Consider the following 72,089-nt stretch of genomic DNA (forward strand, 5'->3'; position numbering starts at 1 on the left):
CTAATGGGGTCAGTGTGGCTGGGATTGTTAACTCTACTATCCCTAATTCAGTGATGGTATGCATGTGTTCATGAACAACATATAGAAGTATACAGTACCTTTCTGTACACACATGATCATCATCATCATGAGCACCACCATCGTAACCCTCACCTCATCACTACGATCAATAATAATAATAATAATAATAATAATAATAATAATAATAATAATAATAGTACTCATAGTAGTCATAATGTTAATAATACTATTGATAGTACTAACAATACCAGTGTTGCATTATAATTGTAATAGTAATGGCAGTGATACTAATAGCAATAGTAATAGTTGTAACAGCAGCGCACAAATGTTATGAAAAACAAAATCACATAATTCATTTATTTAATTTGACTGATTATCACTGGACTGGACGACTTTAATTACCTCGCAAAGAAATCATAGTGAAAATGCTTGGCCATCATAGAGCCCACCCACAGAATCTAAACTGATTGTTTGGAGTTTTGTCCTCATGGCTATATTTGACCTTTGGCCCCAGAGAGATTGATGGACACCTGTGCAACAATAGAAAGCCTTTCTCTACAGTATCCGTAGCTGAAAAGGTCAAGAGGTTCCTCACCCCTTCTTGCCAACAGCATGACCCTGTGTGATAGTTCGCTCGAGCCTGCTTTCTGTTTCACCTGTGGGAGTGCGGAGAGCCATGGGCTATGAGAAAAACATCCAGCACAGATTGTGATGATAATAGATTTGAAACCACAGCAGACATTTCAAAAGTCTTATGGGTATTTGTGCAAATCACACCTAAGTATTTTTTTTACTTGAAACACAAATAATTGTGAAGAATTATGATGTTTATTTCTCAAAATTACTTATGAAACAGTTCCTCGTCAAGATCCCATTAACTGAAAAATGTGCTAATGAGCTGAAAGTAGAAGAAGAGTATCAGCAGCTGTGTGTGTGTGTGGTGTGTGTGTGTGTGTGTGTGTGTGTGAGACTATTTCCATCAGGTATGTATCTATGTTCAAAGTCACCTCTGAGCTCAGAGCAGATTGCAACTGCAGTTCAAGAGACATAATCACTCCACTGTGCTAATCACATACCTCTTTTTCTCTATCTCTCTCACTCTCTTGTACACACACACACACACACACACACACACACACACACACACACACACACACACACACACGCAAGCACGCACACACACACACACACACACACACACACACACACACACACACACACACGAACACGCCACCCAAGAGTCAGGGTTGAGAAAGCAAATGAACAATTGTCGCCTCTAGCCGACTGCATTCTCTTACTTATTTATTCCTCTTACCCAGCACAGAAACATAAAAATAAATAAATATAGATGCATATCAATCTATCTCTATCTCTCTCTCTCTCACTTCCCTCCTCTTTAGAGTGATGCTGTGGGCTTTTACTGGGATGGCGGCCGGGCACAGGGATCATTTATAACAGGGTGGCAGCACTAATGCAGCTTGCGCCGCACTGCCCGATGTTTTATTCATGGCCTTTTATTATTAGGGCCCCACTTAAAAAGGTGAGGCCGCACTTGGGCCAAGCCAGGCCTCCGTGCCTGACTTATCCATCAGCCTGACAAGAGCGTCTTCCTCAGGAAGTCTTTCAGAAAACTTCAAACAGCGGCACTATTGATTCTTTCGCCCGCTCTACCTGGATACTGGCATATATCTTCCCTGAGAGCCTGAGAAAGAGACAGAGAAAGAGACGGCAACAAAGAGGAGAGAGCGTAAGAGAGAGCGAGTCTGCACATGGCATAATGAAGAGCTAGATGATAGACGGTGGAAAAGTTTTATTCATGTTTGTTAGATTCTTGACCTCAACAGGAAGGGCAGTCCTAATGTGCGCTGAATCTTGATGAAGCATACTCACCTGAATGTGATGATTAATCGGCTTTATTGAATATGATTATCAAATTTTGCTATTGTTAGAAGTTTTGGCGTGTTATGGACGTGCATCGAATGTAAATCTGACGGTCAACCAGTGACACCAGTGACAGTGGCATTTTAGCGTGCTGTGCTGGTAAGAATGACTCGGATTCAGCAGGGTTGCTGGGACTTAAAAAAAATCTCTGGGCCACTGCTGGGTTGAGGAAATGATGACCCAAATAATTGCTCTAGTCAGAAGCTGGACCCTAATTAAAGTTTAGATTATAATTAACACAACTTGCATGGAAAGAAAAATGTCTCTGTACGCCTACAGGGTTGAGAAAGTTCATTGCTGCTGTGCTTGTGACACAGAAACCAGCTGATGTTTCATTGTTGTGGTGAAAATGATTAACCAACCAAATAATATCCACTCAGAGGTGGGCTTATGATGATTCCTCTCTGTTAATGGACCAGCTAAACTAGGGTGGATGCATAGCAACAGATGAGGCTGAGTTAAGAAAATACAAATTGTGTAAATAAGTGTGTGTAAAATATTAGTATTAATAGGATCCACATCCATTGTGACCCTGACCAAGATGAAATAGTTACTGGATAGGGATGAATGAATGCTTAAACAGTGTAGGTGATACAAGATAAATGAATGAGACACCTAATGTATCTAATAAACTGGCAATTGAGTGTCTAATGCTGGTTGTTTCGTTGTCTTTCTTCATATTTGTCCTCAGTACTCATAAAAATTATGTTAGCTATAATGGTAGCTATCAAACAGTATCCTATGCTGTGGTGTGTAAAATCATGAATAAAACACAATGAGGCATGCTGTTATAGGAAATAATCAATGTTAGTATAATGTGGCTGGATATCAAATGAGAGTTGTTGTTTTTTTCCATTCCAGCACATCCTGAAAGTTTTTCGCCATTTTACACCAGAGCAAATTGTCAATGCTAACAGTGCACAAAATAAGTAAATAATGACATCACACATGTCATTTGTCACTTGTTAAAAAAAATAAAACTATTTATAGTTGCCTGTAATGTTGTGCAACATTAGTAAAACAAGTTAATTCCTGTTATCACGCCTTCAGAATCTTACAACACACAAACGCTCAAAGTGGAGCCTCCTTCCAAACATCCTAAATAAACAGTTCTTCATTGAAATTTGCTGCACATAAATCATTACACACATTAAAAAATTGTTAAAAAATCTGTGCAAGTGCCTGAGTGAGTTGTGGCTGTAGAAATATTAACAAGTTACAATGAGGCCATACTGCAATTCAAAACCAGTTATTTGTCTAGCAAACAAAGATACCGTCACAGCTGTTTAATTAAAGAAAAATAGTAGAAAAATAGAACAGTTTTTGACTAATCAGAATTGTGAATTCAGCATTGCTCTGATAAACAAAATATTATCACATAAATCTAATTTCTATTAAATTCAATGACAGTATGAAAGTGTGATGAATTACAATCTCAGAGCTGATTAACCCCCTTGTGGTTTCTAATCACAACATTAATATACTGTAAGAGATACTCGGAAAGAAAGGCTCATTTACTTTAAATGGTATTAAAATCTGATTCTATATTAAAGACCCAAGCAGTTGAAGCTCTGGCTTGCTAATTGGGGCTGGGTTGCTGATTGTGGGGGGTGGGGGGGTGGGGTCTTGCGGGGGGTCAAGTCCCATCACTGCCAGGTCACCACTGTTGGACCCTTGAGTAAGACCCTTAACGCTACACTCTGTACAAACCAACAAAGGCAATAACGGTCTCAAGCCAGGTTAGAAAATGGCAGGGTTGCAACAAGAAAGGCATTCAGAAGAAAACTTTCGCCAGATGTTGTGGATCAAATAGTTAGATGTGCTGACCCCCAGGATAAATAGACAATTTTTTTTTTATAAAATAAAAACCACAAAATTACATACTTAAATCTCACTAAAGTCAAATCAAAGTTCTTTATTTGGATCTGCACAGACTAATTTGTTAAATGATCATTTATGTGTTGCTCTGGTATAGAAAATGCAAACATATTTAGATACACAATCCAAATACAATGCCATGACAATACTCTATTCACACACTAGAAGTGGCATTACATTTTCCGATGTACAGAAGAGGTGTAGAAGACAACAAGACGAAGCAGCATGCACATTCTTCTATTGTTTTTCAGTTTCATGAAAACACAGAGCATTTCTATCTACAGGTTTCCCAAAGAAACTGTGCAAAAAAATTACAATGAAATCCTAATTTGATAGCAGGGTATTAAACGTGCAGGATTGTTACTAAACAGTAAAGCATTTTATATGACTGATGAGATCATTTCCTTAGTCCTCATTTCAGCCCTTTGAAAGGAGACCCTAGCCAAACAATAAATAAAAATATCCCCAGAAAAAAATGTACTTATTAACCTTTCCCTCATCCATGACTCAGGGCCAGTGCCCTCAGTGCAGTATCAGTGAATACTGGCTCTTTGATGGGTAAGAGATTTATGACTTTTCACCACTTTCCTCATCACAGCCGAACAGTGTATTGATATTTGCGGCAATATGATTTAATGAGCTGCTAATGATTTTTTTTCCTAAAGAGGGTTAATGAGGAGAGGTAAGCCTATGAACTATTTAAAAGCACCACCATATTTAAAGATTGTTTGAACGCCTGTTTAAAAAGCGGGTAAATCAAATAAATACTGAAGGAGATAAATGCTTAATTAAGTGAACAAAGAGCTTCGCTGGTCTCGTGGGAGTGAGATGGCAGAAGCATGTAGAATGGAAAAGGGTGGTATTCCTGTGTGTGTATATGGTGGGTGTGTACCTGAGTGATTAGTGCATGAGCTCATTCATTTATGTTCTGTAGTTTAGAGTATTTACTTCATCTAATGGAATGTAACTTTAGCTGACAGGTTCAGAAACATTTATTATATTTTTTCACATTCACATCTGACAGTTCCAGAAAGAAGTCGTATGAAGTAGAGGCATTATTTCATAATATGATATACACAAGATTGACTTAAGCATGGGAATTAACTAATATATATATACGTTATTGCCCTTCATTTGACTCAGAACTTGCACCAAGTAAATTCTCTTACAACACTATGTACATTAAGATTCATCATAAACAGTCAGTACATGTGCTCTCATCCACTCTAGGCAATTTAAATCACAAGCATTTATAATGCATTTATTTAGGATATATTTTTATTTATTAATGCAAGAGATATATTATTGATAGCTTAAATTTAAAGCAACAACCAGGTAATAACTGGACTTTTAACTGTCATAAAAAAAGGATCTGTGTTCCTCTCTTTTTCCTGTAAGATCTGTCAGAGTTAAAATATTTCTCTATTCCCATTTGAAGACTTAGCTGAAGTGATTTGGCTGGAGGGTACACTGTGAAGGAACAGCTCGTTTCTATCATGTTAGCTCAACTATTCCCTTCGCAAACAGACTGCCTCCGGCCAACTCACCTCTTTCAGCATCTGGTTTGATGTTATTCACATGTCGGAATGTCGTTCTTTATTCTCACCTCTCACATTTGGACGAGGTGATCTCTGTGTGTTTGCTGTGTGGTTTCGCCTTGTTGCTTTCACCTGGCACAAATCACCCATACAGAAGCATAAATTAGCACCTATCCTGGTTCTTCAACCACCCATGAGCCCCCAGCAAGAGGCATCAATATGAGGTGTGAAACAAGCTGTGACCCCTGATTGTTGGGGACCAAATCAAACCTTCCATAATGGTTAGACTGATGATTGTTTGTATTTTCGATTCTGTTGTAAAGAACTTTATATTACCCAAAAAATGTGTAAATCAAGACAAAAAAAAGTAAAACCGTGAATTGGAGGCAAGCAAGAACAAAACAGATGTGACACTAAAAACAACCACTTGCTAATTAATATTTTATTCTAATTGAAAAATTCATATGTTATTGCTGGGGTGAGACCTTTTATCCGTCCTTTGAGGGGTAAGATGTGTGGGGGGTACAGGGATAAGGGGAGGGCTGGATATTCCACTACAGTGAGTTTTGTCAAATGTCACCCTAATGTGATAAGCGATGGGACAGAGGACAAAGGATCTAGAAGCCCACATTAAGTTCTCAAGACAAAACCACTGTATTTGGCAGCTCACTGTTTGGCTCCACGCCAACACAGTTCCTTCAGCAAGATCACATTCACTTATTTTGGTATTATACTGTATAAATACTGTATATTATATATTCCACAAAGAACTTCAGTAATCCAAGCAAGAGGCTCTTTAGCCATGCTGTGATATAATTTCTGGGGGGTGTGGTGTCTGATCACACTGGACACATCCCCAGCCCTTCTGAGGTGGACCAACTGTATGAGGTAAACGCATCAGAGAAAATCAATGCCTTCTTTCCTTTAAGTGCACAATATTTTTTGTTTCTTAACATGGACTTTATGCAGGCCCTTAATTCAATACACCAATTAAAGATAGCGTCATGTCTAATTCCGGTCTACGGACAGCTGTTAGTGTTGTTACCTCATCGCTCAGAGAGAGGCACGGAGGCCGTCAGTCTCTCTCGACCTCCACCCTGCCCACTTCAACATCCTCATTCCTCTCAGTCAAGGACAGGAATAATTGACATAAAACTTTCAAAAATGAATTTGGCCATGCGCGCCACTTATGGATAGAGCTCCCCACCACTCTGTCGGGATCATTTGTTACTCAGTCCTGATTGACCCTGACAAAACAATACCTTAAAAACTCACCAAAGTAAATTATAGGCCTGGTAAATGGCTAGGGGGGAGCAGCAGGCAGGACCCTGGAGCTTTGGCACACTGCCAGACGCAAAACAAAGTAATATGCTTTTGATATTAATAACGGAGATGATATTGATCGGTGCTGAGGCAAAGCCCTATGGTGTGCTATCTGAGTAAGGGCCGAGGATGGCTCCTTGAGGCACTCCCTCTCTCACTGCTGAAAGCCACTTTTCCAGAGGGGCCATTTCATTTAAGCATCTTTAATTATGTGAAATGGATTCCTTGAGAAAAGGAGAAAAGGGGGGTACACTGGGGCCTAAAGAGTGAGAAAGCCTGAAGGAGAAATGGAAATGGAGGATAGCTACAGAAATGGGGGAGGTTACTTGAGCTCCCAGCAGCCTTGTCATTCATGGTGCTGTCAACAGTTAATGTCCATTTCATCTGCTTTCTTTTGTTAGGATGGATTTTTTCCACTCTACTTAATAATACAATGTCCTGCATTTACAAACGTAGAGAAGGTAGGAAGGAGGTGAAAGGGAATAGACCGCAGGAAGACACCAAGGACGTATGGGAAAAGTTGGAGAATAAAACTAATAAATATGAATGCAGAGCAAAGCCCAAGTTTGTTAAAGCACCAATGTGTTACATAATTGATAGAATATAATGATTCTGACAGTTCCAAGTACATAGACTGTAGGTGTTAAATGATTTTAGATGTTTTATTTGTTTATTGGTGGATTAGATTTTTTTTAATTCATCAACTTGAACTTGATGAACTTGGTCTTTGTTTTTAGAATAATTTTGTATGCAGAATAGAAATGATGACCAAACTTCTTACTAATTAAGGTGTGTATTTCTTATTACTGGATAGCAGCTGGGACACACAGATTTCATGACATGGGTTTTCTTTTTGGCTTTCTTCACTAGGACACTGTTAATGCATGTGCCATGTATAAAAAATGGCATGCACGAAGGACAGATTGTCATTTAGGTATGAGGAACATACAGGTATGTTGAAACAATGATGAAACCAAAAATAAAGTTCAAAGCTGCCATATAAATCTTCTGTTTACAGCATGTAGTAAACATTACATTTACATTCCTAGATAGACTTTTAGGTACATTAGCTGTAATATGGTGCATGACTTCCTGACATTTTGTTAAGGGTAGAAACTTTGTTAAAAGAGCATACATACAAACATACAAACATATACACATACTTAACTTATTCTACAATAAGATTTGACCACTACTATTTATAAATTTAATGATTTCTATTCACTATATTCATTTTATATTGTTGACTTATATTATCCCTGACAACTTGTTTCTATACCAACATAAATCACACCAGTCACACTTCTATATTTGTAGGATGAATGTATACTGATCATGGAACTGTTGAATTAAAGAGAACTTCATCCAATAATATCTTCATAACAGAACTGCCACATCTTCCTCTATTTTATATAAATTGGTGTGGTCTGCATAAACATGGTCATAAAGCTCTTAAGGCTTTTATCAGAGTACCTTTAATGCCAGTAGTGTCCTCACTAGCTAGCTTCAGGCAAACATTTTTTAGTTATGTGTACTAGTTCCTGTTATATGTTTCAGTTGCATAAATTACACAATATGAAAACACAAGCAAACCACCCTTAAGGTGTGGCCTTTTTTAATACCCTTCATTTCCTTGTTCCTCCTTGCTAAAATATCTCTGAAAGTTACATCATAAAATATTGCCTTGCCATGTGTAAAACTCACTCAGAACTGTTTGCTCTTATTGGTCTACTAATACTGAGAAATGTTTCATATCATTCAGGCAGCCTTTTCAACTGCATTTATACAGTACTGTACAAAGGATTTTGGCACATGCTGCAAAGCAAAGATGCTGTCAAACGATATGAAATCAAATGTTTTTACGTTAACAAAATCTACAGCAAATAGCAGACAAAAGCACTGAAGTAAACTAAGTAAATATTTGAAGTGTCAACCTAAATAGCATTTTCATGTTCTGTTTGTAGAGTTTTAAAAGGAAATATGCTAGTAAATGTATAAGCATCTTGGGAAACCTGTCAGAGCTCTTTTGGAGACTTGCTAATGTTTTTAAGGTAATCCCTGACAGACAACATTCTTTTTTAATTTTCTAATTATACAACACTTCAAGAAGTGTTGTATAATAATAATAATAATAATAATAATAATAATAATAATTATTATTATTATTATTATTATTATTATTATTATTATTATTATTATTATTATTGTTATTATCATTATTATTGGGGTGGGGGATCACTGAAAAGTAGCCTATTATGTAACAATGCTACCAAAATACTAAAAAAAATTTCGGGATTTATCTATCGTTCATCTCTACTGTGTATCCTATGTATCCATGCTGATCTTATTTAATTTATAGCACCAGGCTGGGTACAACCTGCATGGGGTGCCAACTCGATGGAAGGCACAGGAATACATACTCTCACATCAGGACAGCAGAAGAAAATGCAGTCAGTGTCATGGGTCACTGCGTAGCTTAATGAACAAAAACATTCTTCTGAAACTGGTCAGGTACAGAAACTGGACTGAAAATGAGAGCCAAAATCTTGCCAAAATTGAGTTCCACAAAAGTCCTTTAGGAAGCCTGGAGAACATTTCCATAAGACTTTTTTTTTTAAATGGAAGAAAGTCAGACTCTTTGAAAGCAAAATGAAGAAATAAGGTGTGGCCAAGGCTTTCGCACAATACTTTATTATCCATTTAAAGCTTTCAGAAGACAAAAGGTATTGAGCTGGCTGTTTCCCTGTTTTAGACTTCTAAAAAATTGGGTAATTAACTGACAGCATGATCAATGTGTATGAATCGCAAAACAGTGTTGAATATCAGCCAAGGTACAACATGCTGGCATATTGCAAGTAACCAGCTTAAATATATACTGTACAAGTAAGACAGTTGATGATGTTTCTATACATGGCCCATTTTTCATAAGCATCTAGTGTTGCTGTAAGGAAACATCCTGAAAAAAGAACCTCAGTGGTCAGTTATTGCAATTCAAATTTGACCCTCTCAAACCCCTTGTGAAACTGAAAAAATAAAAATTATGAGAAGTTATGTTGTATTTTTAGCCAATATGAAAACCAAGCAGACTTTTTATATTTCAACATTCATGCATTCATCTTATCAGTATATGTGTTGTCTTGGTCAGGGTCATGGTAGACCTGGAGCCTATTCTTTGTTTGGAAGGTAGGAAGATATCAGAAAACACAAAGGAAACCCTTGCAGACATGAAGATAACATGCAAACCTCCACACAGACAGTAACTAAAGCTCAGGCCAGGAAACCCTGGAGCTGTTAGGAAGCAATATTTCCCACTTTGCCACCATACTACCCTTACCCGAACTTCAATGTCTTTTTTTATTACCCATGCTACCATAAATAAAAAAATATCTGTAAATAAGTAGTCCAATTCCCTGACACACAGGAAGCACATTATTAAACTAAATACACTCTACCTTTTTATTTCATATGAATTAACCCTACTTAAAATGCCTTATTTTGTCTGATGCAAATTCACTACATTTTAATCATTACCACACTACATGCATATGAAATCAGTTATGTATTTACTATTTCTTATTTTTTAATCCTTTAGTGTAGCTATTTAATTTACAAAGCATTGACATAATAAGTCTAAGCTCCAACCTCACCTATAAAATAAAAAGAGAAGGAAATTAAAATCAGCCCAGTTCTATAGGAAAATAAAAGACCTGATAAACGCACGATAGCCCTTGAGACCTTGAGAGTTTATAATCTCTATCAAAATATCAAACTTGTAAAGACATGATAACATATATACACACACACTCAATCTGTCTCACATATACACACACAGTTATTAATGCAAGGGGAAATACTAGGCATTGAAAAGGCACCCCACTGTCTTTCACACACACACGCACGCACGCACGCACGCACGCACACACACACACACACACACACACACACGCACACACACACACACACACACACACACACACACACACACACATCCTTCTAAGAAAAAAATAGAAATACTAAGCCATTAAATATTGAGGCACTGTTGGGCTGGAAGGTGTGTGTAAATGTTAAATAATGGAAGCTGGATGCGTCTGGGTCATAGCTGGTGAGGCCAGATTCTTCCCTGTCTCTGATGCATTATTAAATGAGGATGAACTTCCCCAGTCCTGCTGAGTAGAGACAGAGAGAGCACCAGTGTGTGTGTGTGTGTGTGTGTGTGTGAGAGAGAGAGAGAGAGAGAGAGAGAGAGAGAGCACTAGTTGGTGGGGTAGGCAGGATGGGGGGAGAGGGGAGAGAGCTGGTGGACAGTAAGAAACATATACATTAAAGTCAAGATTTCTGTTTTTCTTTTCTTTTCTTTTCCATTTCTTTATTTCTTTTCATAATTTTGTCAACAAATTGTACCAAATAATTGTACATGTAGTAAAATGCGGAATTATTAGGATGACATTTTAAAAATATGCAATGTGTGTGTGTGTGGGGGGGGTGATCACAGCCCATATTTTGTTGCTTCTTATTTGGGCCAGTACTCATTTTTGAATGTCCTAGACTATAAGGCCGACTCTGTCGATCTGACCCTAAAGAAATGTTATAAAAATGTAAGGTAGCAGAAGACATACAGAAGTGGAGAAAGTGACACTGTGTACATGTTTAGATGATGATAGACTGCAGTCCATGATAACCCTGCATTGCCGTAGGCTTACAAGACACAGGGGAACACAGGGGACTTAATTCAGTTGTATGCTAGGACATGTCAAAAGGAGTCAGGGGTAGTGATTTGGAGTGTTTACAGCACAGATGTAGCAGATGTAGATCTTTCTTCTGGAACATCTATACTGTAGATTGAGTAAAAGGAAGCAGAACTACGGTTCCATGTGGTAACAAAAGAATTCTCCAAAATGCTTATCAGGTACAGGACACAGGAAGTCTGGTTAACACAGGGCATGAAGCAGAGTGCACGCTGGATTGGCTTTAAATCTATCATAAGGGACACAAGCACACACTCTCACAATCAGCCACACACTATAAGCAGTTTGAAAATGCATGGGGGAAAAACGCAGACTGGGAGGAAGCTGGAGTACTTAAAGGAAACCCACCTAGTGAGGTGGGAACCCACCGAGGTGGGAATAGAAGCCTTTATACCAGAGGCCACAGTTCTAACCACTACACCACCATGCTGCAGGTCACTGCTCACACACTACAGTCAATTCCATAAAAATCTTTAAACCTGTAGGTCACTTAGTGCTGAATGAGTACCATGTACCACTCTTGGTACAGTATTTTAAAATGTTCACCTAGTTCAATTGGTGGGCCTACCATATATTGAGAGTCTGTCAAGAGGCAATACTTGATAGGTCAAGCCAAATAAGTGGGAATAAGGAGAGAATCTTTTCCGAGGGAATTCCCACATGAGCATGGGATAGTTCTGAGAGGTTGAATAGGAAGAGTCACGGCTGTGCCACATTCTTTCATTTCTTATTAACGTATTTTCTAGTGCGGGATGTTCAAGGTTTCAATATTTTTTTGTATAAAAAAAAATCCTGGACTTGTTTTGTTAGTTTTCTGGTCCTCATAATAATGTTTGTTTAGATATGTTCTCTAACAAACTCTAGAGCTTTCCAGGAACAGGTGTATTTACATTAAGATTGTGTCTATTTGTACACAGGCGGATTCTCTTGTGTCAGAATTAATGTAGGGGTAAAGACTTGTAGAATGACAACATTTGTTTCCATCCTGCATTTAGGCATTTGGCAGACGCTCTTATCCAGAGCGACTTACATTTTTATCTCATTACACATCTGAGCAGTTGAGGGTTAAGGGCCTTGCTCAAGGGCCCAACAGTGGCAACTTGGTGGTTGTGGGGTTTAAACCTGGGATTTTCCAAACTGTAATCCAATGCCTTAACCACTGAGCTACCCCTTACCCAGTGTTGACCTGTGGGAATATTTAGTGCACACTTATGGCATATTATCCATATTTTCTTCTCTTTAGTTTAGTAACACTGTAAAATATTTGAAAAACTCAGTTAGTTGTGGGATGGGAGAGGGGGGTGGTTGCTGAGGTTGAATACTTTTGAAAGGCACTGTAGATGCTACATACAGTATATGCAAGTAAGCATGTGTTTATATAAGTATGCATTTTTACCAATTACTAACAAAAATGGACAATACAATTTATTCATGCATAACTTGTGACCTCAAGATTTAGAAGTCAAATCTGAAATTATGTTTCAATAACACTATAGTCATGGAATCTGAATCCCTAAATTCCATTTAAACTGTACAAGTCCCAAATTTTTGGATTTGTGCAGATTTAAAGGCTTAAGAGTTCTTTGGTTGAGCCCTTAAAAGCATTACATAGTGTTTTCTTCCGAGACAAAAAAAACATTTTAGGAAGTGAACCCTTAGCTATCAAAACAAGAAGATATTTTTTAGAAGTTGTTTGGAGTTAAACAATGTTCACATTCTGTAGTACAGAGCGAGAAAGTTTTTCTTTTGTTTTTCTTTTTCTATCCACTAAAGCGTGGGTTGATGCATGCGCAAAGAGGTTACTATCATTATGACCACATTCCTGCTTCCAGCCACTTCTGCTGCTCCCTGCTTTAGGTTTTAGCTGTGAGCAGTTTGGCAAGCTCAGTGGTGGCTCTGCTACATGACAAGGATTTAATCTGCTCCTGCCTATAGCATGAGCCTTTCTGAATAATGGAAGAAGTACCGATTGAGCCAGCAGAGAAAACCTCAATGAGGAGTAGTTGTGTATATGCAGATTGTAGCCTGTATCACACATGGTAACTACAAGCTCTGAGATCATCTCTGGAGGAGTAATCAGTATGTAAGGTATGCAGAGCATGGTGAGAGCTCAGAGCTCTATATAACCACACCATACTCACAATATAAAATGTATGCCTTAGAATAGAATCATTAGGTTATTTTGTTTGTATGTGCGAAATTAAATGTTTATTTAAAATTGTATGTGCAGGCAACAGCTAGGAATGCTTAGTTACACCAGATTAGATATACTTAATACTTATATACTTAATAGACTGTTATAGAACGAGCCAACCTTCATACACTCTTGTAAGTAGCCAGGTTCCAGTCTTTTTTTTTTTTTTAATCCATCCCCACGTGATACTGCAATGAAGCAACATACGAAATAACCAGGGTGTGTTGCAAACAGGGTAACAAGAGCATGCAGGGGTCAGAAGGAGGAAGAATATTTATTGGTTTATTACCCACTCGCTGTCGCTTCTTGCTGAAGGTGAAATCAAACTTTGCATACAGCCTTGCAAACCCAGGTCCCTCGCGTCTCTCCTCACCTGTCAAAAACAAGAGATGTTTGAATAATCCTCTTGTTTATATGTGTGTACGTGTATGTAAGGTGGGCCAAACATGCTGATGAGTAGACAGCAGTGAAGGTGTGCTCATTGATGCAAAATGGAGAGGCAAGGTGTTTAAAATTTCTGTCAAAATGATTTCTCATGTCACAAAAAAAATATGAATGTGAAATGTTTTTTTGGCTCTAAATATCTGTGTGGGCATATCAGTATGTCTATGCATCATTAACATTAGACCACTAATCACTGAGATCCTCCAGTCTGTCACTATTGCCTAGTACAAGGTTTTGGTAAAAACACGAGTGACTTTGTTTCTGCCCGAAGACTGTGATACAGCCTACTTCAGTACAGTCAACATGAAAATTTGCCACAGGCAGGGATTTGAAATGTACTTTTATATGCATGACGTACACCCATTGTATGTATTCCTTCTGTCTTTTAAATGTGTTTGATATTAAAATAAATGCTTGACGTTGACTTAAATATTGTGTGTATATAATCTATACACCCTCCAGCCACACCAATAGGTAAATTGAATAACATTGATCATTAATTATATACAACCAGTAAACTAGTGACAGAAACATGGGCATTGAAGGCTCATCCTTGCCTCCATGGACTTAAGGCCAGCCCATCCAGTCTGATCTAACAGAACAGCCAAAGCAGCACAAAGCAGTGAAAAAAAGAAAATGCTGGCCATGATAATGGTATCAGAATGCCGTGTGCACCACAGCCTACCATGCATGAAGCCCAGCAGGTTAAGAACCATTGACCCAGCCACCAAACTCCCCAGATCTCAATTTGATCATGCACTATTGGGATGTGCCAGACAAAAATGTCTAATCCATAGAAGCCACAACATCCAAAGGCTCCTCTAACAATGTCCTGGTGCCAGACACTATAGCACAAGGCCAGACATCCTGTGGAGCCATGCCCGTCTGGCCAGAGCAGTCCCACAAAGGGAACCTAAAACCTAGGTGGGTTTAATGTAAATGGTTTTAGTATTATGACTGATTAGAGAGAGACTAAGCTAAATAAACCACTCTACTTTATACTAGTGAAATAAGATTCTCGTTTGCATGTGTCTTGCTCAAAAATAAAACTCTTGCAATTAGAATTCTCTCCAGAATTTTCCCTATTGTTTATCCTATTTAGGGTGACGGTAGCCCGGCAGCTATTCCAGGGCCCAAGGCCTGAATAGAAACACTAGTCAGTCTACAACACATATTGATGGACCATGGGAGGAGGCGAGAATACCTGGAGGATACCCACAAAGCACAGGGAGCAAAACTGTACACACACAGGTCGGAGGCAGGAATTTATTCCCAATATAGCCAGTATCTGATTATAAACTGAATTGATTAGGCATATGTATATTACACTATGGCATGTACTAGTTACTAACAGGTGTATATAGTTTAAATAGGATCAGAAAAAGCTTTACTGCCAAGTACATTTGCACATACAAATAAATAGTGATATATATATATATATATATATAAAGAGGGATATAATATACAGTATATACACATGCATCTTTATGTTTTTCAAAAATTATTCTCCTTCTGTGAGCCTCATATATTAGATAGCGTTGGTGTCTCTCTGGCAATATAAACAACAACTAGGATAAAAACAAGGTACAAATGAGAAGGTGAGAAAGTTATACAGAAAAATGTCAATTTCCTTTTTGCTGTAAAGGACATGCCACACGCAACAAACTGGAATAGTGATGTAAGATGTCAGTTTAAAAAATGCATAATTTGATTTAATTTATTTATAGAGCCAAAATTATTTATTATAAAACAACTGCTAAAGGGTTGCCGGTATTCAGTTGCAGCATAAGAAGCTTAAACTGATTTTGTGCACTATTAAAAAAACACAAATATCCTAGCTAGATACTGTTTTGGACATGGTTACAAGGGCATGAAAATTCTAACACAATAGGGGGGAAAACACACCGGGTGAGATGAAGTAGATGAGTGGGATTATCTGAAGTCACCTGTCTCCAACATTGCCTCACCAAATTCAAACCTGTCAGATGAAAATTGGAGGAAAAAATAGTGACCTTAAAATGGAAGCTATGGTGGATAAAAATTAATAAACATTAGAAAGCCAAATGTTTAAGCAACAACACAACACCCTGAACTAGTACTTAAACAAATGTGCATTGAGTGAGTCACAGAGCTGGTGAGCATTATTATGAACATGAGTACAGCACATGGATAGACAGATCACCAGGGTACAACTGATAAGATGTGTAAGGAAGGGATGAGGGGAGGTCAGTGTGATGGCTAGGCAATAACAACTGTGTGTTTGGGTAGTGCGCAATAACTGGAGCTGTGTTTGTTAGACAGTATTACAGCCCATATCTCCAGATCTGCCCCATGGGTGATTGAAGTTGCTGACATTTTAAGACTATTGAAAACAAAAGCTAATAGGCAGTGCAGTGCGCTGAAATCATGTCTGGTTCATGTTTAACAAAAACAAGGTCACTGGGGTTGTCAGGGCATGAATTCCATAAATAACTTGATAATGGGATTTAAAGCAAGCATCCACCAACCTTTCTCTTCTCCAGTGGCTTCCCCTTAGCAGGCACTGCAAGAGTGTGTAAGTGCATGTTGTTGTTGGTGGTGGTGGTATGTGTGTGTGTGTGTGTGTGTGTGTGTGTGTGTGTGTAAAAAAAAAGAAGATTAGAATGCAAATGGATGCGCACCACATCCTCATAAACAACAGTGTTCATTTAACCCGCGACCTCTCCATTTAACTGCCCCTCAAGTCATTTGTGCACTGCCAGGCACGTGCTAGTGGACCAAACCTTGGCAAAGGCAAAGCGTGTGTGTCTGTGCAGCGTGCATGTGTGTACGAGATAAAGGAGTTCAAAGTTTACAATTTTCACTGCTATATTAATCTTGTCAACGTGCATTTTCAGGTAGACTGAAAATACCTTTTAGAGTTCCATTGGCGTTTTTCACTATCTATCACCTCATGCTTTTTCTCGCTATCCTTATGTATGAGGACTCCACTGAAATAATTATTAAATGTTGTTAATTCATGCTATGCTAGATTAAAATCTACCTCCAACCTTAAGATCAGTAATTTAAAAGAAACATTTAGGGTTAGAAATAAAAGCTGCAGTTTAAAAAAAAAAAAAAAAAAAAACTCTCCAAGGACCAGCGTTAGTGTTTCCACAAGGTCGAAATTGTCAAATATTTCTGTTCTTGTGGTACCCACTAAGATTTAAAACCTTGCTCCCTGCCAATACGCAGGCAACATGACTTTCAAGCTTTAATCAAGCTTTATACGTAATCTCTATATTTATCAATAAAGACCAAAACAGAAAAAAAAGAGATCTGTGAAAGCAAGGGCAGACAGTGAGGAGAGCGAGGGACTTTGAGGCTGTAATGTAAAAGCAGCAGTCTAACGGGGTTCATTTAGAAAGCGGCAGGCCCTGTCCCTTAATCCTGCGCTGTTTGTCGTGGCTAATTATGGCGGACAAGCCTCTTTATCGAACCCGCTCCTGCCAGTGGCATTAGGATGCATGAGCCACGCTTGTTGTTTTAAACGCTCTCATTAAGCACACAAATCAGCACTGTTGACAGAGTGCTTTTGAATTAAGTGTAGAGCACCCTCCTCATCGTGCGTCGTGCTACGCCGCACTAGCAGGGCCTAGGACAAGGAGCAATTTATAACACCATTAGCCACACTCGCCGAGGTTACAGGCATCAAAATTGTTCCCGTCTAATTATTCTTAATGGATACAGGGAGGCAGCGGAACTGGGGACAGCTTTTTCATTAGCCCTCAATCAACGAAGCTTGGGGGGTGGTGGGGTGTGTGGAGAGAGAAAGAGGGAGAGAGAGAGAGAGAGAGAGAGAGAGAGAGGGCCCAAATGCACCAGCAAAGGAAAGCAGGAAATCAAGTCTTCCTGTTTGTGTGTGTGTGTATGTGCATGTGTGTGTGTTTATTGTCACAATAAGAATGGATGTGAGAAAAAGAAAGGGGAGAACAACTCAACACTGACATGTCTTTCAGCGCGAGCTACACAAGGAACATTTGTTCTCTGTCCCTGCCATGTTGCGCTCAATCGTGGCTGATTAAACGAGGGAGATTTTCAGAGCTTTTAGTGTGGAGGATTAATGCAGGAATGAATTTAACGAGCCACGTTTAAAAGTCTCCACTCAACCACTTGTTCATCAAATAGAAATGACGTTTGGGCACCGTCATTATACTTTGTAAGGAGTGTTATTGATTGTTAGAGAAGACTGTTTTTAAGAGGTGCTAATGTGCTCTGTCAATGTCCTTCTGGCATGAAGGAAAAAATCAGCATGAAGACCTGAATGAATGAAGACGCTCGAATCTAATACAGACTAATTTGCAGAATAATGGTGAAATGAATTGCATTATAAAGCATGCAATCGTTTCAAATGTTTAAAAGTTAAAGCAGATGTGGAATTGACTGATACAGGTGACAGATCCTGCATACAGTGAATTGCCCAGTGACTCCCAGTGATAAAAATCTCTCTGCTGTACTCACATGTAGCTATTCATGTAATCGTGTTCCCCTGTGGTGTCCTCCATCATCTCCTCTCTACTCCCTTATAAAAGATGAAATCTAAAGAAGCCAAATTGTGAGTGTTAACCATCTTTTACAAGCCATTAAGTGGGAGGGCATTATCACATAGCGGAGTCCCTTAACGAGGACTGACATATGTGAAGGAGGCAGTTAGCGCCTAACATTAAGATGTGCCAGCTCACTGATGAGATGGGACATTGTCCATGGGGGAGATATCAGTGTTAATTAGGGGATAATCGCTGGCTGGTGAGCTGTATGCTTGCTCGCTCTCTCTCTTGCTCTCTCTCTCTCTCTCCCTCTCTTCACCACCCACAATAACCCCAAAGGACAGATGTGTAGATTATTGCTCATTTGAGCACTGTGTAATTTAGACTGATTTAACTGGAGACCACACACACATTCGCACTCGGAGTGAGCCTGTGGTTCAACTTCTGTAAATGACTTTTTGTCTCACGTTTGAACTGGAGACTTTCTCTTTCCCTCCTCACTCTTATTGGCTTACAGCCGCTTTACATTGTGCCATAACAACAGCTTATAAGTTTATTGGGTGCCACATTGTACGATGTTAGATTAGTTAGATTCTGTGACAGTATCCGTCATGTTCACATTCTTAAAGTCAGAATGAATAATTAAAATTCTGTTATAATAGTCTGCCAAAGGAGTTTGACAGGTCAGGTATTGCACTAGAGTTCATGAGCTGCCACTGCTCAAGTGCTCAGCTGTGCCATTGTAAGTTCATTCATTCACTCACTCACCTTCTATGCCACTTATTATGTACACAAGGTTACAGAAGCCTGGAGTCCATCCCAGGAGACTTAGAACATTAAGCAGTGTACGCACTGTACAGGGTGCCAATCCATTTCAGGGCACTGACACACACACTCATGCCCATGCATGCACACACAGTACGGACAATTTGGGAATGCCAGTTGACACTAATCTGCATGTCTTTGGACTGTGAGAGGAAACAGGAGTACCTGAAGAAAATCCGCCAAGCATTGGGAGAACATGCAAACTCCGCACACACAGACTGAATGAGAAATTGAAATCTTGACCCTGGAGGAGCCAGGCCACAGTGCTAACTACTACGGCACTGTACCACCTGCATTGTAATTCATTTGGCTCGATTCATTCATTCAGTAACTGAATTATCCTGGTAAGGGGCATGATGTAGGGATAATTGAAATGACATATGAAACAGTTTATCATAATCAATCTATCTATCTGCATATGTTTGGATAGTAGGAGGAATCTAGAGGAAAGTCACTGCACAGCCCATACGTCGAGCTAAAGATCAAACCAGGAACCTTGGAGCTGTGATGTAGCAATGGTACCCACTGTGCCACCATGCTGCTGGTTTATATTAGAAAAAATAAAATAAAATGTTAAACAAATGGAAAATGGAAGAGAAAATATTTGAATATTGCTGACATTTTAGTTATATTTTATAGCAAATCATTATGGGGGAAATCTTGGTCCGTTTCCAACACAATGGTTAAACTTATTTTTTCTTTTAATAATTTTGGGCCATAAAAAAGTTAAATTGGTTTTTAACAATATTTAAAGTAATTTAGAGATACTTACCATTAACATTTATTTGTTTATTTTTGTATTTATTCATTTGTGATTGTCTGTGTTTGAATCACTCACTCTGACTCATTCATCGTCTATACTGCTCAGTCTATGCTGTGTGTTTGAATTATTGTGATAAAAATTGTATAGAGTAAAGCGTCCTTTAACCTTATGGGTCAGCTGAGAGTAGAATGACCAACTGACAGCATCAGGACATTTCTAAAGGGTCACTGCTGACCAGCTGATTTATTTGTAGCCCTACACACAATCTCAAACCCAGCACTGGGATCACTCTAACCTTTCAGAGCTTCCCATATGGCACCTTAAAAATATGCTAATGCAATTAGTGATTATACCTGAGTGAATGCGGTTGGTGTGAGGTACAGTGTAGAACCGAGAGTGCTGACAGCTTGCGGCTATGCTTTCCTCCTCCTGCAGGGCACACGGGTCAGCAAGAGTGACAGAATCAGGCTAAGCAAGCATTCGGACGCTCCTCTTTAGCCCATAGCACTTTATGTCACAACTCTAAAACATTAGTTGAATGCATGGGTGAGTGACCACTACAGACTTGAATGAATGTCTGTCTGCATGTGCATGTGCAAGACAAAGGGAGTGAGGGATGTGTGTTAAGCGTGAATAAGTCTGTTCAGCAGACACTGGCTGATTCCTTGATATGCCTTTCTAAATGAACCAGATACTCTTACTTCATTTCACCCCTCCTTTTCCTTCCCAGTCAGTGTGATTTACAACAGTGGACAGGGCAGAATAATGCCCTCTAGCAAGCGCAACCAATCAGCTTAAATTATGGCCCATACGTGTGCAGGAGAGGATTAAGCTGTGCTTTGAATGGACATCGGCTATTGTGGCTACAGCGATGAACGCTGGAGTGCACACCTCTAATAGTTACCCTGGAGAAAGCTGCCACTAGAGACCAAAGAGTTATGCTTTTCCTTTCACTCTCAGTCACAATCTAATAGCAAGACATAAACACAAAGCTGGCTTTACCATATTATTAACTTTGCATTTAAACACAGTTTGGTAAAGTGAAGCTAACTTCTTTCCACCCACTCCCTCATTTACCGTGTATACCACATGTTTAAGATTTTGTTTCATAAAACTTGGTATTTTGGAATAGTTTAACATGAAAAAATAGAATAACATTCATAACTTGATAACTCAAATAAAATAAGGATGACTATTTAAGTATCTCTGAAAGTGTGGTTGCACATGTCTGGAAATTGACGTTCTATAAAATTACCAGCAGACATAATGGCAGATAATGTACAGGATATACTGATTAGGATTTAGATGTCGCTAAAGATTCCATAGTTTCCTACGCATAAAGAAGTTTTAACTTATTCTTCAGTTTAGTGCTTCAGTATGTAATCTTCTATGTTGTCTTTCACCAAAAGCCAAGTCTAGGCAAAATATAAAATTTATAATACAATATAAAACAATCAAGTATGAGAGGTGTTCAAGTCAAACTGGGACTTTTGTTTGTGCAGAATACCAGAACACAATCATGAGAGTAAAATTTCCGTTATTTCTTTATGTAATCCCCTGATTCACTAAAGCACTTATGCAAGAATTTCACTTGTGTTTGGAAATCATCAGATTTTTTCAGTATGCTTGAGCCATGATCAGAGTGTCTGGTTCAAGCCTGAAAGGCTGGCCTCCCAGGAACTCCTTTATTGGCCCGAACATGTGGAAGTGCCTTGGCTTGAATTCTTCAGTTTATGCTGTCATTCATAAGAAATTTTATCACAAATCCTAGTTTCACTTGAATGCCTTTTGCATAAATGATGTTTAAAACAATGGTACTGAGTGTTTTAAGTAAATTTCTAGTGCAGGTCAAACCTACAGACATTATGGTTATGTGATAAGGTAATAACCAAGTACAATCGGCATGCTATAACACGTGGCAATAATAAATAGCAAAAGAATCTGTGTTATAATAAGGTACATACAATATGCATGGAAGTCGTAATATAACAACTATATGTACATTGTAAACCTCCTCTGTGATCTATACAGAGAGCAAAAATCCCATACAAATGGATCAGAATCATTGTAGAGATTCTCTGGCAATATTGCTTAAAGGCATCTGTCTGGAAATCTCATTGCATCTGAATAGTACTGTAATCTGTAGATATGTTGGTTTTGTGTAGGGAAAACATGCTAACCACAGGCTTAAATTCAAATGATGAAAAAGCAATGCATGATGCTAGCCAGATTTATTGTTAGTTACCACAATCCTAGCCTCAAGATGAGAGAAAAAAAAAGAAAAAAGTTTAAATGAGGGGAAAAAACACGCAATTAAGCATGACTAAAAGACAACGATAGGCAGTAATTAATATTCGATTAATGCCTGAGGAATTTCTTTTAAAGTAATTAAGCATTTATTAATGCGATTTGTAACCCCTGAAGTGTCACAGAATATGCTAAGTGGAATGCTAATGTTAAATTGCTCCGGCCCCCCCACTGCTGAAATGTTCCTCTGCTGCACCTCTTACTGATGCCCAATTAAACACTGTGTCAGTCTGAACTTTGATGGAGCCTGACCATAACTTTTACTGGTCCCGATCACACCTAAACTTTCAGTAAATTTACCTACAATCACTTTGAAATGCACTGAGTTAATACTGTACTTTGAATTTAAATGCCATAATACTCTCTTGATATTTAAAGGATTATAATACTCTCTTCAAACAACCTGGGATCAGTTTTTCTGTGTATATGTACATGAAAAATGATCATGGCCAGTAGAGATTTATCCTTTAAAATGCTTGGGATGATTTGTCTTCGAGGCCTTAATCTACTTTACCTGTCACTTAGATCTGTCATTATTTGGATTGTCTGTTTAACACACAGACTCTCCTCTAAATCAATTCTAGGAAATGGAATTAGTCTACTATTAGTCTACACAGCAAGGGGAAAACAGTAAGGGAGAAGATTTTGGGGTAGAAACACCATTCCCTATGAATCATTTTGTATGTGTCTGTGTGTGTGCGTGTGTGGAAGGGTGCATGCGCATGTGTGTGTGTGTGTGTGTGTGTGTGTGTGTGTGTGTGTGTGGTCATGAGGGCTGACAGCAGGCTCCGCGGGCACTGAGCTGTGCCATGTCCAAATCCGGGATGAACTAGAACAGTGGGCAACATGCTGACAGCGTTTCACTGCCCCTCTTTCTGCCTAATTTAACCCTGTTCCTCCAGCTCCTACAACCTGAACCCCAACAAGCACAGACACCACCTCTCCACCCCTCCCTCTGCCACTAAGCTCAACTCAGTACCCCTGTCAGCTTCCTTCCTTACCTTTGTGAACATGTCCAGCTCGTTCTCTCTCCTCTCCAATACTCCATTATCCTTCCTAATCCATCTTTTCCTGTTCATCCTTTTTCCCTTCCCCATGTATCAACATTGCTCCCTTCTCTCTCACTTACAGTCAACTAGCACTGTCTCTAACCCTCTGCATTTAACTCATTTAGCTTCTGTAACTTTATCGTGTTTCCCTTTATCCTGTCACCCTTTCTGGTACTCAATCTCTCACATGGAAGGATAGAAGTATCTCTAACTTGCTTGCTCTCTGCCGCTTCACACATTACACGTTGCTGCTTGTCTTTTCTTGATTGTCACTTTTTGATACCTCTGAGCCTCCCGCCTCCCACTCCTTATGCTGATATACACACTCTGTTTGTCAGTTGGTCTCTGGTCTGATACACAGTGAAACTGAGATTTTCTCTTTGTCTCTCTGGTAAATAACAAGATCTGGTCCTTAGGCCAGCAGGTATCCACTCTCCTACCCCAAACAGCATCAGTGACTATCTAAATCCAACCTTTATCCTCTACCTTGCCAGTGGGCTAGAGGCATCACTAAACCCCAGCTCTGTCTGACAGAAGAGGTAGTTCTTTGTCCGCCCAGAGGTTCTGACATACAGTATTATTTTTCAGAAGCATGCTTTTTGAATGTAAAGCTTCTAATCTCTGAACAGATCTCTTGCCATCTGTTGCAATGTCAGTACCAGCTAGAGGAACGGTCCAGTCACTGCAGATACAAGTGGAGAGAGAGAGATGAGTTCAAATGTGGGGATTGCATTTTTGTTTTTATAATTATATTAAAAAAAATGATAATATTAATTTATTACAACACAATCGAGCTCATTATGTTTACAAGGAGGTAACTTTTGTGGTATTTACAAGTAAAAATTATTGTGAGGTCATTAATAACTTACAGTATGAGGCAATGTTTCAGTATGACAGAAGACATGAAAGCTAGATTATTTAAAGGTTGATGAGGAGTATATTTTTTGTCACTTTTTAGTAATAACGGTAGCACATACAAGTAAAATGTTAATAATTTGCACTAAATGTTTAAATGTCTTGGAGTGAAGCCCTTTCAGTTCTTCACATTAAATGAAATGTGAACAAATATTTTACAGTGACAGCCTGCAAAATGCCTAAATATCCAATTAAAAAAGAATAGTTTGTGTAACAACCTCAGCAGCGATCTCATTTCCCCTCTTGTCTGCTCCAACCACTCAGCATTCACCAATATACTAATCACCGGCCTGATCATCTGTCATCATCTGCACCTCTTTTATACTGATTCATACCTTAGGTTAGATTGTTTTATGCTTGAATGATTCATAGGTCATTGTCTGGCTTAACCATCAAAAATATTCCTCCGAAACTAATCAGGTAGAGAGACTGGACTAAAACATAAGAGCCAAAAACAGTCCTTCAAGAAGCCTGGAGAACTATTCCTCAAAACTGCATTAAAAATACAAGAAAGCTAAGTATAAGGAAATGAGGAGTGACTCAAGACTTTTGTGCAGTAGAGTATTGTTTAATAGAGAAAACTATACGTAGGTTTGTTTCCTTTTTACCCTCTGACACCGGGCTTCTGTCTTCAACAGCTACATACATATTAGGCAGTTTAATCATTAGCCGTGTTCATTAACTGACATATGCGTGGCATCCATGTTCTATAAAAAACAGTGGTTTCATTGTACAGTACATCATTTTAACCACTTACACAACAAGCATATAATTTGCCCCCATCCTTTCTGTTATTGAAAGCATGAACGTATGATTTCCGATTAAATCTACAATAACTTTTATTGAAAACCTGTTGAAAAAATGGAACGGATATGAAATATTTGTTTTTATATTTTCATATAATGTTATTAGTTTTGTGATGTGATGTGTGTGACATTGAAAGAATGAAATACTCTAGCACATATTGGTGTATATTAGAGCTGGATTAGTACTTAAACATAAACAAATTCCTCATTTTTCCTATCTGTGTTTCAGGTCCATCCTCCCCTCCTTGTGTGAAATAACTGTCTTTTCATATCTCCCATCCCCTGCTGCCATCCACAGTCCCAGACCTACGTCTGCCATTCTGAATCCCCCTTTTTTCCCGATTTCATGCCTAAAGGTCAGAGTTTAATAGGCAGCAATAGAATAGGTCTGCCACAGACACAACAAACAGGGGCCCATGGGATCTGTTTGCTTACTCACTCTTTTTATCCCCCCTCCTTTCTACACCTCGGTTCCCTCCATGCAGGCTGCACCGAGTGAGGCCCTGTCAATATCCCGTCACCAGATCAGTGCTTTATACCTATTTGCAAGGTTAATTGCCATTTCAGCGGCTTGTATTTACACAAGAAGGCCATGTTAGACAGCTAATGAAGACTGGGAGGCAGCAAGCTCGACAAATTAACAAAAGAAGCTGGAAGCCAAAGCTAATTACCACATACAGTACACAATCATCCGCACAAACAAACAAGCCGCTTGCGCCCTGGTAGCGCAAAGAGCGTGTTTCTCTATCCGCGAGCTGACAAGCTGAGAGACTGAAAACTAAACAGTGTGAAATCAACCAGGAGAAATGGAGAGTGGATAAGCCAGTATTGTAACAGTGAATGAGTGAGGTCATCAAGAGATAGCTGCCAGTATGTCTGCACAGTAGTGAAGAATGTCAAGTGCTGGTTTCTATAGATGACATTGAGACAGAGGCAATAAAACAAGAAGGATGGGGGGAAAAAGCCTGACTGGCTTCCTTAGTTTGGGGGTGTCGCATCAGCTGGATCATCACATAACGAAATCAAAGTCACTGAACGTGGATTGTTTTCTGATTGTCATAGAATTGGTGCTTGTTTTCACCTTCCAAAATGTGTGTGTGTGTGTGTAAGACTGGTGTCCAACCCTTGAAAAGTGTGTCCTTGCCTTTTGCCATCACAATACTGACCAGGATATACTGTAATGTTTACGAAATAAATGTGTCCACTTTTCCCAAAGCACAAATACACAACTTTTATAGCACACTGTTCTTTTTCTTCTCTTGTTTTTTAAATGTATTGTTTTAAAGAATTAACAACATCTTCTCTGAAGTATCTGCACCATCTTTTTGGGAACAAATACTGCTGAAACAGGAGCTGACAGAAGCTGTAAAGAAAGGAGAGACAGAGGTGAATCTGATGAGCTGGCTTAGTGACAGAGTTTTTCAAATCCCTATGTGTATCCAAGCTGTGCTGCTCAGCTGTAGAGCATCCACTCCCTACTCGGCGCCCATCCTGAGATGGAAGCCTAGGAGAAAGGAGGCAGAGGTTGGAGGAGTTTGACATGTAGGTGATGTGTTTGACATGGATCATTCACCTGTAACGTTATGTAAGTGAGTAAGTGAACACACCTATAACCATTCACAATCATTTTGCTAGCCTGCCTTTTTGGTGCCTTCTTTCTCTTTGTTTAGGCTACACATTCTCTCTTTCTGCCTCAAACCTCTTGGGAGTAATGATCAGAGACCCCCAGACACCCCCCCCCCCCCCACACACACACACACATATACACCCCACCATCACCACAACGACATTGAGCCCCAGTACTTTGTCAGAGTCAGCAGCAAAAACAGACGGTCAGAAAAAAAAAAAGAATTAAAGAGAAGGGGAAAAAAGTATTGATTAGCCTTCAGTGCTCCACGTGGGCTACTCTGATCGATTAGAAGTGTGAGAGCTGAGCTTTTGGCCCCTTTACTTTTCCCTCTCTCTCTCTTATGCTTTTATTCTCTATCTCTCTCTCTCTCTCTCTCTTTCTCTCTGCTGGTCGTTCCTTCTCCCTATTTCTCTCTGGGGCTCATTGTTCATAAAGTGAGTGATATAATGGTTCTTTGAAAAGTAGTGGGCAGAGCAGGAGGAATGGGGCTGCTGGTGATGTCTGGCTAGAGGGGGAAGCTGAGCGTGAGACACCAAGGAGCAGAGAGAAAGTCTCAATGACAAAAGGTCAGGGCAGCTGGGCTTAGGGCGATTGGGACCAAAGGGAGTAGCGGGATAATCTGCTAAAGCCCAAAAAAGAGAGATTCAGCATGCGCACCACCCTTGTAGAGCCCAAGAGCAAATTTGCACATAAATAAAGAGCCAGTGTCGCTTTGAGCGAACAGGTCTAAGGAGGGAGAGAGAGAGAGAGAGAGAGAGAGAGTGCAGCTGTCATCCTGTCAGATAGGCGTCCAGCCACTCTAAAGCACTTCATGCCTCCATTGGTTGTGGACATTCTGGGAGCATTTCAAAAACGTGGTGAAATATTTTAGCTAAATTATTATTATGATTCACATTTCTTTCTGAGCCTTCAAGAATCTGACAAAACCAAAAATCCAGACACACCCATGCATAAAAAGCATTTTCAAGTAAGTCATAAATAATCTCAACTCGGACCTAACATGTTTTGTTCTTTCAGTTGAAAGTACATGGAATAAAAAGCTCTATATCTTCACCCAGAACTATATTGTACACCGGTCATCAATAATATTAAAATCACTTACAGGTGATGTCAATAACATTGATTATTACAGTGACATATGTCAAGAGGTAAGATATTTGAAGCAGCAGGTGAAATGTCCATTCTCATTCTAATATTCTGAGAGACTTTGTGGATGTTCCAGGTATTTAATGGTTAGTATTTACCCATACTGGTCTAAGGAAGGACAACCAAGACATTTATGATGGGGTCATAAGCACCCAAGACTCACAAATAGGTGTAAACTAGCCCAAAACAGAAAAGCTACGGCTTTTCACAAGCTGTCACAAGTTGATTAAAAAGTTCATGCATGCTTTGATAGAATGGTGTCAGAACACCTAAAATGCCTAATCAGAGAAAAAAGAAAAGAAAGTTTATTCTCAAAAGTGCTTGCAATAAGCATTAAAACTGGACCATGGAGCAATGGTGAGTAAGTGAACATGGTCGGATATATCACATTTCTTTCACATCATGTGGATGGCCTTCATTTAACTAGGAAAAATAAGGCACATACAGTAGATGCACAATGGGGAGAAAACAATTTGGCAGAGGGAGTGTGATGCTCTGGGCAATGTTCTGTTGAGAAACATGGGGTCCTGGTGTTTGTTTGAATCTTACATTGACACATACCACCTGCCTAAACACTGCTGCATACTGTACCAAGCTCACCCGTTCATAAAAACATTTTTTTTTCCTGATGGCAGTGTCCTTATTCAGCAGAAAAATGCACTTTACCACACTGAAAAAAAATGTTCAGGAACATGGCAGATTTAGGGAACATGATAAAGAGTTTATGCCATTGACTTGGTCTCCCAAGATCTCAATCTAATCTAGCAGCTGTGAGACAAGCAAGTCTAATCTATGGAGGTCCCATCTTGAAAATGATAGAACTTGATTGTCTTGTTGCTAATGTATTGGCGCCCATGCTTTCACAGGTCAGAGCTGTTTTGTGTATTGTGTGAACCTACACAACAGTAGACAGAAGTTGTTGTTGTACATAATCAGTTATTATTTAAATAGTTTGATAAGGAATCATTGATAAGCTACTGAAAAATTGTTGTTATCATGTTCAGTAACTGCTTTAATCTGGTCAGGGTCATGTTTAATCCAGATCCTATTCTGGTAACACACTGGGTGCAGGTCAGAACATTTACAGCCAATCACATGATACTCTTTTAAATCTAGGAGCAATAAAGCATCATTAGTCCAACTACCTGCATGTCTGTATACTGTGAGAACCTGGAGAAAACCCATGCAAGTCTGAGAAGAACAGATAAAAAATCCAGAGAGTCAGTAATCTGAGCTCAGGTCATGATCGCACCAGTCACAGTGGATCTGGGAAGCCAACACAATCAATGCACCACTATATCATAAAATGTTATTATGGAAGGATATTTATATTTTCGGAGACATGACACTTCACAATTAACAAAAACTAAACCTAAAGCCGAAGAAATGTGAAAAACAAAATCCATCAATCACAATTCACATGCTGGACCATAAAAATCTTGCCAAAGATATCTAGTAGGCTTATGTTTTCAATAAGGGGAATTGGACTAGAATTGGACCTAGCAGGTGGTATTGATCAACCTATAGAGTTATGAACTAACTGTCATTTCCCTTTCATGGGTGGCTCAATAGATATTGACTGAGGAATGAAGCATGTGCAAGTGCTTGTACTTAAGGGCCAGATAGAAAAGATGAGAACAAAAGGGAAATTGGAGGGGCTGATGGTGCATGCACAAGTACATATGCACAGGCCTTTCACTCATGAGAGTGCATGCGGATGCACACACACGCGACTGGACACACACACACACACATGCACACACACACACGCACACACACCTGGCTGCATCTAAAGGGATTGAGGCTTGGGTGCATTGTACACTTGGGGTGTAGGAGCTAAGAAGGTTGATTCAGATCCGATCAAAAAAGTTAAAACAGAGTGAGACGCCGAAGAGGGCTAAGCACACGTCTCTCTGTAGGTGAAGGATTTAGATGTGTGTGACACACAGGATGTCTAAAGCAGCTCTGCAGTGGCGTGATGCTGTTGGACATTGACAGGCACGCTTGGTCCACAGATCTTTCTTAGATCACAGCCATCCCACTGTGAAAAGCAAATCTCCAGCTCGTCCCAGGCAACCCACCATGCTTAGCTTAACTCCATTTCACGCTGAAGCCTTCAGCCAAAAAGCCTGTACAGCTAAAGGGATAAGACTGGCCACTTAGGGCGAGCCACGTTTTTCCTCTATAGCTTTAATTCCATTTTAACAGACATTCAGTGCCTTTTATCCCTTTCAGTATTGCCTCAAACCAGACTGCTGTTCAACTGCACAGGACTCTGTGATGTTTTTGTCTGCTCATATTTAATCTCTGCTCAGTTGTTACTGCAATATCCCTCATCCTGATTCTTCCTTTTTCTTCATTGACTTTTCTCTCATTTCAACTCCTCCACTGCCCTGCCTGCAGCTGCCAGCTTTGTTTACAGAAGGGTACCCATCAGATCACCTCTGCTTGCAGTCACACTCGCTGCTGTCTCTGAGAGAATTGGGTGGAACAACACATATAGCAAGACAAGAAGGATAGAGGGTTTCTTTCCAAGAAAGGAAAGAAGGATTAGGCCCAGCACCCTAGCTTACCACCCATGGGGCATGTAGCTTCTGTAGCAGTTGAAGAAAAAGAAAAAAGTGCCCAGGAAAAGTAGAGCTGTTCTTTGAATAGGAGCCATCACAAGCATCCTCCTAATGCTAGACACACGCTAAGTCCCCCTGAAGACTTACCAACACAAACAACTCTAAGCATGTTAGCTTCAGCAAAGCACACAATATACAGTTGCATTTGTTGGCTGGGGAAAGGGGTGCAAGTCCCCTAAAGGCAGCATAGTTACAATACATAGCACAAAATAGCTGCTGACACCCTGAGCACTTCCGGCTTAAACCTTATGCTACTTTAGAAGGGGTAAAATAAAAGAGTCACAAAATGCCCCATGTAGCCCCTGGGTTCAATTAAACATATGGAAACAAATCCAGTGGGTGGCATCCATGGATATTGTGATGAAAAAAAAAGTACATATTCTAGAGACACATATTGTGTATAGTATCTAACTTACATGTACTATACTGTATGTACTTATCTGTCTCTCTTTTTATGTAGCATGATTCTGCATAATAGCACTCGCTAAGACAATATTTAATTATTTCATTTTCCGCACTCTTTCATCTCCCACTCCTCCTGACCGGAGGTGTTGCCGGGGCTAGGTCAGGGTTAAATCCCCCCTCTCTTTCTATCTCTGGGCACTGCATGGTTCCGTAATACCTGGTGTAGTCAAGCATATGAATAAAGGTGAGGTGAAATGACTTGCCTTCTGACTTGACAGAAGTGCTGAACCACAAAGAACACCTTGAAGGGCATGTTAACTGTCAATAGAGTTTTATGTAAGCCTACACACCATTAACATAAAATGAAACCTCTCTCTAGCTTGTTTTCGAGAAAGGCGCGTAAGAATCCGCAGAAATGCCACCGCAACAGTGCTCTGCATGTCATGTGATTAAATGGCACCCCCAAAACATATGACCATACAACGTTCCGACAACAATAAAGACACACATATATTCGAAGCACACCCAGGCACTAACACACACTAAACTATGCACACATACATCCCACCTGAAGCCTATTCTCTCCGTGTTGCTACGTGACCAGGCGCTCTACAAGCCTGAGTGCTGTTTTGTAGGCATGGTGAGGAAGCATGCTGTTCGTCATGCACTGGCTCGATGCATATGGAAGACATGGTTTCTCCACTCTCTTAGTGATACCGCCTATTAGGCAGTATGTGTATGTCTGCACCGACTTTGGTCCCGGTAATGTGCTTCAGCACAAAGATAGCTCATACACTCTGAGATGGGTGTAGCCTATAATCAAGGTCTCAGAGGGACATGGGGAGATCCAACTGCAACCGGACACTGAATTATGGGATCCGTCTCAGTGTTATGATGTATATTGGCAGGTCAGTGGAACATGTCAGTGGAAAATCTAATTAGGTCAAGTATTGGACACAATGGCAATGGAACTTTGTTCATGTCTTGTCAAATATAAGACAGAATGTATACAATTGTAATGTAGTCTAAGAGAGATGTATGAGGAGTTAATTTTTTTTTTTTCATTTGCATTCACAACTCAGACATAACTGCAGTTTTAAGTACAAGTCAGTTGTGCAGGATGGAATTTGTGTACAATAAAGCCATGTCTCTGACCCAGGACCAGGACCCAATATTCTAAAATTAATGTTGCCATTTGTTAATCAGTACATAAATATGCATAAATATACTTGCAATTAATTAACAGTTTTATCCCCTTTTTTTTTAGATGAGACAAGGATACACAGTCAAGTAGAATTCTTTTTTAAAGCTTTAGGCAGAACAGTGTAAAGGCATCTTCACACTCTGTGAAGGTGCATCCTCCTCACATACGTCCCATAAGTGTTTCAGCAACAGTTCGTCTTAGCTAATCAGTAATTAACAAGTGATTAAATATTCAGAGGATATCGACGCATATTTAGCATGCGCTGGTGAGTAAATGATTCTTCAGCGTGGCTCGTGTAACTCTGTGACTATGACATTTCCCATCACTCAAGAATGCGGAATCACCTAAACGCATCAGAAATGTGAATTAGCATGTCACATAACGGCTATTAAGCTGCCCATCAACTCAGTCCTGTCACAACTACTGAGTTCGAAAAAGTGAGTAGTGGTGTAGAAAATTAAGAATGATTCACTTAAACATCAAACTGTGGAGCTTTGCTATGCTACACTTAGCATGGGGAACATGCAATTTATATTGGTGATAAGGGCAATTAATTATTGGGATTAATTGAGATCTGCGAAATCTGACTGTCAGTGCGATTCAGAGACAATCTAAAGAAAATGTTTCTTCTCTACTGGGATTGATGAAATGTGAAGCGAATGAACACTAATGAATGGTGTATATGTGTGTAATTAGCACGATTTTAAAAATGTCAGTCCCTTTACGGTCACGGTCATTAATCTCTGATTTATAATAATGAAGAAAGCTAATAGTAAAGTCTGCCTGCCATAAAAACAAACAAGAAATTACAACAACAAAAAAAAAGAGAAAAAAATTCAACCTCATGGCCTTTGCTCTGATGCAGAATCAATGACCTGACTCTTTGTGCTACATTTAGGGTCCTGACACATTGACCCTAAAAGCCAGACTTAAATCCGCATACACTTCTACGCCATGCTTACTTCATAGCTCCAGCACAAGACCATTCATCCAGCAACGCAGGTGATTTAACACTGTAACTCCACCTGCCAGAGCCCCTCTGCTCACCACCTTTGATTAATCATTCTCTATGTGGGATTTATTGCATGCAAGATATTTGCTTCAGCACTTTAATAAGTGTGGGGGAAGAACCGGGAACAAGATTAATCAGAATGAGCCTACTACTGGGCACCCACAAAAAAAAGTCATAATTAATGACTATGAATATGCACATTTGTTTATCTACTACTGCAGTGTGGGGTAAGGTGAGTGCAACATCATGGGTTTCTCTTATACATTTAAATGTATATAAATTTGTATGGTTTGATGATGTCCGTGGTTGTGGATGCATGTGCCCTACAGTACATGTACAGATGAGCCTATGTGTGACTTTCCTTTCGGTCATATCACAGTGTGTCTCACCATGCTGCATAATCCTTTGGAGAGTGATACGACACATTGCCCTACCTCCTCCCTCTTCCTTCTCTCACCACTAGTTCAGCCTACTCAGGTAGGTTCCTTGTCCTCCTCCTTAGCTCATAATCACACTAACAAGGCCAGTGCATGGGGGAAATAATGATGCGCGTGTGTCGGCCCATTTATCAGAGTGTTTTACAGCGACCGCCGCGTGGAAGTAATTAAACCCCAGCATCATTACAAGGAACGCTCTCCTTTAATAGAGATCCAATGAGGCTCCGGAGGCCTGAGCCGTAATTGTACCTCCCAGTTCTCCCATTGAGAAAGTCTGTTTAATTAGCAAAGAGACAGAGTACCCAAGCACAGGATGATGCACAGATATTTCTTGGGGTTCTCCATCTATTGGTGTTCATTGAATAACCTGACACAGGTCTTTTTGACATGAGCATGAGACTGTGAAAATTTATATTATGGCTCAGATCCTGAGTAACAGGCAGAAATAAAGAAACCAGTTTGGGACTGTCACAAGTTGTGAACTACTACTATCACTTCTTATTTGGTTTAAAGCTCTGGATCCACCACCACCATTACCAAAATAAAGATGACACTGAATAAATTAGAATGAAAGACAGGGATATTGTGAACCACGGAAATATTTCTGGAAATAAGATACAAAACCCTTTAAATGCTTGGAGATCCTCCTCATGACAGAAACGTGTCAAGCACATCAACCTTGATCTGAGGCAAATAATTGTGTTGCCTTTCTGTGAAGCATAGGCGACGTGACACATGGGGGATCACTATCCATCATCTCATGTTGATGTCCTCAGAGTCGTTGGCGTCATTGCCGTGCATTGTCGTCATTGCCATCCACTGGCTTCACACTTTTCTTCTATCCGCAGCTCTTCTGAAACCATTTACCAAACCTTGACAGATCTTTAATTAGGAAGCGTATATGCACGTGTACATTAACAAGCAACATGTTCATGTGGGCAAGTGGCACATGTCTTCCTTAAAAGACTCACATCTATTTATATAGTATTGGAATTAAAATATTTACAAAGAACATATTTTCTGTGTGGTTGGCACCCTGTTCAGGGTGTACCCTGCCTCATGCCTTAAGCCTCCTTAGATAGGCTCCAGATCCCCGCGATCCTGAATACAAGATAAAGCGGTATAGAAGATGAGCGAGTGATTAATATTAATATTCTGTGTCTATTAAAGACTGTTAATATAAATATGTTAGAAACATGAATGGCCATTGATAGACGAAGCTTGTTCAATTTACAGGTAGATGATCATGTTAGCTTCCACAATGTTATTAAATTTTTAAACATAATAATGCAGAAATTTAGCAATGGCACAAACAGGCAAGAAGGGCTTATTCCTCTACCAGTAATATTGCAAAATAAGTAAGAATGTACATTTAAACATGAGAAATTGTTCGGACATACTGTTTTCTGAAATAAACATTCAGATGAATCCGAGCTAAAAATATATAGAAAAATATTTTAGGATGAATGAGATACAATGTGTTTATGGAATTCATAAAATTAATGGAGTAGTTTATCAAGAAATATTATTCACTTCACATAACAAAAGCCTATACACAAAGCAGTCATAATAATTTATGTGAGTGTAATGCACAAAGTAATTTCATTACACCTAAGCATATGCAAACACACATGCACACACACACACACATGCACACACACACACACACACACACACACACACACACATATACACACACATGCACACACACACACACATGCACACACACACACACACATGCACACACTACACACATATACACACACATGCACACACACAAGCACACACATGCACACAGAACCCTCTCCCAAGCCACAGCCTTGATCAAGTCTGATCCTGAAGTTATCGATCTCATCGCCTCCCCATCCTCCTCCTCCACTCCATTTCTTCATCCAACTCCCTGGATAATTAAAGCAGCTCGAACCTGATCATGCCACCAATTAACCCCTGGAAGGGACCTGGCGTTGGGTGAACTGTCGCCTCTATCAAGCAAGAAGACCAATGATGGCACTGTGTTAGCGTTAGCTTAGCGGCATGGCTGCGAAAGGGGCTGTAAACATCCATTAGTCGTTAGAGACCGCCTCATTATTCCTCCCAAAGCTCTCTCATTAGCACAGCGCTAGCTGACAGGTAAACACGGTTAATGGCAATGGCCTATCAATAGTTACACTGTGTGTTAACAGGACTCATCTGCTGGCAGTTGGGGGACAAAGATGGGTAAACAGGAGGGAATATTATTAATGAAAATGCTGGAGGTTAATAACGAGTAAAATGAGGCTCAACTGCAAGAACTTTACTCCTTATTCGCATGGTAGGGAGCTTTTCTCTTTACATGATTATAGATGTACCAATGGTATACTATAGTCTGTGTCCAGGGTATGCACAGTATATGTGGCGCTGTAAGGAAAGCGTAAAAGACACACACACAAAAAAAGAAAGAGAGACATAAGTAAGGTTATTTATGTTTAGAGCAGGTTCATTCCAAGTTCACATTACCAGGGGATGTCCCCGGGCAGTAACAGCCAACTGTGTGTGTGTATACACAGTGTGTGGAGGACGGTCCCATGACTGGTAATGGTCCAGTGATGAGAGAGTATACGGATCATAGAGAGTAAGCGGATCAGCTAACGGGGGAAGTAAATCAGCCTGAATACAACTAGAAACACACACTTGCAGGCAGCATAGAGACATTAAGTTGATCATTTTCTTTAATTTTTAGGTAGCACCAATCAGCTTCTTTACTATACTGTATATCTGGCATTAAACAGTTAGAGCTTTGGAGTAAGTAAAATGCTTTACATTGAAATAAGCAGGTTTTGTGGGGAAAAAAAATTAAAAATCCTTTCACATAATCCTTTACCTATGTGGTCATTTGGTCCCTTACAAGATTTAAAACAATGGCCACAACCCCCATACCCCCATCACACACACGTCCACTTGAATTTGAGTTTTTTTTTTTTCCTTCCTTTTTTAGGGGCCACTTTTCCAGCACTCTAATTACACCAGCTGACCTCCCACAGGTCGCCCGTGCAAGTGCCGCTGAAATCAATATTCATTCTTTTAGATCCGTCATCCGCTTTTGACACTATCGACCACACACTGTCTTTCCACTCCCTTCTTTTTCTGATTTATTCATTTATTTGCCCTGCACCAGTACCACTACCACCCCACATATACACTGGCGCCCCTGAGGCTAGACCTTGCACATACACAAAGGTCAGTATGCATGAAATAGTTAACCTGGCATTATCCCTTTTTTTCTGACCTGAAGTGTGTGTGTGTGTGTGTGTGTGTGTGTGTGTGTGTGTGTGGTTCTTATGGGGAGGAATAAGGCTAAATTGAAATTGCCCTTCACTAATGAACACGATGGCTCTGCTCTACAGTCCACTCTGGCTACAGCACGGGCAGAGTGTTTCTGGTCAGCGCTATAGCAGAAAAGTGGTGGGTCACTAATGAACTAAGAGAGGGCTCGTCCAAGGTCATAGCCTTCATTTAGGAATCTCTACTGGGCATCTGCCGCTCTGCATACACAAACATTATGGTAATGGACAAGCAGCACTTTTTTGCCTTCTTGCTGCCATTATTCGTTTCCTTTTTTTTTTCTTTTTTTTTGGATGGATTGACTCATATCACTCATGCTTTCCAGTTTGAGTTATGCTGATTTCTAAAAGGACCTTTTAAAGGTCTTGTCAATTAGACAGGCATGGTCTGCTTTTAAGTTTGCAGCGATTTGGGTACACTGTGAATGCTGAAGGTAGAGCAGGAAGTTAGGATACACTCACAGATGCAAAGTGTGCTGGCAAAGCGAATGGGGTCTGGAGTGAACGAGTATCCAGCGACCCTGCATGATTAAGCTACATGTGGTGACCTTAGAACCGCTAATGCGAATATGCATTTTGTATCTGGAACAGAAGATGAGATGGAAAGAGTGGAGAGAGGAAATGTTTATAAGTGGTATATGAAAAGAAAAAAAAAACATGAATGACAAGAGTGTTTGTGGTTCTTGATTTTAAAATCTGTTCACTTGTGAACATGGACTTTGCAAAAGCCTCTTCATGTAGACCTCCTCCAGGGCAGGGGCATACGTGCATCTGCGTTTTTTTTTTATTTATTATTTTGTATTTCTCACTTTATCACTTTGTTTGTCAATCCCTCGCTGTGGGAGCTTCCTCTCACCCACTGCATGATTGACACTTGACAGTCATGTGCCATTCTGAACTGTGTACAAAAGAGACACATGCGGTGTAACCTAGAGGTGTCTATAACACACACACACACACGCACACACACACACACACACACATATAATCTATTAAAGCAGCAGCTGACTTCATTTTTAAGCTTAGTTTTATTTTTGAAAGCAATGCCACTACAAAACATTACAATAAAAAAGTGTTGTTTTCTCTGCAGAGGGTGTGCTTCTAGTGTGTGTTTCTAGTCTTTCAGTCTTTTATTAATTAAAACACCCCCCTCTCTCTCTCATATCTCTAATTATTCTCACCTCTGGTTGTTTCTTCTATCAGAAAAATAGAAGAAGTGTGATCTTTGCCCTGGCCCACCTGGCTCAGACAAATATGCCCCATGAGCCACTCCTTTATTAGAGAGGGCGGGAGAGAGAGAGAGAGAGAGAGAGAGAGAGAGAGAGAGATACTATGATAGAAGGCAAGATATCAATCACATCCTCAACAGACCTCTGGGAACCTCTACCAGCCATGCACCACCTCTAAATCACTGCTTCATGGACAGAAATCAGTAGAAAAAAAGTGCGTCTCAAAAAGCAGGCAGAGTGATAGCAGACATGGACATCTATTGAAAAGTCATTACCACAAAATACCCTGACGACAAGATTAAAAGAAATACAGGAGGTGGGGGTAAATCGTAGAGATTAGGAGGTGAAGAAATCGAGAAGGAAGGAAAGAGTGCAAGGCCTAGGCTGGTGGGCCTTGCGAAAATCAATAGACAAACAATGCAAGCGTGCGAGAAAGAAATAAGCATTTAAAGAAGGTTCAGTTATTTATTTATTTATTTACTTATTTATTTATTTCGAGTTGGAGAGAAGAGCACAGGGGAGATCTAAAATGCTTTAGGCAGCTTCACTACAATGCCCTGCAGCATACCAGGCTTGAGTGACCACATTAACTACAGGCAAATAAAGCAAAACCTCAAGGAGTTTAAAGCAGAGGATTATGGGTAGGTTATTCTCCCCTGGTAGCTCTGTATCATCAGCTTGATATGGGGCTCTACTTTGGGGTGGTTGGCTGCTCAAGAGCACAAGCAAAGTATTACTAATAGTTGGGTTTAATGTTTCAAGTGGTAATCCAGAGTGTGGGCCGGCGTGCACAGCACTAAGGTAAACAGCTCAATAGTATTGATCCTGCTTCCTGTGCGCTTCAGCCAGAGCAGGCAACATGCAATGCATTAAAAGCTCCTGCTCTGCATTACACATCGCCAGCTCAGGCACTGAGAGTCTCTCCGATGTGTGTAACAGAATTCATACATGGGACAAAATGCTCCAAAGACCAACATGGTTTTTATGAAGGTAAAACTGTGGACAATTCACAAGCACTACACATGATTATGAACATTTGTAGGTTTTTATTATTTTTGCTTTTTTTTAATTTTATATAGGATATAATGCAAATACACTTCTGGGCCACCTAGATTTAACTACGTAAATAGGTAAGAACGTTATATTGGATAATAACTGCAGTGATTATTATTATTATTATTATTATTATTATTATTATTATTATTATTATTAATAATAATAATAATAATAATAATAATAATAATAATAATAATAATAATAACTAATGCATTGAATAGCTTTTCATTTCTTAAACAACCATGTCAAAACACATATCTGGTGGTCACGCATAAATGTTACCCTGTTTCAGAAGGGTCAAATCATTATCCTTTCTTAAGCAATGAGTACAACTATGGAGGAAAAAATGTGATCAGGATAAAATTTGAATGAACTTAATCAGAGATCACATGGTGAAACCAAAATGTAAAAAAAAAAAAACAGGGAACTCACAGTTATCTTTAATAATGTTTAAGAGCATTTCCACATACACAGCGCAAAGAGAACTCAAGGGATTGGGACTAAGGTTTCGGAAGTTATCACTATGGCTAATTGAGAAAAAAAGCTGCAGTTTGGTAGGGAGCATAAAGAATGTACTGTGAGTCATTAGAAAAATGTCATGGGGTATGATGAGTTCAGATTTGCCCTGTTCCAGAGTGATGGGTGCATCAGGGAAAAAAGAGAGGTGGCTAAAGTGATGCACCAGTCATGCCTAGTGTCTAGTATAAAAGCCGGTGGGTGCAGAGTTATGATCTGGGGTTACTGCTCTTAGTCAGGTCTAGGTTCAGCAATGTTATGTGCCCGAATAAATGAGGTCAGCTGTAGTATTAGTATTCCTAAATGACGATGCCAGGATTCAACAGGCTCTAATTGTGTAAAAGTGGTTCAAGAAGCAGCATTTTTACACATGGATTGGCCACCACAGAGCCCAGGCTTTAACCCCATTGAGAATCTTTGTGATGTGCTGGAGAAGGATTTATGCAGTGGCTCACCTCTTCCATTATCAATATAATACTTACTACTTAATACTATAACAGAGGGAAATTATTGCGACTCTGGATGGAAATAAAAGTTGTAACATTGCATACGTTTATCAATACAATGACATGGCAGATGCATGCTGTAATCAAAGCAAAAATTAGATTTGGAATAAATACTAGACTTTATGCGTGTGTGTGTTTGATTTTTTGTTTTTTGCTGGGCAATGTATATAGTAATATTTTCTAAACAAGTTGACACAGAAATACAATATATAACCTTTGATGGGAACAGTACTGTTTAATGATATTACGTTAAAGAATCACACAATATTAGACAAATTTGAGCCAAATGATCCAATATGATTTGTTATGCACATTTACTAATATTTAGTGTTAAAAAAAATAAGCCTTGTATTTTGATGGTGTAAATTATGTTTTCTGAGAATAGTGAATTATTTCAGTTAAGTAATTCTTTCATTTAATTCTTTAATTTAAGTAGTATTTCAAAGCTGACCGAATTTTAATAATAACATTATTACTCTTTTAGTTGGAAACTTTCAGTTGGAAGTCTGTTTTGGATGCTATGAATCTGAGACCTGTTCTGGTGTGTGGTGGGAATATACACTGGTCGAAATGCTAGCCCATCACAGCACACACACACACACACACACACACACACACACACACACACACACACAGGAAAACACACACACACACTCACACACACACACACACACACACACACACACACACACACACACACACGCACGCACGCACGCACGCACACACACACGCACGCACACACACACACACACTTAAGCATTTATCTTACCCAGTACTACCCCCCCTTCTCTCCCACAACAACCCCCCCATACCCCCCCTCGCCACACATACTTTTGGGAGGTGTGAGGATGCCTGTGAACCTGTAGAACCTTGTAAATGAGAACATACTCATACGTTTCTCAATAGCTCAAGATGGAACCAGGACCCATGGAGCTGTGAGGAGACACCAGGAATAAACAGCAAATATACATAAAAAGCACACTAATTTACTGCTTATTTATTAGTCAATATTATTAGAATTTAACTATGGTATGTGGCCTTTTGGAATAGTGGGCAGCACTGTAAAGTGGTACCTTCAAGGTCAAGGGTTTGAGTCCCACCATCGCGTCTCTTTTTGTGGAGTTTGTTCTCAGGTTTCCACGCACAGTTCAAAGACATGATTAGGATCATTAGTGTGTCCAGGTTGCCTATATTGTGAGAATGTGTTTATACCACTGATGCCCTCTGATGCACTGGCACCGCATCTACTGTAGGATTTATCCTGCATAGTTCCCCGAGGCACCTGCGACCTTGTACAGGATAAGCGGTACAGAGAATGAATGAGTGAGTGAGTAAATGAAAATGTAAAGACACCCCAATCCCAGATCCTATGTTGTTTCAGACAATAATTTTAGTAACTTTGATGTACACACACACAAGCACACTTTTTAAAAATAATTCCATGTATGTCATTCACAGCTAAATTTATTTATGTTGGAATGAGCAGTTTATGTGCGTGTGTGTGTGTGTGTGTGTGTGTGTATGAGCCAATGAGTCAGGGAAACCCAGCCGCTCCTGAGCCTATTATAACGCTTTGCAGTCAGTGTGTAACCTGATTACTGCTGTGCAAAGCTGGGCCAGGCTGCGCAAATTATGGTCTGTTGTAGAGATTGGGTATTTCCTTAATTTAAACAATAATTCACTGCCCCACCTTTAGACCTCCCATTGATGTGTGGCGGCTTTATTTAATGTGTTAATTACACTGGCTCGATCTGTAATTCCCTGCATAAAGATTTACTGTGCAGAGAAAGAGAGAGAGAGAGAGAGAGGGAGAGAGAGAGAGAGAGAGAGAGAGAGAGAGAGAGAGAGAGAGAGAGAGAGAGAGGGAGAGAGAGAGAGAGAGAGAGAGAGAGGGAGAAAGAGGGAGAGAGAGAGAGAAAGAGAGAGAGAGAAAGAGAGGGAGAGAGAGAGAGAGAGAGAGAGAGAGAAAGAGGGAGAGAGAGAGAGAAAGAGAGAGAGAGAGAAAGAGAGGGAGAGAGAGAGAGAGAGAGAGAGAGAGAGAGATAAAAGTGGGTCTCAAATAGTATTCATGAAAAATAAAAAGGTCTTCCATTCGGTTTAGCTATTTAAAAAAATTGTGATTCTTTAAATTTTGGCTCAATGTTTTTACTTGCTGTTGATTTATGTCAAGTTCTTTTTGTTAATCAGTGTTTAAATGTGTTCTAGATAGTGATTAAACTTTATGATGACACACACTCAAGGTATTTTACAGATGTGCAATGACACGTGTCTGATCAGCTGACTGGCCACTTTTGACAATCTAGTCAAAAGCTAGCAGCGTGGTAAAAAAAAAAGACAAAACACAACAAATTGCTGGCCAACCATAAACTATACACATGCTCAACGCTACAGTTCAGCTAGAAGTCTTGCTGTGTGCAGAGGGTGAATTAAGACTTTAATCGGACAACAGAAAGTGCTTGTGTAGGGTTTTAATAGTAAAGATTTTTAATTGCAATATGTTTCTTCAGCAGCACTGAACCAGCTCCAGGAATGAACCAAACCAAAACTGGAAAACAAACCCAACTAAAAATGTTTATCGCCATTAACTGTTCCGGAAAGGAATTTTTATTTGACATGTCAGTTACTGATTCATATTTTTAAAAGGAGTGTCAATAACAGGTTTTTCATTTTGTTCTTATAGGTTTAGGAAAGGTATGTTACATGTTTCACAATAATAGAATTACTGAAATGTTGGCCCTGGTCAGAACAAACACTGAACTGCATTTTCCAAGCTCCTCTACAACAGGCTACAGTATATTACCTCTTAACCCCATAAACACTAACAATGTGTAAATGCTTCCAGACATTATCCACTTTTATAATTACATACCTTTCTTTTTAGATATACTGTAGTTTCTTTATATACTGATACGTCGTTTTCACCTTCCTTGCACATTTTAGTGTTTTCTCAGCTCTCAACACACCTGATTTACAGCCCCAAATCTAAAAAAAGTTGGAAAGGTATGGAAATTGGCAATGAGAAAACAAAAATGAGTCATCTGTAAAGTCTCTTCACCTTCTGCTATCTTGAAAACACAACGACAACACACTATATGATGATTTGCCATGTGAATTTAATTGCTTGTTGAAAATATGCACTTACTTTAAATCTGATGGCTTCCAACATCCAAACAACAAAGTATGTCTAATGTGTATTTTTATTTAAGCCTACAGTGAATCAAATGACTTGAAAGTAATTATGAAAATGTTTTTAAGAGTTTTTAAAAGTACAGAGGCTTAATCAATATACCAAAGTACAAAAAACAAAGCTCTCCAGCTTAGCTATCGCGTAACTTAATTAGCCATACCAGTCTGAATATGTGACACTGGTTATCTTTAAGTCTTAGCTGTGCATAAGCATTCATAACACTGACTCATGATACTGAGCAGTGCAGTGAGATAGCCATGCCAGTACAAACACCCTGTCCAATACACCGCCCCATGTCCACTTTTACATGCAAGTATGGATGGCAGCACAAATGGGCACACACTAGACTTAAGCACACACATAGACAGAGGCAGACATTCCCCCTCCTTTGTCCATGTGTGTAAAGTAGAGTGGAGTTGGCTCCGTTTGCCCTGGGGAGGACTCGTGGCCATGGCTATGTGACAGCCTGCTGCCAGATCAGGCTCCTGTCAGCCATGCAGGCTGCCGTTAAACAAGCTGCACTTATGAGCCAGAAAAATAATTGGAGGCTGCCGCCCGCAATATGCTGCCCGTTTTCTCTGTCCATCTGAGTGGCTTCAACAGTGTCAGCTCCTATTAGGGCACAAGGTCCAGGGCAGAATGCACTTTCTGCTTTACTCGCTCTCTCTCTCTCTTTCTCTCTCTCTGGTCCACTGGAGCTGTTCTAGGACAAGATACTACCCTTTCCATCCACTTCCTGAAGGGGAGGGGTAGGGAGAAGTAGAGAGAGAGAGAGAGAGAGAGAGAGAGAAAGAAACATAGGGGCTAGGGGGCTGAGGGTCCTCGCTATCATCTTCAAGTTGTCATGTCAGAAGGACGTCAGGACATCCAGCATGAGCAGACCCTCCACACTGAGTCTGGATCGGTTGATGTTGTCTGCATCTGCGTGACAGGGACAGTAGTGAGTGTGTCGTTAAGGTTCTTAGCAAAGGCACTAGCTTATGATCTGACAGGCCAAGGGTTGGAGCCAATCAGCCTTTACTAACACACAAACACACACCACCACTCGCTGTTGTCTGCCATGCCCAGGATCATGTCAGAGCAAGCCAGTCTGGACACATGACATGTAGAATATGTAATATCATGCTCCAGCCAAATACCACACTGCATATATGACACATTGTTTGGACAGGCCACAGACAAGACAATCTGACCCACAGCACAGTAGGGCAGTCCCGAAAGTAAACACTCCAAAGCCACTGGTCTCTGTCTACATGAACACTGCAAGCCTATAATCACTTTTCACTTGCTGTTTTGGTAAGTTGTGTAAATTTGTATTTTTCTGTTTTGCTTAAAACCAATGGCTTAAACTGAGCCTTGATTAGACAGAAAGCAGAAAGTAAAATTTAAATTTTTAAATTAGTAAAATTAACTATGTAAAACATTAGATTACTGTGCTAGCTTTTTTTTAGTCGTAAGTCATGTGATTTACACTGATAGGTTATAAAGTTCAAACCACTGGCAGGTTAGGTGAGTAACATTGATTATCTCATTATCCCAGCACCAGTGCATTAAAGGGGTTTATTAGGCAGCAAGTGGCAATTAGGCAACAATCAGTTTTTGAAGTTGATTTGTTAGAAGTAGAGAAAATGGGCAAGCAGAAGGATTTGAGTGACTTTGATGAAATTATGATGCTAGATCACGAAGTCTGAGCATCTCCAAAATGGCAGGTGTTGTGGGGTATTCCTGGTCTGCAATGGTTAGCACCTACCAAAAGTGGCACAAGGAAGGACAATCAGTGAACCATTGACAGGGTCAGGCTTGCTGATGCGCATGGGCTAGCCCGTCTGGTCCGGTCTCACAGGAAAAGTGAACGCTTTTAGCAAGATAATATGCCCTGCAACATTGCAAAAAAAAAAATAAAAAAAATTGTTCTGAAATGGAAAACCTTTGGAGAAGATGAGAGAGTTCAATGTGTTGACTTGGCCACCAAATTCCTCAGTTCTAATTTTGGACCAGCATTCGTAGGATAGGTTGCACAAACACGGCCCAGTTCACTTATAGGAGAATTTACAGGAGTGACGGAGGGTTAAAGTACTACTACAGTTTAAGAAAATGACAAATCACAACAGACAAACAAAAAGTATTATAGCAGTTCTTAAGTTATTTTAAGGGTGGAATATAATGTGTGACAGTGGAATATTATACGTGGTTCTTGGGTGGTTTGTGTCTTACAATAGATTGTAGAGTACAAAAAAGTCTTACTTCATACTCTAATATTAATTATCATTATAATTAATATTAGAATATAGAGTAAGACTTTTTAAAATAATTAATTACTAATATTTTATTCAACCGCCTTCTTGCTTCTTTTTATTATGGCTATGGCATAGTTTTGATAAGCTTGTGCAATGTCACAGCATTTATTTTCTTTCAAACTTGTATTAATTTGTCTTTAACAGCTTGTATTGATGATGGGAGAGGCAAGCAATTGCATAAAGCCTTCTCCAGCATATCCCAAAGATTTACAATAGGGTTAAAGTCTGGACTCTGTGGTGGCCAATCCATGTGTGAAAATGATGCTCAATGAACCACTCTTACACAACCAGAGCCCAATGAATTTTGGCATTATCATCTTGGAATATGCCCTTGCCATTAAGGAAGAAAAAATCCTTTGATGGGAAAAATCTGGTCATTTAGTAAATTCAGGCAGTCAGATGATCTTATTGTTTTGGGCACACAACATTGCAACCCCAGATCATAAGACTGCCCCAAAGGTTTGTATTCAATTCAATTTAATAACAATTTTCATTGTTGCAAAGCAGCTTTACACAATCAAAAGAAATTATGGAAGTTTGTGTAAAATGTGAATGTGTATGAATCAAATGTCAAATTGTCCCTGGCAAGCAAGTTAAGGGCAACAGCGACAGTGACAAGGAGGACCTCACTTGATAGGATCCAGACTCAACAGGGAACCCATCCTCATTTGAGTGATAACTGATAGCAGGGATTGATCTGCACTTGTTTGGTGGGCACTAGGCATGATGGGGGCATCACTTCATCTACCACTCTTCATACCATAAAACACCCATCACTTTGGAACAGGGTGAATCTGGACTTTTTTTTTTTTTTGACGATTAGCATCACTGATTAGTGGCTTTATCAAGGCTCATCTTGATGGGTTACCACTACTTTTCCAGGTCTTAATAATGCATTTTCTAGGGACAGGCTATATATATATGGCATGAAGCTCCCGTTCCACCACATCCCAAAGATGCTCTATTGGGTTGAGATCTGGTGACTGTGGGGGCCATTTTAGTACAGTGAACTCATTGTCATGTTCAAGAAATCAATTTGAAATGATTTGAGCTTTGTGACATGGTGCATTATCCTGCTGGAAGTAGCCATTAGAGGATGGGTACATGGTGGTCATAAAGGGATGAACATGGTCAGAAACAATGCTCAGGTAGCCCGTGGCATTTAAACGATGCCCAATTGGCACTAAGAGGCCTAAAGTGTGCCAAGATAACATCACCCACACCATTACACCACCACCACCAGCCTGCACAGTGGTAACAAGGCATGATGGATCCATGTTCCCATTCTGTTTACACCAAATTCTGACTCTACCATTTGAATGTCTTAACAAAAATCGAGACTCATCAGACCAGGCAACATTTTTCCAGTCTTTAACTGTCCAATTTTGGTGAGCTCGTGCAAATTGTAGCTTCTTTTTCCTATTTGAGGTGGAGATGAGTGGTACCCGGTGGGGTCTTCTGCTGTTGTAGCCCATCCGCCTCAAGGTTGTGCGTGTTGTGGCTTCACAAATGCTTTGCTGCATACCTCGGTTGTAACGAGTGGTTATTTTAGTCAAAGTTGCTCTTCTATCAGCTTGAATCAGTTGGCCCATTCTTTTCTGACCTCTAGCATCAACAAGGAAAGAATTTCACACCATTCTTTGTAAACCCTAGAAATGGTTGTGCGTGAAAATCCCAGTAACTGAGCAGATTGTGAAATACTCAGACCTAACTCTCTGGCACCAACAACCATGCCATGCTCAAAATTGCTTAAATCACCTTTCTTTCCCATTCTGACATTCAGTTTGGAGTTCAGGAGATTGTCTTGACCAGGACCACACCCCTAAATGCATTGAAGCAACTGCCATGTGATTGGTTGATTAGATAATTGCATTAATGAGAAATTGAACAGGTGTTCCTAATAATCCTTTAGGTGAGTGTGTATATATATAGCTGCAGGTCAAGTTGTTTATTTCAGCTAGTCTCTTACTTGTAAAAGAGTAAAGTATCTTTCTGAAACAGACTATTATTCAAGTCAATATTTGAGAGATTTAACACTACTGAGTTACCCTCTAGCCATAACCAAAAACACACTACCTGAGGTTAATTTCCAACTGCACAGAATTTTGATGAACATTCAGTCACATCAGTTTGCTTTTAAGTGTGACTACAAAAAAAAGGGGGGGGGGGGATATAAGTGCATATATAAATGCATATAAGTTTACATTGAGTATTATTAAAATTGTATACTATTAAATATTAAATTCCTGTTCAATTTAATTATTAAGAACAAAACAGAAACAGTTTAATTTGGACCTTCAAAATACTCATTAAAAAATCTTCAAGGTGTCTTTTTGCTCTCACATAGTCAATGATTATGCTGTATTTATCAAATGAATCAGCTCAATTTAATTTAATTTCATTTAAATGAATAATTTCAATCAAGGTAATCAAATGGGAAAATATTTACAAGAATCATACCTATCTGTGCTGTGATCGTCTCATGCTATAGTGCGAAGGTAACATGTGCTGAAGATGGATAAACCACCAGCATGCATTGTGGAGCGGCCCCAGGCCATACCTTAGTAAAATGACTGTATATGCTGTAGTAAGCAAAGACCTGTATAAGAAGCAGGGTATTACTGTATTTGTCTCCCTACACGAGACTTCACCATTTGAGGATTAAAAAAAAAAGGATGTTTGTTAGTTTCCCAAAATTGAAAAGCTATATTTAGACAGGTTGTTTTGTTTTATTTGTGGTATGATATTTCTCAATAATAACAATTATTGATATTTATCAATAAAAAAAATGCAAAAGTGAAGAACTTGTTTGGAAACAAAGAAACATCTTTTGTGTTGACAGCACTGACAGCACAGATAGGTACGGTTTTTCGAAAGTATTTTCTTCTTTGATTAACTTGATTGGATGCATTAATTTAAATGAAAACATGAACAGATAATTTTAAGCCCACTCCAATTCATTAAAATTATTTTATTAATGACCAAACAGCAGTTTAGTCACAATCCTTATTTTCACATTATGTTTGTAGAAATACTCTTACTTTCACATTTAAACAGAGCTGTGATTTTTTTCTTTTTTCTTGCAACTTCACTTGCAAGGGTTTAATCGTGCTCCAATGATTATTATGCTTTGGGCAAATAAATAGACTTTTCTCAAGTGGCATATTTAAATTGTATTTATTTATTTAGTTTAGGCCAGGCAGTGTATAAATGGCCAAAAACAAAAAGCTTCTCATTGCCACAGACAGAGGTATCAGTTAGTCATCATGGATGCAGAAACAAAAGCATGATAATAATTACTAATATTAAACCTTTTTTCAGTCTTGAACTGATGCACTGAAGACGTACTGTTGTTGGATGGAGTCATGAGTTAACCATTAGCCCTCATTTTAATAAAAAAAAAAGACCAGACATTCACTTGTTCCTGCCAAATAATTAACTGGCGTCCAAGTACATAATTCATGCCCATGGCTTTGCTATCTCATGGCCACAACATAATTTATGAATATGAGGTATTTAGCTTGCCCTAAACATCTGACTTTGCCTAAACATATTATATAGTGTCTTCAGTTTATTAATTTGTGGATTTGCCTCATTAAAAAGTAACCATTATGTCACCTGAGTGACTTAGCTTTTCTTTCCACAACACATTCTAAGCTTGTGAGCCACAGAGCTTTAGTCAGAACAATGTCTCAGGTATAAAGATTTAAAGCACTGTTTGTTTACTTGCTTCTGCTCAGCTGTTTGGTTAGGCATCGCACCCTCTGAAACTGTCTCAAAGACCGCATATAGAGCAAACACAGCATAAGGTGACAGTGAGTGTAGCTGCAATGTCAGTGTGTGTGGGGTATCCGTCCATCCAGAACTGCACGCAAATAAATAATGTAATGTACACCTAATGCAGTGGTTCCAAACGCGAGAGGTTGCAGTTGCCTGCAGCTGCCTTTGGGCTGGAAAATAATTACAATGCAGAGGGGGAGAAAAAAAATAACTTGTACACAATATAATGGGCCAAAATGGGGTGATGGAATGAAGCTGCCCTCTTTGCTTCACTGCATCTTCCATACACACACGCACACACACACACACACACATACACACACACACACACAAGCCTGAAGTTATCCTCAGATCACTTTTGCATATCGTCATTTGGTGTCCAGAGCTTCCATCTAGAAGTGAGTCTGATGCCGGGATAAATAAATAAGCCTGTCCACACAAAAGGGTGCAAACAAACAACACTTCCAGGCTTAGAAGAAAAATTACTCAGAATGACTTTATTACATTTACATTCTTTTTTTATTATTAATGGAGTGTACATTCTTTACGTCCCTGTTTATAACAGACATCAAGTTTAGTCTTTTTCACGTTGATGTATCTTGGCACCATTAAACAGTGTGTTTGGGTGTTTGAGTGGGTGTGCTCTTACGTAGATCACGTGAATTATTGATAAGGAAATCAAATACCATGCACTACAGGGTCATCTTATTTAAGGTGTTTTATTTTATTTATTTTAGAATTATCTCCAAATTTATCTATTGGATTTTAGAAGATTCTTTTGCTCAGTACAACATTCAGTTTTTAAAAGACAGAATTATTTTGTCAGTAAATTGAGTAAAACAATTTAATCCTCAGATTGAAAAAAATCTAGAACAATGTATAGACTATATAGCAAAATGTTTATTGACTTCTGACATCACACATACAGTGAAGTCTACTTAGTGATTGTGGGGTGCACAGGTGTCTTTATGACAGCTAACGACCTCAAACAGGTGCTACTAATTTAGACTCATGAGCAGAGTGTAGCTGGACTATTTAATGATCAAATACTTATTGATCGCGCTGTATGTATGTGCTTGTCGAACATACCAATCCAGATTAAGTCCCTTTTGCTGCTACAATAACATCCACTGGTTATAGAAATACTTATGTTAGATTGTAAGCATGGATATGGGGATTTGTGACCACTCAGTCACCAAACCATTAGTGAAGTCAGCCACTGATGTTGGGTGAAGAGGCTTGGAGCACATACTACAGTATGTTCCAGGTCATCCCAAAGGAGTTTGGTAGGGTTGAGGTCAGGGTTCTGTGCAGCCACTTGATATCTTCCACTCCAACCTTAGCAAACCATGTTTTTGGAAATCTTGCTTTGTGCACAAAGGCACTTTCATCCTGGAAGAGGAAGAAGTCGGTTAGGTTATAAACATATAACTAATAATTGTTTATTTTGGTACAACCCTCATATGTGTGTGATGGTCAGATATCTACATACATTTGACCATATAGTGTTTTCCCATATTTTAAAATGAAACTGTTTTCTGACATTTTATTTATTTAAAGCCCTTTTCATATTTGTGTATGATCCCTGTGCAGGCCATGTTGTCTGTGAATAAGGTACTGTAGACTGAACACAATGCACCTCAACTAATCCAGTCTCACAGGGAGAAAGCCTCATCATGGCCATAAAGGCGATCGATGGTATGCTGTTTAAACGCAAATCAACATATTTACTCTGTCTCTCTCACACGCTGAACTGCACTCCACCACTGTACACACACTCTGTAATGAGAAATCATACAAACACAGCAATCGTAGGTGGCATTTTTCTCACTTAGCATCTGTGTACACAAATCTGTCGTGAACTGTCTCTTGGTTTCACATTTTTAATTTCTGTTTTTAATCTCTGTTTACCAAACTTGTCAAAAAAAAAAAGCCATCTAGGGAGCATTTCCCATAGGTTTAGTTACGCAGACTAGAATTGTGCAGGTCTAATAATAATAATAATAATAATAATGATAAATGCAATACAATTCCTTCTATTTTATTCTTCAACCCATTGTCTGGATGACACACTGTCCTGTCTGTGAAAAGGATGATGATGATGATGATGAAGATAGACGGAAAATTTCCACTCATGGCTTCACTTTTCCCACTGGATATACTGTATCAGCTATCCAGACCAGAGAAGACTGCACACAAGTGTTCGCTTCATGCCCCTTCCCTCTGGGTGTCATCCACTCTGGGGTCCATGGCCATTCTGCTTTGAAGCTTTGAAAACTGTCCCAGAGATGCTGGATGTCCTTGAGAATCCGTCTCTATGACCCTGATGAGTGACAAAGCTCTGCCACCTCAAAAGTTATTCCTCTTTTCTTATCTCAGACTTGTGCCATGCAAAGGGTAGAAAAAGGGCCGCTGGAGAGCTTAGTCTCACTTTTGCAAACCAAATAAGGTTTAAAATGGTAAGGGGTTATCCAAGAGTGCAGCCATTAAGCCAGAGGACAGACACAGACTTGGTATCACCCATAGCTTCTTCATCTCCTTCTCCTTCCTCTTCTTCTTCTTTTTAAATGTCACAGTCTCTTGTCACGGTATCAGAATTTATACAGTAAAGTCATGCCATATTCCTAATTTCTGTAAAAAAAAAAAAAAAAAAAAAATTATATATATATATATATATATATATATATATATATATATATATATATATATACACAGTATATGCATAAATGTGTGCCAGTGTTTCATTATTTGTATATTACAATATGTAGTTAGAAATAGTAGTTATGCTGTAGAAATAGATATTAAAATTGGATAATAAAACCAAGGAAAATATTTGAGGTTTCTTTTCAGCAGTGTGCTCAGTGTTTTGACAGTGAGGTGTGAGGAGAATGTGAGAAGGTGAGGAGAACGTGATCACATGCTGTGAGGATGATACGGTGGAGGAGAACTGGCACACTTGGCCAGATGATGAAACTTGTGCTGAAGCACGGCCGAGGTGTTCACACATCCGAGAAGCTCTAGGTTAAAACTGGGCTCTGGGAAAAAAAGAATTATAATAAAAAAAAAAAAACACAGAGGTGAAGATATACAGGGCGTCTCTACAGCTCAGGCAGGCCAATCAGGAATTCTTTATTATATTAAGTTTAATAAGTGATTATTTAAATTTTACAGATTAGTAAGTTACTATAATTTAATAAAATATGAAGTAAATACATCTTAAACATGAGTGAAAATATTACATATAACTTTACTTGTTAAGATAACATTTAGATATTTATTTCTGACATTGATTTATTTTAATACTAATGAACAGTGTACAGTATGTGAGTATTTACTACACCCTAAAGCTTAGTCTGCTTGTAATGATTAATAGCATTGATTCTTCATAGATTGATTCTTCACTCAATACAGTACCACATTGCTAATGTTCACTCTTCTTTTTACAGTAATATTTGAAATTTCATGTTCTTTAAAACAATGTTTCTTATTTTTGATATTTGCAATCATTTAATTCCGGTGAAGGAAAGAAAAGCTAAATTATGCTAGCACTGTACTGTAGCGCTTGATTGGTACAATAGACAACGTTTGTCATTATCCTTGTGAGGTTGTGGGTTAGAATCCAACAGCCATGACCCAAGTGAGTGAAATTGGCCATGATCTCTAAATTTAGGAGACATGGCATATATTTCCTCTCCTGTCACTCACTCATACACTGAACAGTCTCCGGCATGTGTGAACTCCTGTATGCAGAAGAGGGGAGATAGCTCTTTCCTCTGTGTGTTGGCAGGTGACAAAGTACAGAAATGCAAGAAAAAAATGCGTCAGTAGAAATTTTTTTTTAAATAAAAAATTGCATAGAATTACTGTACTGTGGCAAAAAGAAATGCTTACAGTGCCTGACTTCTGAGAGACATGCAAGGAACGTGCACTTGACCTTGTAGTCCATTTCATTGCCCCATCCTGTCATTTGCTGTAAGACATGTGTGAGAGTGCATGGAGTTGTCACCAGGTCTCATTGGTACGCTCACACACACAACCACACACACTCACACACTAGATTCATGCCCAGAGGCAAGTGCCTTTGAATAGCGGTAGGTTAAGACATAATCATCTGCACCGAGGTGAAGATTCACTTTGACCTCCATCACCTCCCAACCTCATTCACCAGAGCTGCCAGGCCAGGAGAGGGGAAAAGCTAATTGCAGCATGTGAACCCGGAGGCGAGAGAGAGAGAGAGAGAGAGAGAGAGAGAGCGCTGTACCACCTGTTAGACTAATGTTCCAGGGTGTTATTTTTATTATAATGACATGCACTATGGGGATATGGTAATAAAATAAATGTGAACTAGTCTGGAACAATATGGAACATATGAACGTAACACCCACCTCTATGCACATTCATATTTCTACACATGCAAACCCACATACACACAAGGATCATTTGCGTTCCCTTTATTTTAGTGTTTGCTGTCCCACTTTATAGCTTCTGCATAGTTTTTCTCCTTCTGTCACGCTGTGGTCTACTAACCCACTTTTACACCCAGCCAGTGCTCTCTCCTGTGTCTGCCTTGGCCGATTAGCATTCAAGGTAACTCAAGCTTCTAATGAACCCCTAATCATACAATCCTCTACAAGCAGAGATTTTCTCACTCAGATATGACCCGTTCCTACACACACTATCTCTGCTCAGAGCACAGTACCGCTTGGTTTCATCTCCGAATTTCATGAATTCGAAGACGGAGCCGATTTGTCTCCATATGAAGGAGTCAAGTTGGTGCGAGAGATCAAACCTACTGAAGAGTGTCAGCCGAGACATCTCATGCATCGGAGGAATACGAAGTTTGTTCATGAATATACAAAAGCTAAATCACAGGACGGATTCACATGGCTTGACTTGGCATTTTGTCCTTCAGCTGCCTTGGAAAACCTTTTTCCTAAAATCTAAAGCATAAAGGGCTAGGCAAGGCATAAAAAGGAGACAAAGCGGAATAAGATAAATCTGATTTGCACTGTATTTCCTGTGAAAATTTGGGTTACAAACTAAAAGACAAATATTATAATATAAAATCAAATTAATTTCAGTTTTAATTTCCTGATAGAGACATCTTAACGTGATAAACAACTTAGTATTCTTTGTTTGAACCCAACCAGTTTACGGGAGATCAAAAATATTGGAACACGTGACTGGTTCATATAGTTTGTGTGTCCTGTTAGATTAATCGCTTAATTTCGTAATAGCCCAGAACGTCGACTCTCGGTTTTTGCCCGTGTGTTTTGCCTGTGAATACTCTTTTTATTTTTAAACTGTTAAACCAACATGAAACCCAAAGAGCTGTTTATGGGAGGAAAAGCAAACCATTTTGAAGCTGAGAAAAGAAGGCAAATCAATCAAAAACACTACACAAGCATTAGGGAGAGCCAATAGAGCAATTTAAAAATGAAAGGTCTATAGAAACATTCAGTCTGACAATTTACATAGAAATGTATCATAATTAATTGAGAGGAACTTCACCATGCATGAAGACAATGACCAAAAAAATGTGTTTAACTGTGTAACAAATCTAAATAGTTTAAATACCAGGAAGCAAAACCTGAAATTCTGAAAAAAAAAAACATCTCATCTTTCAATAAGTGATTGGAGAAATTGGAGTGAGGGTCACTTCTGTGAGCGTGCCTCTTATTCAGGTGTTCCAGTATCTTCACTAAAATGGTTTTTATTGCAGCTCTGGCACCATAATATGAGTTTGCACGCTTGTTGAACATAGTTAATACACAAGTTGGACCATCAATTAAAAATTTGTTAAGGACACGTCATTAAAAAAAACAGCAGTAGAAGTCACAGCTATGTGTAATAGTAAGTTCGAAGTGTTAGGAGCAATTTAACACAAACAGGCACGCATGCAGACACGCACACACGCACACACACACACACACACACACACACACACACACACACACACAATGTGATCGGAACTCACAGGATTGGGACTAAACAGCTGTGTGGCCGTAGGAAAAACTCTTAGTTAGTAAAACTAATAGGAGAAAAGGCTTGAATTTGCTAGGGAGCATGAAAATTGGACATGGTCATGTGGGCTGATGAGATCGGATTGACCCTTTTGCAGAGTGATGAATTCTTACCTTTTAATGTAAGAAGGGAAGGGTTATAGACATACTGTACCTACACTACCGTTCAAAAGCTTGGTGTCATTTTCTAACTCCATGATCGTTCCTGATTTTTATTTCTTTATACATAGTAAAGGAATGCTGGAGGCATCCAAAAAATGCATTAATCTCCTTTGAACAGTTGATATTGTGATGTGTCTGCTACTTATGCTCTGTAAAGTCTTCATAACACCTCTAATCTGAGGTGCTGTTAATTGGTCATTTTTCAGGCTGATAACTCTAAATGAACTTCTCGTCTGCAGTAGAGGTAGGTTTTGGTCTCGCCCTCCTGGGATGGTCTTCATGAGAGCCAGTTTCATTATGGTGCTTGACGGATTTTGCAAATGCACTTAACAATACTGACCTTGCAAGAACTATTACAGAAAGGCTGACCTCTGTGTCTTAAAATAACAACTAACTGTTGTTTTTGTTGTTGTTACATAATTACCTAATCCCATATGTGTTATTTTATAGTTTTGAAATCCCCAGTATTGTTGCAGAATGTAGAAAATAAATCACTAAACAAAAACAAAGAAATTTGCAAGTGACCCCAAACTTTTGAACGGTAGTGTACATTTATATATGCATGCATAAACATATACATACATACATCTTATATCAGCTTAAAAATGAATCTCGTGATGTAACTGAGAAGATACAGAATGAAAAACACTTTTCTGTGCTTTAAGACCTGAAGCAAAAGCTTTACCTGTGACTGTTTAAAAGGTGGAGACATTCTCCATAAATCTCCTTCAAAAAAATCTAGTTCATGAAGTGCTTTCACCATACGAGTCCCTGTAACATACTGTAGCTGCTATTATAAGAAGTAATGCATTAATAAAACCTGTGTTTTCGTTTGCATCTGAAACTAACCTCAAAGCTCATACCTCATTCAACAGTGTCATAGTATAAATATATAATCAAAACACAGTACAAACACAGAGCCATGCAGTGATGAGGGACAGCTTTAAAGGTAATTGATTTTATCCCTCCCTAATTTCCCCTCCTCACTCCCTTGAGCTTCATCAGCAGTCTGTCAATAGGCTGGCCAGCCAAGCTCCATCCGTTAGCGCCAAGGAAATGCCTCAATCAGATCTCCATCACTCAGTCTCCCTCTCTTTCTCTCTCCCTCTCTCTCTCCCTCGCCCTCACACCAACAAACATAAATATACACACACCACAGTTACATTTACTCATATAGAGACATTCTTCCGTGAACCCTGTAATGGGCGACAAGCCTTTTAATATACATTGAAAAAAAAAAAAGGGGTCTCCCTGGGTAAACACACACACACACACACATATTGATACAAAGAAAAACATAATTACAGTAAGTGTAAATCACATACAAAGGACAGAAGGGACATATGTGGACGTCCTGGTACTATGCTAGGAGTGAGTCACGTTTTTTGGTGGGAATCAAATTTCAGGCAGCGGGAGGTCGTGAATTTTTGGTCTCGACCTTCAGTGTGATCTGCTAAGAAGATCATTTTAACTAGATCACAGTGTGTCTACCACAGTGCAGTAACAGCCAGTAGGATTAACCAATTAATTGTTAGAGCATACCAGTGAGATATCAGGAGAAAAAAAAAATTATGTCTGATTACTTTCACTGCTTCCTTTAGGGGCTGTCATAGCCGATCTTCTGATCCAGATTTGTTTCTTTATTTATTTATTTGTTGAATCGGTTTTAGGCCAGATGCCCTTCCTGGTGCAACACTATTTAAGCTTGGAACCAGCACCCGTGCTTGGTAGGTTTCCTCCGGGTACTACGGTTTCCTCCAACAGTCCAAAGACATGCAGATTAGTCTAATTGGTATTTCCAAATTGCCCGTAGTGTGTGGGTGTGTGTGAGTCAGTGTATGTATGCATCCAGTAAACATGCCCTGCGAAGTATTGGCACCCTGTCCAGGGTGTACCCCGCTTTGTGCCCTAAGCCTCCTGGCATAGGCTTCAGGCCCCCCGTGACCCTGAGTACAGGACAAAGTGGTAAAGACAATAAGTGTGAGTAAGTGAGTGAGTGGAACCAGCACTAAGGGTGCCCTGCAACCCGAGTGTCTGGATGCGGGGCATTGGCCACCAATTTACCTGATTTTCATTTTAAAGTAATAAACAGTGGGAAAACCTGCAGTGCTTTTTAGAAGTTTAAAAAGCCTATTAACTCATTGATCATGTTTTGCCAATAGGTCAATGCTAACAGTGCTGCTGATCAGTCATTTCCTCCATTTAAATGGCATCTTGAGGAAATCTGTGACTAAACCCGGTCGTCCTCTCTGTAGCACTGCAGCATTTAAAACTGTGGTTTAATGGATGCACACTCAGTTCAATGAACCACTTTCAGTATCTCACCATGAAACATGTCAACTAAATGCACATAAAAAGTGATTATGGAACTCAAGGCCAGATATAAGGTTACTGGTAAAGATGTTTTTCAAAATCTATGGGATATTTATTCAAGCAATCTGATTCTAGTTCAGATGATTATAATGCTAATATGATTCGATGACTCATAATACGTTTCATTTCTACATATTACTCTATTTACTGTATAGTGTTGGCACTCGTCCTTTTTTTAAGAAGTACTACAAAATGCAGTGAATTCACCTCCATTTATTACTTCTATGTCATTCATTCATCTTCCATAACTTCTTTGTCCTGGTCATGGTCACAGTGGACCTGGAGCCTATTCCTGGAACATTGGGTGCGAAGACAGGGTGGGAGAAGACCCACTGGAGAGCAGTCCTTCACAGGGCACCAGGTAGGCACACACACAACTTTACACACATTTACATTAAGGATGGTGAAAAAGCTTATTAATTTTGTATCATACAGTATCAGTTCTTATATAGATGGAATAATAACTCATGCCTTTTATTATTGTATGTGATTATTATAGGAGTTGGTTATAGTACCTTTTTTAAAATTTTGCATTTGACATTTGTGTTACTATAACAGGGCACTGTCTGGAATGTTATAAATCTGGGTCCTGTTGCACGTCACACACACACACACACACACACACACAAAAGCCTGCTGTCATTAAACCCATGTTACATGTTGTGCTCGCAATAGCAGGAGTCACCTGGATGCTGCCACCTCAGGCACAGTAAGGGTTAACTTTGTTTAGTCCGAGTGTGTATGTGTGTGTGTGTGTGGTTGTGTATATGTGTGTGCGTGTGTTTGTGTCTCAGCATGCCTGTTAGTATGTCACTGATTGTGTGTGCATGTTCGTGTGCATGTGTGTTTGTGTTCCTAGGTGTGTATGTGTGTGTGTGTGTGTGTGTGTGTGTGTGTTTGTCCAGTGTAGCAGCACAACCCTGTGTGTATGTAAAGGAGAAATTTGCCTGTCCTTGCCTAAGTGAATGGCTAGGATTAAGCTGACAGCCCACCTTAGTGATGGCGAAATAATTGGTTGTTCAGCTCTGTCCTTGTCAGAGCGCTGACAGTTCTGCAGATGTCCTGCGCGGTTCTCCAAAGGTTAGGCTCAGCTGGGGCCGCCATTCATTAATCATTCCGCTCTGACAGTGCTCCGAGCAGCCCGCAGCTGCCACCCCGTCCCCCTCAATTTCTGTCACCATCGCCGCCGACCCCCCCACACCAAGCCTGCTACACCTCTGAGTGTGTGTGTGTGTGTGTGTGTGTGTGTTTGTCATTATACACATGTTTAAACTTGCATTTGCATCAAGTATGATCATATACACAAACGGTTATACAAAAATGCAAGATAACAGATGGGCGAGTACACGCATGAGATATATTTGTTGTGGTTAGGGCATGTCTTTTTAATGTGGACATGCTGATCAATAATGTTAAGATGTTGCTCGTACTGGTATTTTTAAGTTAAATGCTGCCTCTGAGATGTTCAGCACAAACAGCGCCTGAACACACCTTTCCTTTCTGATGAATGCTACAATGCCCTGTGTGGACAGCATGATTAAATGCTTGCTTATCAAAGAATAAGGCCTACCACAGATCTCTACTATAATCTTTAATTCATTGTTTTTTCTCTGCCATATATTAATAATCCTGTGACAGTTATTTCAGTTTGCAACTCTAGTACTGTCTCCACCTTATTGATTCCTGTATTATTTAGGACTCTGATTTTGCTTTAAAAATAAACAGAATAAAGCTTTCTCATTGCTCCATTAGCAGATGATGATGAACTGAATCCGCTGTACTTCGGAATCTAAAAGGGATTTAACAGAGCAATTAGAGTCTATGATCAATTTCGAAATAAAACAACAGGTCTTGAACTAACCGAGCGTCTGTTGTGTTTCAATTTCATGAGTTACAATCAGACATGTTGTCACTCAGTGGACCTACCAAACATAACCTGTCACCTTTTCTCTTCCTCTATCAGCCCTCTATCCCTCTCCCTCCCCTCTCTGTCTGCATGCTGTTTCTGGCTCTCTCAGGAGGCAAAGTGTTCATCACTGTGTCAGTGGGCCACTGTCGATTGGGCCCTAAGTGCTCTGAAGACCCCAGATAAATCCTTCATTATAGCCTGGCTGCTCCACTCAGCCCGTGATTAACAGCTAGAACAGGGCCTGTGGCTGCAGGTCCATCTCTCTCTCTCTCTCTCTCTCTCTCTGTCATGTCTGACCAGTCTCCTGAGACCTTCTCACATCCAGATGACCAGTAAGAAATCCTGGAGCAAGATGAGCTACAAGCATTTAGGTGTGCCATGTCAAAGTAACAGAAGAAAATCATCTATATATTAAATACCGTTTATACATGAAAGATGCACATTATCTCTTATTTACATGGTGCAAAGTCAACAAGAAATAATAATAATAATAATAATAATAATAATAATCTGCGATGGATTGGCATCCTGTCCAGGGTGTACCCTGTCTCGTGCCCTAAGTCTCCTGGGATAGGCTTCAGGTCCCCGTGACCCTGAATACAGGATAAAGCGGTATAGAAGATGAGTGAGAGAGTGAGTAATAATAATAATAATAATAATAATAATAATAATAATAATAATGAGAAAACCACCAAATATTCCTGCCCAAAACTATAAAAAAAAGTTTTGTCAGTACAGGATGTGCCAGTGGCACATTCATTCTGGATTCTGTGAGTTACAGGTAGGGCATTCAGCTGCACATTCCTGTACATCACCCATGCAAATGAGCAAAGGATTTTTAAGCCAATCTTATCCCTACTGAACTTAAAACATAAGCCACAGTCTAAGACTGATAGTTTGATCCAATAAACGCTGAAATCTTCAACAAATTGTAGATGTTTAAGGCTTAGCCCATCACACTGACCCACATTACCACTATGTCTTCAAAAAACCTGAGTGAATGCAATAAGGACTTAATTAACTTGGCAGGAAGTAAGTAGAAACTGGTAAGGATTGGAGTGTTTTCTCTCTTGACGTGAAGCTGCCAGATTTTTTAGTGCATGTTCAAAAAATTGCCTGGTGAGAACGTGGTTATAGAAAGCTGCAGGAAAAACTTAATAAGGATGTAATAACAATGGGATTAAGCAGTTAGTTAATTAGTGTACTGCAGTGAGATTTACTGTGTTGTTGGCACAGTACGCATGTGCTATGACCATTGTAGGTCCATGCCACTTCATAGAAGACTGCAGGATGTTCATATTACATTTCTCTGGTGCTTACCACAGCATGCATACAGCAGGTTATCAGAGCACCAGAGAATTTGGTAAAAATACTGAACCTAATCCCTCACACCATCACTTTGTGAATAAATAGCAATGTGTATGGCATGGTATTTATACAAACCAATGACAAGATAGTAAGTACAGTATGTGATAAGTGTCTGATTAGAGTTTGGTGCAATATGACATAGTATTAACTCACTTCGATTGCACTGGAACTGGTGAGTGCATGATCATGTATGTGATAGAAAATTAGTGACAACATGAGAGAGCGGTTGAGAACTTGACAGGGACGAGGCTAGGAAGTAGTATTGACCTGATATCAAATGCACATTGCTATTTATTCACAAAGTGATGGTGTGAGGGATTAGGTTCTGATAACCTGCTGTATGCATGCCGTGGTAAGCACCAGAGAAATGATCTGATCAGAAAAAGAAGCAAGTTTTTCATCCTGGAAACTCGTCACATCACCTAATGGTAACCCCACATGGGCCAGACATGCACCCTGTATGTGTGGACTTGCTCCTGTAAGTATGGACTCATAATTTTGCATCTCAAAGTAATCTTTACTGTGCATTCTTATGTGTTAATTTTTTTTTTTTGAGTTTTTAACTTATACACTTCATATACATGTACAAAAGTATACTTAAGCTACTTGGAAAAGGAAACCAGAGACCTGAAAAAAAAAAGAAATTTTCCTCTTAACTAAAAAATTCATGCTTGGGAACTTGAGATGGTTTTCTCATAGTTAGTAACATCAAATCAACATAACTCTTAGTAAACAAATCAGCACCTTTTTACTTTAACCAGTTATGCTGTATACGTAAAGGAGTATTTTGCTTTAAATGAATGAATATAGACATATTCAGTCGGCGGCACTGTGGTGTAGTGGTTAGCACTGTCGCCTTACTCCTCCAGGGTCCAGATTTGATTCCTGGTTTTGCATGTTCTCCTCGTGCTTGGTGGGTTTCCTCTGGGTACTCCGGTTTTCTCCCACAGTCCAAAGACATGTAGGTAAGGCTAATTGGCGTTCCCAAAAAATTGCCTGTAGTGTGTGAATGATTGTGTGGGTGTGTGTATGTGGTGTGCCCTGCGATGGATTGGCTCCATGTCCAGGGTGTACCGCGCCTCGTGCCCTAAGCCTCCTGGGATAGGCTTCAGGCCCCCCGTGACCCTGAATACAGCATAAAGCAGTATTGAAGATGAGTGAGTGAGTGAGTGGGACATTTTCAGTTGTTAAATATACTATATAACACTGACTATACAGATCACTGGTTTAAAATGTTAAATATACACTACCGTTCAAAAGTTTGGGGTCACATGCAAATTTCTTTGTTTTTGTTCAACAAAAACTTCAAATTTTTAATATTTACAACAATACTGGGGATTTCAAAACTATAAAATAACCTAACATATGGGATTTGGTAATTATGTAACAACAAAAACAACAATTAGTTGTTATTTTAAGACACAGAGGTCGGCCTTTCTTTAATAGTTCTTGCAAGAACAGTATTGTCAAGTGCATTTGCAAAATCCGTCAAGCACCATAATGAAACTGGCTCTCATGAAGACCATCCCAGGAGGGCGAGACCAAAACCTACCTCTGCCACAGACGAGAAGTTTATTTAGAGTTATCAGCCTGAGAAATGACCAATTAACAGCACCTCAGATTAGAGGCGTTATGAAGTCTTTACAGAGCATAAGTAGCAGACACATCTCACCATTAACTGTTCAAAGGATTAATGCATTTTTTGGACGCCTTCAGCATTCCTTTACAATGTAGAAAGAAATAAAAATCAGGAACGATCATGGAGTTACAGTAGGAAGTGACCTCAAGCTTTGGAACAGTAGTGTACATCACTTATCACAAATAGTTGAGTAGCTTGTTGCTAATAAAGGTGAGCACAGAGATGCTGATGTTTTATTTTGTCGCATACATGGTCAAACTGACATCATTACAAAATGTGATTTTAAATAAAATCTTAAAAGATAATTTAATTGGAACACAGCATTATACTAATATCTTTACATGGTCAGCAAATAACATTACAATGAAAAATATTGTGCCCAGTATTGTGTAGGTTCCCATTGTGACTCCATAAGAATGCTGTGTTCTGTTGTAGGCTCTGCCCCCTGGACTAAATGCTTAAGGTGCTGTGAGGCCTTTATCGATCCGACTTGTTTGTCTGGACCTGAATGGGTGCTTGAATGGGTGCCCGCTTTGACTTTGGATGCCATGTCCACACCCTTAAACTGTGCATGAAAGGCTGTGACACAGTGGGTGTTCTGGTGCCTTTCCATCATGACCAGCATGACGTTTTTCAGCAATTTGTGCTACATTGGCTTTTTTTGTGGGATCCAATGGGAAAAGCTGAAATTTGCCCCCTTGGGCATGGGTGTTTGCTGGTGTATAATTGATCATTATTGTTATTGTGTCAAACTTATGTGATGTAATCAGTTTATAGCTACTGTTCATACCTATATAGTGAGTAGAGATTAGTATATTATGTTTAAAATGTTTTATAATTGTACTATAATGTACTTATAATGTAATGATAACTGTATCTATGTGTGTGTTTTCCTAAAGCATCTCTTACTGTAAATATCTCACTACATGGCTGATATCACTTTTGTTTATGGCTCAGGGCTTGCTGCTTTAGTAGACATAAAGAATACTGTACTGTCTCAACACGTCTATATGTTACAGTTAACCCAGTCTGTACAGTCTAAAGCTGTTGTTTGCAGTCAGTGGTTATGTCTAAGCCTCTGAGAAGCCTGTAGCAAACTATATAGATTTAATCCCTCCTGGAGTAAGGGGCAGTGGTGCTGCATATGCCCAGCCTTATCTACCTGCCATTATAGCACAGATTTTCATTTAGCATTTAACCAGCGCCAACCTGAGACATCTGCTGACATCAGCATTGTGTGTATGTGTGTGTGTGTGTGTGTGTGTGTGTGTGTGTGTGTGTGTGTGTGTGTGTGTGCGTGTGCTGAGGGTGTTATGGCTAATCTTGTGCAATACTAAGAACCCCACACTACCCCCCCAACACCACCTCTGCCCTCCTTCCCTTCCTTTAATCAAAATACTGCTTTTCCCATAAGAGTAGTTGTAAAGAGCTAGGGAGAAACGAAATAAGTGAAACAAAGAAAAAGAATTACATTGAATCAAAATTGCAATGAATGAACATAATAAAATTATGAGAATAATGAGTAAAAAGAGAATATTTTTAAGTAACATTGTTGAATAAATAAATGAGTAAAAATATTTTACTGTATTATGTGAATTTCCTCTCCAAGCCATCCATATTATTGAAAACAAGCTGCTTGGCTTTTATTTATTTATTATCAAATTATTATCAAATATTATTTATATTGTTAACATGGGCATTAGTGGTAGGGTTCTACCATGAGAAAGGCCTGGGTTCGATTCCCAGCCAATGCCCAAACCTCAGGCACTGGATGCAGTGCCAGTCCCAAGCCCGGATAAAATGTAAGGGATTGCGCCAGGAAGGGCATCTGGAGCAGCTAAAAGACTTTTCTATTAATATAGTTACGATATTTCAGCCATCAGTACCATGTATATCTGTGTACAGCCGCCTAGAATAAATGTGACTGCAAAAAAAAAAAAAACAACAACAACAACAACAGAAAACACTACTGCTGCCTCTTTTTGATCAGTCAGGGGAAGAGAGGGTCATGTGACTATGGTGATCATGTGACAAAACCCACAGAGACACTCATCAGCCTGTATGTAGATGTGAGTGAGTGATTGCCCTGGTCTGTAAATTGGTGTAGTAAGCTTCACAGGGGAATTTCTCTCTCTCACACACACACACACACACACACACACACACACACACACACACACACACACACGTATGCAGACAAGGCTGAGGTCTGATGATGATGAGTTACTGTGCTATAGTTGGCACTCCCCTTTGAGTATTACAGCATGGCTTTGTATGCTCATGGTGAAAGCATACACACTGTTTCATCTAAACTAATCCCTGAGTTTTTCCACATTAATCAATCAAGACTGAACTGAACAAGTAGCTTTAAAAATTCTTATGTCTGTGCTGAATGCACAACTTGCTGCCTGATTAAATGGTTCCAAAAGCTAAAATAGATTATGTAGAGGATAGTCACCGGGGCTGTAAGTTAAAGCAACTACCTGAGTGTCTAGCCGAGTGTTGGAGTTAGTCGTATTATATCAGGAAAGAGAATGGGTAGAAAAAAACTCCAGGTGGTTGTGCTCAAGGTAGAGAAAAAAGATTAGGGTGTGAGGCAGCTGTGTGCAGGTGGGACTGGTTCTAAACGTTTCTCTAAACTCTTTCTTTAGGGAATAAGCAAATTAATAGAGAAAGCAGAATGGATGCATTACTTTAATCACAAGGTACCATATCGTTCGATTCTGATCTGCTAACAGGTGGGCTGGATGATCAGCAGTGGACAGTTGGGCCTGGCCACGCCTTTTATGCACATCCCTTTGTTCTTGTTTTTGGGAGCAGTCTACAAGGCGGTGTGGTCGCTGTCCATGGTGCTGTTTGCACTTTGGGTAGATGTGACTGCACCTATGTAAATGTGATGTAACAACTTGCAATCTAATTCAAGGAAGTTATTGTTTTTACCATTAATTCAATTCAATTCAATTTTATTTATATAGCGCTTTTAACAATGGTCATTGTCTCAAAGCAGCTTCACAAAACATTTAATAATTTTTTTTTTTTTTTTTTAGAAAAGAAAAGAAAATATTTGGAAGTGTGTATGTGTGAGAAAAATGTGTCTAGATAATAATGAGATGAATGAATGATGAATAAAATTTCTCTGATGAGCAAGCCAAGGGTGACGGCGACGGTGGAAAAACTCCCTGAGATGGCAATAGGAAGAAACCTTGAGAGGAACCAGACTCAACAGAGAACCCATCCTCATCTGGGTGATACATTTACATTTACATTTAGGCATTTGGCAGACGCTCTTATCCAGAGCGACTTACAAAAAGTGCTTTAATGTTTACAACATTGGATACATACTTACACTGGGTTTACTAGGTTAATAACTAAGTACCATTAGTCCAACACAACTGAGGTTTTTTTTTTTTTTTTTTTTTTTTTTTTTCGGGGGGAGGGGGGTTAGTCCAAGTACTGGAGAAACAGATGCGTCTTGAGTCGTCGTTTAAAGATAGTCAAAGTCTCTGATGTACGGACATCTAGAGGAAGTTCATTCCACCATCTAGGTGCCAGAACAGAAAAGAGCCTGGATGAATGCCGCCCTCGATCCCTGAGAGATGGTGGGATGAGGCGAGCAGTGCTGGAGGATCGGAGGCAACGTGGTGCAGTGCGTGGTGTAATTAGCGCAGAGAGGTAAGTGGGTGCTGGGCCATTTTTGGCTTTGTAGGTGGCAACGTGGTGGCAACGTGGTGCAGTGCGTGGTGTAATTAGCGCAGAGAGGTAAGTGGGTGCTGGGCCATTTTTGGCTTTGTAGGTGATAACAGATAGAAATAACATCATGTGTGTTGTGCAGGTGAAAGTTCAATATAACAGAAGTTATTCTGTTTACCATTACATTGTATACAAGCACCTACATAGTACATACACAATATTATCAGCACAATCTCAGAAGTCTATAGTTTCTGTATTATTGAGCATAGCACAATAAGAAGGCTGAATGTGAGATGAGTCTATATGGCCTGGTGATTTCTAGACAACATCCTCTTTTCTTGTTTAGATAGTCACAAGTGCAATTGATTGACTTTATGTCCAATATTGATATTTAATCAATATTTTATTGATATTTCAATGAGTGAATGGGATTATAGCTACTGTTGGTATGAAAATGCCATAACGATGATTGATCAGCTGAGATAAACAAATCAATTAATCTAAGTGTCAGGTGTAGAGAACAACCACAAAAACTTGCCAGTACACAACAAGTGCTATTAAGCTTCTTATTTCATAAGTACAGAGGAAACCTATTCCGCTTTCAGTGCTTAACATAAGGTGTATAGCTGTATATGTGCTTTTTTCTAAGTACTAATATTCCTACAGTCCAAATAAATAGACATGGGAAAGAATAATAAAAAAAAAATTCAGGGCAACAAAATCAGTTGTTGGTATACAAACCTTGAAATTGTTGGCTGCACAGGCCTTCTTGGCTGATTGCAGCCCTGCTGTTCGGCTAGCTCCGTCACTATGCTGCTCTGGGTGGGGCTGGGTGACTGAGGGGGTGATTTGTTACTCTTCTGGGGGCTTGTCTCAGCCTGCTCATTTCCCTCTGCTGCATATTCCCCCTCCTTCCCAGTGGCATGATGAATAGCTGGCCGCATGCAGGGGAGCGGTCGCATTGCCACCAAGGTTACTGCAACCTGGACCCTCGTCTGCAGTTACCTGCTTCCAATTAGCAGCCCAGAGAGAGTTTGAGTGGGTGGGGAGAATAAGGGGGTTTGGGTGGTTGTGGGGGTTAAAAAAGAACCTGGCTCTGTCTGTATGGGCTCTAAATCTGCATGGCAATTTCCAGCCCTCTCTCAATCTCTCTTTGATTACCCCACCCCCCCATCCTCCTGGAAAAGGCGGTTTGTGTCTACACGCGTCTCCTCTGTCACTGATCACTCCTCCTGGCCTGCCTCGGGGAGATTACACTCACCAAGCCATGATTGATCAGGGGAGAGGATGCCATGGACTCTCTCTCTTTTCCTTTCACTGTAGAGGAAAGGATCATCTAATGGATTTATGAGTTGAAGGTGCTAAAATAGAAAAAAAGAATGGGAGGATGAGGAAGGTTTTGGCTGTAACATTATGAACAGGTTTATTTCACTTTGTGCCATTTAATAGCACTGAAATAAAGTAAATTTTGGGAAGTACAGTAAATGAGCACTGCTATTGGTTGAAGAGAAACAAAGACTTCCTACCCTTAATAAAAAAAAAAAACTTACAGCATCAGCAGCAAGACATGGTCTGGCACACATTACCTGGCCTCATTTCCCATGCCCTTAGACAGCATGAAAAGATGCAATCACAAATTGCACTTCACTGATTCACACACACTTCAGAAAGCATTTATGACCCAGCAACCACAGGGCTCCACTTTCTCACAGCCAGCCAATGTCACCTCTTCCTTTTCAGACTGAAAAACGTAATGTGGAAAGTTATATGAACATATTCCTGCCAACAATTAGCAAAGGTGGCCGTCATGGCAGACCTCTCTTACTCACTCACACAAAGACTAAAAGCACATGATTGACGCTCTTGTTTAAATACAAATCTTCATTATTTTAAATTGGTGGCCAGGCTGCTAAAACATTGCCAGGGCTTGCACACTAAAGTGGGAAAGTAGCACTTCATGCACAGAGAAAAGCTAGAGTGATGAGAAGATGCCAAGACGAAGAGAGTGTAGCAGGTACACAGAGGGAGAATGAATGGCTAGCAGTTTCAGTGGGCAAACTTTTAAAGACAGCAATGTGTTAAGTGACAAGAAGGTTTCAGATATATTACTTTTGGCTTTTTATAATGTTGAAAAATGTAACATAGTTTCCAAATGAAAAGTGGCATGACAAAACAAATTTAAAAAATATATACTGAACGGTCATAACATTAGAACATTTTTTGCCCAATATTGTGTAGGTTATCCTTGTGCCACCTGGGCAGCTCTGCCTCCTTGGGGTATGGTCTCATAGGACCTCAAATGGTCTGGGAATTTGACAGGAGAACCATCGGATGCTGATGGGTTTGGGGTAGAGCCTCCATTGATCAGACATGTTTTTTCTGGCTCATCCTTAGGTTTCATGATTGGATTGGGATCTTGTACCCCACAACCCATTAACACCCAAAGGATGTGCTGCCAATGTCCCAGTGCCAGATACCTTATCACACCTCCTGAGGTCTTGTGGAGTCTAATGGGTTGTGGGGTTGGACCTCCATAGAACGGATTTTATTGTCTGGGTCATCCTTAAATTTTATGATTGGATTGGGATCTGGGGACCCTGGGTCATTGACCTTGGACTCTTTGTCTGCTGGCACCAAAAGCAGCAAGCTGTGGCGCACTGGATGTTCTGGTGCCTTTCTATCATGGCCAGCATTAAAAATTTTTGGTATCTGTGCTGCATTGACTTTTCTGTGGGATGCAACCTGACAGGCTGGCCTTTAGTTCCTGCAGGCATGGGTGAGCCTTGGGTGCCCATGAGCTCATAAGCTCACCCATGCAAACACCAGTTTACTTGTATATAATTGATAATGCTTACTGAAGTACGGCAGCTCAGAATTAATTTAAATAAATTCATTTAAATATTTTTTTATCTCTTCTTTTTTATAATAAATATTTAAGATATGCTGACTTTTCAGAGTAAATTCAGCATCATAGCATTCATGTTACAATATGTGGCCACTCTTCTAAATTTAATCTTAACTATAAACACATAATCCTTACATGCATTAATTGTAGTTATTTAGCCGAATTATACATATTTTAAGGTGCATTCTTCCAGGTTGTCCTTCCTGCATTCTGTTTATACCTCTGTAGCAATTTTTCACACTCTTCTCTTTCATTAAAACATGTCTTATTTTATTGCCTCCTAATTGTGTAATTTTGTGCATGTGCATGTGTGTGTGTGTGTGTGTGTGTGTGTGTGTGTGTGTGTGTGTGTGTGCGTGTCCACGTTGGAGCCTTAGCTTGTTCATTGACTGCCCAGTGCTGCCGCTAATTGCTTGTGACATTGTTTGGCCTCTTGCCGCTCAGTTTAGGACAAACCCCTCATTCATGCAGGGTAGAATGCTCGTTAAGAGGCGCTCTCCACCCCTCCCTGCCTCTCCTGCCTCCTTAATTAACTGCTAAGGAGCTGTTGAAGCCATGGTGGGAAATTTGCACACAAAGACCCGTGCACTTTTTCATACTTCCATCCAGGAATCTGTCTGTCCAGACACCACAAGCAAGTGTTTTAAGACACAAATAGCATCCCATCTCTTTTCTTCTGCCTCTGTTTTCCTGCCTGTCTATGCCTGATACCTGACTCATGTTTTCCTTTCTTGTTTCTTTTCTTGTTTATGCTAACAGATCACTGGCTCTTATTTTCTTTCCATTGCTCCTGCCATTCACCCTCTCCCCTTTTTCAGGACATGGCTTTAGGCTACAGCAGGTCAGCTGCACTGACAGGCATTCAAGAGGCCTTCTGGAGAACACAGTCCAAGAGCAGAAGTGTAAACAGGTGGAGCGCTCCTTTGTAGCGCTCCACAGTTTCCCGTGCCACAACACACTCACACTCAACATTCCTCTATCCTCCTCTTGCATGGTTTGTTGTGGGGGTTTTTGTGGGGCAAAACTTCCCAAAAGCACCCTATTGTGTATCCGCTCCCTACTAACAATCAGCCGAGCCCGCCGAGATGCCTCTCACCCCTTCAGTGTTTTAGGAAAACTCCAAGCGGATGGGGGTCTTCTCTGGATCTATGTCATTTTGTTTTTGGCTCCCAGCATTCACGGTGCTTCCAAATTCACACTAGCTTACACATGAACACTCTTTTCAGACTGCTTTTTGCTAGTGGCCAAGTCTCCCCAGAATGACCTCACACAGTACATCTACATCTCCACAAAACATGTACAGTCTTAATTATCTACAGGTTACCATGATACAAATATCCTAATGCATGTCCTACAGGAAGTTTTATACTATACAGTATTCCATTCCTTGCTCTTTTTTTGTTACACAAGATATATTATGTTCACCATGCACCCTCTAAATGAGTTCTCTTTTTTTTTGATAAGTTGCTTGGTTTAATAGTAATGAGGCTCTCTGTAGTCCTATACATTGCATATTTTTCTATTGTGTTATTACAGACACGTTAATAAATCAATAAAAAGGGAGAATAAGAACTTGAAGTGTGTTTATGTGACCTATTTGGCTTTGTTTGTGTAAATCTGTACAAGTATTTGTGTTTGTATACTGTATACGTATGTATGTATGTATGTATGTATGTATATTGAAAAATACTGCTTAAAAGACAATGTGAGCTGTGCATCTACCATAATGTGAGTGGGATATGTACAATTTGCTCAGTAAAGATGTAGGGAGAATTATAAGGGAGAATTGAAAAAAACAAAGAGAGGTAGAGAAGGAATGAAAGAAGAAAACTTCTGTTCGCCTGGGGACTTCACTCTGGCCCATCTGTTGAAATTGCTCCACATATTGTGACCTAGATAATAGAGGAACTTCAGCTTCACTGGTAGCACTGGCTCCATGTCTCGGCTTTTGACACATATCGATTTATTTTGCTGGACTAGTTGTCCTAAAATAGCAAGGCTCTGCATAATTTGGAAGTGTGCATAGTATGTGGTATGTCCTTAATAACACTGGGAAGGGTTAACTCAAAGGCCTTAACAAAAATACTACTTAAAAATTACACATCTCTGTCCAATAAATGCCTTTCTGCATATAATGTGGGAATAGGCTATTAATCTGCAGGAACTAAAACTGCACGGCACTGAGGAGAACATGCTCCACACCCTCACTACCATTCCATCATCCACTGTGCCTCTCTCTGTCCTCTCTTTCATCATTCACAATGTTGCCTTTCTTTCTGTTTTCCTTTTCTGCCTTCTTGTCCCTTTGTGGGTGAACTGGAGGATGTGCTCCGGGCGCGGTTCAGAGGAAAACAGTGCAAGGCTGAGAAAGTGATATCTCCATCTCTATTGAAGCAGCACCTCAGTGTTTGAGG

Source organism: Clarias gariepinus, chromosome 4 (genome assembly GCF_024256425.1).
Source record: "Clarias gariepinus isolate MV-2021 ecotype Netherlands chromosome 4, CGAR_prim_01v2, whole genome shotgun sequence".
Classification (NCBI taxonomy): Eukaryota; Metazoa; Chordata; class Actinopteri; order Siluriformes; family Clariidae; genus Clarias; species Clarias gariepinus.